This window comes from Salarias fasciatus (assembly GCF_902148845.1).
Source record: "Salarias fasciatus chromosome 7 unlocalized genomic scaffold, fSalaFa1.1 super_scaffold_4, whole genome shotgun sequence".
NCBI lineage: Eukaryota > Metazoa > Chordata > Actinopteri > Blenniiformes > Blenniidae > Salarias > Salarias fasciatus.
The window spans coordinates 24,990,796-25,060,904 of NW_021941229.1; the positions used below are offsets into that span (position 1 = coordinate 24,990,796).

At 45.3% G+C, this 70,109-nt stretch overlaps 3 protein-coding genes across 5 annotated transcripts in view; 2 read left to right on the forward strand and 1 right to left on the reverse strand.

Annotated features, from left to right (window-relative positions):
• Window positions 1-2,768: 2,768 nt before the first annotated feature.
• On the forward strand, window positions 2,769-16,841 carry scarb1 (scavenger receptor class B, member 1). Of its 3 annotated transcripts, XM_030085314.1 has the most exons (14): window positions 2,769-3,124; window positions 5,142-5,302; window positions 6,957-7,098; window positions 7,202-7,405; window positions 7,616-7,711; window positions 7,800-7,915; window positions 7,989-8,155; window positions 8,526-8,644; window positions 12,976-13,049; window positions 13,137-13,188; window positions 13,267-13,413; window positions 14,609-14,641; window positions 15,487-15,553; window positions 16,152-16,841. In XM_030085314.1, the coding sequence occupies exons 1-14, from the start codon at window positions 3,005-3,007 to the stop codon at window positions 16,157-16,159; spliced, it is 1,506 nt and encodes a 501-aa protein (XP_029941174.1). In that variant the 5' UTR covers window positions 2,769-3,004; the 3' UTR covers window positions 16,160-16,841. The 3 variants fall into 3 exon arrangements, with proteins under 3 accessions (XP_029941174.1, XP_029941176.1, XP_029941175.1); XM_030085316.1 differs by lacking the exon at window positions 14,609-14,641; XM_030085315.1 differs by lacking the exons at window positions 14,609-14,641; window positions 15,487-15,553.
• A 10,872-nt stretch (window positions 16,842-27,713) lies between these two features.
• On the reverse strand, window positions 27,714-37,982 carry tacr1b (tachykinin receptor 1b). Its single transcript, XM_030085321.1, has 7 exons — window positions 37,749-37,982; window positions 36,247-36,422; window positions 34,386-34,580; window positions 33,140-33,290; window positions 32,788-32,984; window positions 31,174-31,270; window positions 27,714-29,896 (listed from the first exon to the last, which is right to left on the reverse strand). Exons 1-7 carry the CDS (start codon window positions 37,980-37,982, stop codon window positions 29,726-29,728), a joined length of 1,221 nt encoding a protein of 406 aa, XP_029941181.1. The 3' UTR covers window positions 27,714-29,725.
• A 9,142-nt stretch (window positions 37,983-47,124) lies between these two features.
• The window catches only part of slc4a5b (solute carrier family 4 member 5b), a 29,173-nt gene continuing 6,188 nt past the window's right edge, over window positions 47,125-70,109 (forward strand). The window contains exons 1-24 of the mRNA XM_030085278.1: window positions 47,125-47,188; window positions 47,917-48,135; window positions 52,965-53,094; window positions 53,642-53,802; window positions 54,739-54,894; window positions 55,073-55,180; window positions 56,827-56,882; window positions 58,812-58,969; window positions 59,044-59,131; window positions 59,219-59,373; window positions 59,489-59,614; window positions 59,719-59,893; window positions 59,967-60,100; window positions 60,696-60,876; window positions 61,205-61,295; window positions 61,587-61,645; window positions 64,193-64,384; window positions 66,341-66,454; window positions 66,787-66,900; window positions 67,404-67,565; window positions 68,349-68,527; window positions 68,622-68,694; window positions 68,774-68,842; window positions 68,967-69,140. Coding sequence (XP_029941138.1) covers window positions 47,125-47,188; window positions 47,917-48,135; window positions 52,965-53,094; window positions 53,642-53,802; window positions 54,739-54,894; window positions 55,073-55,180; window positions 56,827-56,882; window positions 58,812-58,969; window positions 59,044-59,131; window positions 59,219-59,373; window positions 59,489-59,614; window positions 59,719-59,893; window positions 59,967-60,100; window positions 60,696-60,876; window positions 61,205-61,295; window positions 61,587-61,645; window positions 64,193-64,384; window positions 66,341-66,454; window positions 66,787-66,900; window positions 67,404-67,565; window positions 68,349-68,527; window positions 68,622-68,694; window positions 68,774-68,842; window positions 68,967-69,140 — 3,138 coding nt within the window. The remainder of the gene's footprint in view (window positions 47,189-47,916; window positions 48,136-52,964; window positions 53,095-53,641; window positions 53,803-54,738; window positions 54,895-55,072; window positions 55,181-56,826; window positions 56,883-58,811; window positions 58,970-59,043; window positions 59,132-59,218; window positions 59,374-59,488; window positions 59,615-59,718; window positions 59,894-59,966; window positions 60,101-60,695; window positions 60,877-61,204; window positions 61,296-61,586; window positions 61,646-64,192; window positions 64,385-66,340; window positions 66,455-66,786; window positions 66,901-67,403; window positions 67,566-68,348; window positions 68,528-68,621; window positions 68,695-68,773; window positions 68,843-68,966; window positions 69,141-70,109) is intronic.

Here is a 70,109-nt window from a genome sequence, read left to right on the forward strand (position 1 = left end):
AATACAGGGACAGACTGAATCATGTGCTGAACTAAAACTGATGTTCAGCTTTTTCCAGTAACTCGTGTCGATTTTCCAAATGAAGAAATCAGTGAAGGTATTCTGCGTAAAATCAGACAAAAAGCCTCTGTCTTGTCATAAATTCAGCACATGAACATGTCATTCCAGGCTTGTCTTCATCTTTGAAGTTTCTAACTGTGAAATAACTCATTTTTTAAAAGGGTAATGCATGTTTTAACCGCTAGGGGGCGCCAGAGCTGTTCATGAAACTGCTGCAGTGTTGCTGCTCTCAGTGAGTTTTTCAGCTTTTCTTTTAAAGATGTGATAAATTTCAGACTTCAGCTCTTGAAGTCCTTTCAGGGAAGATTAATAGAGAATGTCGCGGTCGCCATGGCGACAGATGAAATGTTTCCGGGGCTTGTTTTGTGTCTTGTTTGGAGTCTTTGTCTTTGTGCCAGCGGAGTCCTGGAGCGTCTCTTGGGAATCTTGATCGTTTCTCCTTCGCTCCTTTCTGCTCATTTTCCACTTTTTTTGTGACTTCCTGCTCCTACTTTAGATGATTTGACATCTTGTTGTTTTTAATTTGTTTTTTGTAACATTTTAGGGTCTTTTAGTGTTACAGTATTTTTCTTTTTGTTTTCCAACCTCTTTGTGTTAATTTCATTCAAACTTTTGTGCAGATTTTCAAAATGAGTGTCCTTTCATATCTATGAAGCCCACTTTTCTTTTCATTGTGGTTGTATTTCTTCATTTTGCAAACCTTATGGGCTTTTTTAAGTTTCATTTACACTTTTTCATGCAGTTTTGGATCACAGGAGACTTTTTAATGTCTGTTTTTGAAATATTTTGGCTTCACTTCCCTTCTATTTTTGCATCTTTAATGTGATTAAACATTCTCTTCAGATTTGTCTTTCTGCTTTTTCTATTTAAGCTCATTTCATCCATTTGTCTTGGTTTTTATCAATTTTTCACACTATTTTTAAATAGATCTTTTGGCATCGTTATGGTCATTAGTATATTTTTAGGTTTTCTAGGAGTTTCTTGTGATTTTCTTTGATAATTCTCACGTCCTTTTATGACTTCTGAGTTCTTTTTTTATCTTTTGAATTTCCTTTTAAATCCAAACTTTCTATTTTTTGCTGTTCAGAGGGGCTTTTCACATGACAGTGCACATTCTGAACCAGTCTTTGATTTGGTTACTTCTCCTTTATATTGTTTAAGGAACATTTAATACACATTTTACCCTCAACTTTTCAATTCTATATAAGTTATTATCTTTCTTTGGAAAACATTGACCTTAATTTTTCTTTTTCGTTGTAATTCCACAGTAATTTTTAATGTCTTTGGACCAGAGTTTTGTCTCTAATGTGTGTTTTTGTCTCAGTTGTGTACTTTTTGTGCCAACAGGCTTGTTTTTTTTTTTTTTTAAATATGCAATGCCTTTTCTTGTCTTGCCAGTCTTCTTTTTTAATCTAATGTCAGTTTTGTGTTTTTGTTGTTGTTTGTTACTTGGTCTTTACAGTCAGTTGTTGTCTCAGCTTGTGTAGTTGTGGTATTTTGTTGTATCTCTGCTCTCATTTTTGTGTCTGGTGTTGATTTTTGTGTCTTTGGAGTAGTTTTCGGTGTCTGTGGTGCAGTTGTTTGTGTCTTCAGAGTGGCTCTCTGTATGTTTGGGGCAGTGTCTTGACTCTTTCTGTGCCTCTGCTGTAGTTCATCTGAGAAGTAGTTTCTTGTTTCTTAACAGTTTTTTTCTTTGGGTAGTTTCTTGTCTCTTTGACATGGTTTTTGAGTCTTTAGTGTAGTTTTTTGTGTCTCTGGTGTAGTTTTTGTGGCTTTGGTGTAGTTTCTTGACGTTTTGGGTAGTCTTGTGTCTTGTTGACATGGTTTTTGAGTCTCTGGTGTAGTTTCTTGTGTCTCTGTTGTGGTTTCTTGTGCTTTTGGGGTCATGTCTTGTCGTTTCTTGTCGATTCAGTATGGTTTATGAGTCTCTGGTGTCAGTTTTAGTGTCTTTGGGGTAGTTTCTGTCTTTGGGGTAGTTTTTATGTCTCTAGTGTAGTTCTTTGCTTCTTCTGGGTAGTTTTTTGTTTGTATCTTTGTATCTCTGCCAAGTGCTTTTGGGTGATGGGCGCCACCTAGTGATGGAGGCGCACAAATAATTCTTGGATTCTTAATAACTTCCACAGGCCACCTTCATCCACACAACAGGCCAGAGATGAGAGACGACTTGAAATCATGTTTCGAATAAAATACAATAGAATAGAACAGAACAGGCTTTTGTTGTCACTTTTACAAAAAAAAAAAAAAAAAAAAAAAAAAAAAATCATTTTGGCACTTTTCTAGCTCTTGGCCACTACGTGATGTTTGTCTTGGTAAAATAAGAACATTTTAGATTCTTTTTTTTTTTTAATGCAAATCACCCAAAAAGTGTTTAATATCTCTGGTTTTCGCCTCTTTCCAGTCCTGTCAGGGTTTTTATTTTCCTCTGCTGTTCTTCATCCGGCTCCCCTCGTAATGTCGCGGTAGTTTTGTGTGTCTTTGTGGTAGTTTTGTGTGTCTTTGTGGTAGTTTTGTGTGTCTTTGTGGTAGTTTTGTGTGTCTTTGTGGTAGTTTCGTGAGTCTTTGCCCCGGTTCCCCCTGTTTGCCCCCCCCCCTGTCCGTGTTCTCCGTTCCTCTCCTCACAGAACACGCTGATCCGCTGCTGTTCTTCCCGCCTCCTCCCGGCAAAAACTACATTTCCCAGAATGCCCCGCGCGGCGGCGGCTGTAACCCGCAGACTATAAAACACAGGGCACAATGGTTCACCGGCTATCTACATCTATCAGGTCGTTAAAGCAGCCGGCGGCGTCGCAGACCTTCACCGCAGCATTAGGACGTTCGAGTCGGCTCTGAAGAAGCGGGAGAAACCGGACGAGGCGGCCACGCGCGCAGTTTAATCGCCTTTTAGCCAGTTTAGCTAAACGTAAACAAACAGCTGTGGTGCGTTCAGGGACACAGGTAGGCAGACATGGCAGTCAAAAAGTCCAGAGTGGCCGTGGGCTTCATCGTGGCGGGGGTCCTGGCCGTCACCTTCGGGATCGTGATGATTTTTGTGGGACCTATAATTATCGATGACCAGATCGTGAAGGTAAGCGACCCTGTCCGTCTGATTTAATCCTGATTAGTTGATTCCTGCTGAGTCAAGCGTTTAGCGGTGATGTGCCAAAGGGCTCCAGGAGCCACGTGAATGACACAACCTGTGATAACGGGCGGATGCAGGGGCAGGCGACTGCACAAAGGTGCACGAATAGGCTGAGATCGGAGGCATGCAGGGAGAGCACTCCGTGCGTGTGGAAAACCCATTCATTCAGTTAAAACACAGGTTTTGCAGAGGTACTCCACAAATCACGTTTTTCCATATAACAGATCATTAATCATGATAAACACTACTAATGAGATAAAAAAGGTTAATTTATTACTTGTATTTGTGTATGAAAAGTGCTGAAAAAATCAAATAGGTGATAAGTCTTCCATTTAAATGTTAATTCGTGTGAAATTAGGTATTTTGGAGAGTCCACATAAGCCCACTTTTTAATCTGTAAATAATGTGATTGTTCTCAACCGTAAACCGTATCTTTTTTTTTAAGTTCCACTATAATTCTAATATGACTTCCCTTCAGGCTGTTTGTGCTGACAAAGGGAAGATGAATTTAGCTGAGCTGGTGAAATGCTTCATATATACTCAAAAGTTGGTCATTTCTATTCGTATTGAAGTAAAAGTGATTTTAATGCAGGGTGTGTTGCTGGGTGATTGCAGCTGTTCATGGTGGATTCAAAAAGAACCAACATTTTTAATTTCATTAAAAAAAAATACATTATATGTTTGTGTAGCTACGTATTTTCAGTTGCCGTCCAACAGGTTGGTCTAAAAAGAGGAATTTGTGGATAAATGTAGAATTAAACTGCTAAAATTGCTACTTGAGTTTCCAATGCGTTACTGTATTTATATGTGACGAGGTGTTTTACAGGTTGTGAGAGAAGCTGAAGGTGAGAAGAAGTCAGATTCTCACTAAAGAAACCTTCCTCCTGTCTGTGCACATCATCTGGATCTGTTCATATCAACCTCTGAGTTTTTGTCAGCCTTCTTGACAGGTTATGTAATCATTTGTGAATTGAGAACCTATGGAAATATGTAGGTCAAGTGTGGAGGGAGGAGGACCCCCCCCCCCCCCCCCCCACCCCCCCCCCCCCCCTTAAATAAAGAGGAAACACTGAATGCAGTAGAAACAGTCCAGTATGTGCTGCAGCTGGATCACATTATGATGCAGAGACACAGCAGAATCGGGACTTCAGTGTTCACCACCCGATGTGCAGGAAAACTGAGTTAAAGGAGGATTTTGCAGGATGCCTGATGGAAGGGTAAAAATAAAATAAAAAAACGCACACAGACGCTGATTTTGAAAAGCATTGCGTGCAGTCAACACACAAAAAGAGGAACACAGAAACAGCGGTTATTATAGGACAACTTATCCACAAAAAAAAGAGTAAAATCAGAGCTGCAAAACTTAAAAAAACTCAAACAAGGCATAAAGGGAAATAATTGATTGGGATTGATTTACTTTTTAGCATAAAAAAAGGCTCAAACTGTTAATAAAGTAGCTATTAAACACACTTTTGGTTGAAAACAAAATTAGAATAACAGTGTATTTCTCACTGAGTGTAACGGGGTGTTTGAAGAAACGAGATAAAAACTGGAGCTTCCACTCTGAGTGCTGAGTTACATAACTCGGCTTCCTCCTCGCTGTCACTGTGAAAATAACTGATTCATGATGGAAGTTTGTTTCTCTGATCAGTAAAACTTGCTAAATGATCCAAAATGAGCGGAAAAATAATGAAAAAAAAAAGTTTCACTTTCTGTCATTTTAGAAACTGGAAAGATTGATTTTGAAATGTTTGGTCCTCTTTGTGTTAAAATGACATTAACTCATATTATTCTCTCTTTAATAGTTTTCTAATGACTTGTTTTTCGCCCCAATTAAGGGTTGTTTATGTGTCCGGAGATCAATATGTGCTGAAAATCCTTCCAGGCTGAGATAATCTGCACCGAGCTGAGTTCCTGAGGTCACGCCGGGTTGTTCTCTCCTTCTTCCTCTGTTTGCTGGCAGAACACGGTGATCGACCCCAGCAACGACCTGTCCTACACCATGTGGAAGGACCTGCCCGTCCCCTTCTTCATGTCCGTCTACTTCTTCAACGTCCTGAACCCCCAGGAGATCCTGAACGGGGAGAAGCCCATGGTGGAGCAGCGAGGACCTTACGTGTACAGGTGAAACACTCGAACACACACACACACACACACACACACACACACACTCACACGCACTCTCGCACCATTCTGTCTGAACACTCTGTCCTCAAACCCCCACATGTTTGGACTCTACAGGATTTAGTAGATGTTGATAAATGTGTGTTTCACCCAGTTGTGGGTTCGGGCTCCCCTCTAGAACAGTATGTACAGAACCAGATGTAGGTTGACCTACATCTGGCTCGTCCCCCCCCCACTGACCCAGTGGGCCGCCGTCCAATCACTGTTACATAACGAGAAGCTATAGGCTGGAGGGAGGAAAGGGGGCGAATTAGACGAACAGACTCCAAACTGCATTGAGTAACAGCGAGAGTCTGCCTGAATCAGGAAGGGGGGGGGGGGGGTGTTACGTAACGCTCTGCGTCTCAGGAGGGACTTTTGCATAAGTTCGAGGATGGAGCAGAAACTTCTCAACACCTCTTCTAAACTTCAATTGGTGTCCCTCGCGACACTGGAAATGCAGCAGCGGTGTGAAATCTTCAGTTCAGTGTCACAATCACCTTTGATTTAAACTGAAAAACAGACATTTTCATCACGTACCCGACTGACAATCACTCCGATCTCCACATGAAGCCGATTCTACCGAGCGACAATGACCGAACTCCAGTACGACAACAGATAGCAACCAGCTTCCACCTCCCCTTGTTATATTCCCCAGAACATAATTTACAGTCTCGTACCTTTATCTTTCTCATTAAAGGTGCAGTAAGCCATAAATTGAACTAAAATATCAAACTGAATACAACAAGGTAGTATGCTATTGATGAAATTGTCACTGTCTCATTAATTAATCTGATGTGATTAGCAACGAACCACTATAAATTGACTGTAAGAGTATGAGTATGTATGCAATCTATAAATATGGAAATATCCACACATTTTAATAGGAGAAACAATGAAAAGTAATGAGTGTGTGTGTGTGTGTTTTGGTAAGACTGGAATGGTAATGGGTTGGGAGGAATAACTAAACCTGTATTAGTGTAAATGTAATGTACTTTGTGTACTTTGTGCCTGGGGCCCGCTGTAAGCTTGGGTAGCTTCTTGGGAGTTCCCTTTTACAAACACAAATGAATTACACTCTTGTAAATTATCTTGTTGCAATTATATTTGTGAATAAACAGAATTGATTGATTGATTGATTGACTGTAAATGATTAAAATCATTCCCTTTTTTTTTCACCTAAAACTGAGGAGACGTTCCCTTCAGACAGTCCGTCGTCTTTGTCAAGTTTATTAATTTTTTTTTTCCCCCAAAATGAGTTGTTCCACCTTCAGTGGGCGGGGCTAGACCGTCACACTTCCTGTTTCCAGAGCCAATCATAAGCGAGTACTTACTGCACCTTGAACAGTACAGAATGACGTGGCCCGGGTCGTACCGGCGAACGCCATGCGGAATCGGCTCGGTATCTTTCAAGTTACTACTTCACTGAACTCCTGTTTACAGTTGATGCGCGCCTCATCGGTTTATGTTAGCATCTTAGGTTTATGCTCAACTGTATTGCTAGCATGCGGATGTTAGCCTGCGGTTGGTTCTGCCCGACAGGTTTGGTTTTTTGCTGAAGTTAACGAGTGAGTCGGTTTGACTCCATGGTTTAAATGAGAGTTTTGTCTCTCAGAAAGCAAGCCAGGAAGCAGAACATCACGTTCCACGATAACGGCACCGTGTCGTACCTGGAGTACCGGCGGTACTTCTTCGAACCCTCCATGTCCGTGGGCAGCGAGGAGGACGTCGTCACCATCCCCAACATGCTGGTCCTGGTGAGAACTTCGACTCTCTGACGCCCCCGTCTGGCTCGGTGGCTCCCTCGCTCGTTGGGTATGTTTTTTTTTTTTTTTAAAAAAAGGTTTGTTTTGCCACCAGGGGGCGTCGGTGATGATGGAGAACCTTCCGTTCGCCGTGCGGCTGCTCATCAGCTCCACCTTCAAGACCTTCAAAGAGGGGCCCTTCCTCACCAAGAAGGTGGGGGAGCTGATGTGGGGCTACGACAGCGGCCTGGTGGAATTCCTCAATAAATACCTGCCCGGCATGCTGCCCTCTTCGGGGAAGTTCGGACTCTTCACCGAGGTGAGTGATTTATCCCGAGGAACCCGCAGGAATGTGAAGGAGCCTCACAGATTCACTCCTGCTGCTTTACGATTTGTTGACTGAAGCTGAAAAACAAAAATGTTCCTCGAGTGGTGAGGAGCGGCAGATCGTCTAACCCAGAGAGAAGCTTGAGCGTCCTACTCTTCATGAATACTTTGGAAACGATGTTGTGATCCTTTCCCGACGCAGTTCAATAACTCCAACACGGGGCTGTTCACCATCCACACCGGCAAGGACGACATCAGGAAGGTGCACCAGGTGGACTCCTGGAACGGCCTGAAGGAGGTGAGGCGGCGGGGCGGCGGCGGGGTGGCATTTCCACTCCAGAACGTGGTCGACGGAGCGGCTGACTCTCTGCTCTCCTCGCTCACAGCTCAGCTACTGGAAGACGCCCCAGGCCAACATGATCAACGGCACGGCTGGCCAGATGTGGCCTCCTTTCATGACCAAAGAGACCACCTTGCCCTTCTACAGCCCGGACGCCTGCAGGTAGGACCTCTTCCTCCTCCCTCCTCCTCCTCTGAGTGGGTGTGGTCAGCGTCTCCTCCCCTCCCGTCCTCAGGTCCCTTGAGCTGGTGTACGAGCGGCCGGGCGTGATGGAGGGCATCCCGCTGTATCGCTACGTCGCGCCCAAGACCATGTTCGCCAACGGGTCGACCTACGCCCCCAACGAGGGCTTCTGCCCCTGCAGGCAGTCCGGCCTGCTCAACGTCAGCACCTGCCGCTACAGTGAGTCCCGCCTCCTCGCTGCAGACCAGATCGCTTCGTCTTCTGACTCCTCTGCCGACCGCTCAGGGAAAAGAGTTTAATAAGAGATCTTCAATCGTTAAGTCTCGTAATCGTTACTGATGTCGAGTTTTCATCATTTATTTATGGAGCCATACTTTAGTCAGGATAGTTTTAGCACTTCTTTTGGTGAAAATAGTAATAAGTTCTAAAATCCCTCATTTTAACCACTTTGTTGATGCTTCAAAATTCAAATGTTGGATGGATTGTTGGAGAAAACTCAATGTTGGTTGTAGCAGTTGTACCTCGGAGAGCCTGTGAATGACGGCGCTCCTCTTCCTCATCCTCCTCCTCTTCCTCCTCCTCCTCTCAGACTCTCCTGTCTTCATCTCTCATCCTCACTTCTTCAACGCCGATCCGGTGCTGCTGGACTTCGTTCAGGGTCTCAATCCCACTGAGGAGCAGCATGGCCTCTTCATCGACATCCACCCGGTGAGCACACACACACACACACACACACACACACAGAGCTAACAGCATCACATGAAGTTGTTGGCTCCACTAAAGGGTAGATATTTTACCAAAACTCCTGCTAACTGGAAGAAGAGCATCTTATGGATTGATGCTGTCCTTCATGTTATGAAGAGGTCTAACTTTCTCTGTCCTTCCGACAAAGTTAGCTTTAATATTAGCGTCCACTTCTGTCTTGTGAACACACTTGTGCTCCTCTTACAGCCGTTTGGAGTTATTTGGTATGATCATTTCTATGATGTAGAAATGATCAGTGATAAAATGTTGTGTCTGCATACTGTTGGAAGCACATAGAAATGAATGATAAGTGGCCCCAGGATTGAACCATGAGGAACTCCACATGGAATTTAGTTTTTCTTATAGAGCTGAAGTCATGAAACCCTGTTTTTAATTGAAGCCACTCAGTCCGTCCATTTAGTATTCCAGAAATCTAGTTTTCTCGTTTGTGCTGAGCTTCTTCTGAGGTGCGTGTGCGTGTGCGTGCGTGTGTGTGTATTGGCACCGAATGGGAAGCTGGTGAACCTTGACAGCTGCTGATTGTGATCAGAGGTGGACAGATTGCTTATCACGCTTGTTTTATAATTAAGTGTCACGGTCAACTGGACAAAGAACAAAACATGACTTGGCCTTTTGTCAGCAATGCTTCAAGCTCACCAGAAACTATTTTTAGTGAGGGTTATAAGAGCTTCTATCTTAATCTGATTGACAAGCAACTGTGAAAACAAAACCCCCGTTCCTGCTCAGCTGATCTGTTCCATCCGATGTGACTCACTGTTGATTATACACTACTGGTCAAAAGTTAGACCCCCAAACAAATTCTAAGCTTCAACAGATGAACACACTCGTGCCTTTCTTCACACAGTGGACATGAAACGTTCTTCCAGCTCAGCAGTTGTATTTTCCTGAGCTTTCACTGTTCAGTCCAGCTCGATGGGTTGTAGGTCTGCAGACTGTGCTCCACTCCATGCTTTCAAGCTCACCTTCTTCTTCTTCTCCCCTGATGGGACCCTGTCATAGCTAGGGCTTATCTTTTGGGTCATTATCTTGAAGAAGGACAAAGCCTTGACCCAGTAGACACATACCAGAGGGGATGGAAGGGTGACCAGAGGGTACTGTCCATACGAGAGGGTACCATGGGGTTACTGTCCATACGAGAGGGTACCACAGGGTACTGTCCATACGAGAGGATACCACAGGGAGAGGGTGACCAGAGGGTACTGTCCATACGAGAGGGTACCACGGGGTTACTGTCCATACGAGAGGGTACCACAGGGTACTGTCCATACGAGAGGGTACCACAGGGAGAGGGTGACCAGAGGGTACTGTCTATACGAGAGGGTACCACAGGGAGAGGGTGACCAGAGGGTACTGTCTATACGAGAGGGTACCACAGGGAGAGGGTGACCAGAGGGTACTGTCCATACGAGAGGGTACCACAGGGAGAGGGTGACCAGAGGGTACTGTCCATACGAGAGGGTACCACAGGGAGAGGGTGACCAGAGGGTACTGTCCATACGAGAGGGTACTGTCCGTACCACAGGGTACCACGGGGATACTGTCCATACTAGGTGGTATTGCCTTGCACTGCAGAATGTCTTGGTTCCGGGAGTCTCTCACTCAGTGCAGGCCATTGACCCTGGATCCAGTAGAAGAGCCCTTGCCCCGTTGGACAGTTGATATCACACACTGGCAGTGGCTTTCTTCCTGCAGCTGGTCCCGTCAAGCCTGAAGCTCCAAGTCATCTCTTCACAGTGAACACTGGGACTCACTGGATCAATCACCTGTCTAACAAGCTGTTAACTCCCAGAAACCTGTCTTGTGGTTCTGTTGTGGCCAGGATGCTTCTGAGTGTCTTTTTAATGGGGACAGAAACCAAAGACCAACACCTTGACTTTCTCTGGATTTCTCTGGAGGAAGGAGCTTTCTCAGTCTTTCTTCCATTAATTGTCTTGTCAACATTTTAATGATAGGACACAACTTTGTGTTGGTTGAGTATTCAGGAGGGTCTGGCACCAGTGTGTTCCGTCATTGCTTTTATGTCGACAGAGGTCATTGTGCAGAAAAGTTGGAACATTTTCAAGGCTTGATTGACCACCGTTGGTGAAGAACACATTTAGATTATTGACCCATTTGTTGTTCCCTGATATGTAGTTGTACAATGTTTTTTTGTCTTTCGAACATCACCAGTTACCTTTGTACCATTTCGAACTATTCGTTGAGCTGGAACCACTTGAATCGGGTAGTTTGAAAACCGTAGAGCGCTGGTGTTTTTAGACATGGTCCGGTTAACAGCGTGTCGTGTTGAAGAAGCTAAAGTGAGCGGAGGTGTGTTTACCTCACCTGAAGCCCCTGAAGTCAGTCCATCTGATAAAGCCCCTCCATAATCTATCCGTAAACACTTTATGCAACTGTCTTGTGTAAACTTTACGATGTGTTTGGCTGCAGCCCAGGAGGTGATAAGGTAATTGGAAATTGCTCTATTTCTCAATAATTATGAGTTAACTGATTATATTGTTTTTGATTGTGCCAATAAAACAGAGTGTCCCGATAAGGAAGCTGCTGGCGCGATCCACGTCCACGCTGATATCAAGTTAATATGTAAAGGGGAGTAATTTTTACTGGAAGCTTTTATTGAGTCACCTCGGCTGATGAAGGAATCACTTGTGTCTGCACAAGGCGTGGCGGCTCCGGGCTACATGTGAAGTCCTCCAGCTGCAGATAAACTACCATGAAAAGAAACGCGATTATTTATCGGAAATGAGAATTGAAGTGGCTTCAGGACGGGCGATTGGATAAGTTGGACCAGAGCGAGTTTTCGTTCCAGCTTCTACGTTTTCAGGAGGTGATGCCAAGGAACAAAAAAACCTGAATCAGTCCAAATGTCGATATGTTGGAAGGAACTACAGTTGTTTTAGTTTGTCTGAGGAGCTGTTAAAATCCTCTTCTACTGCTGATACAGAAGAGAATCAAGGAAACTAAAACTGAAAAGTCTAATTTTGACTTGAGTTCTTTCATCTCACTATTCTTACTTCAATTGTTCTTCAATTTTTAAAAATTCTGATTGTTGGAACTTTAGATGTGAGATTAAAATTCTGACTTTCCAACTGTAGTTCAAACATTAAGTGTGTTTTGGTTCAGACTGAATCCTTTAAAGGTTCGGTTTTCTGCAGTTTGAACACTTTCTCTCGTTAGAGTTACTACCAAGTAGCTAACGCTAGTCCCTGCTAGCTGTGTTTCTCAGACTCAGTTTATCAGTCAAGTGGTCTCTCTGTGGGAGGAGCCACTGCTGGGGGGCGGGGTTATTTCCCCACATGATGTCATAAAGGGAAAACCTCTGATTCGAGTTTTTTTATGATTTGGGACATTTTTAAACTTTCAGGTTAGATCTCTTGAATGCAGATGTTATCCACCTGATGTGGATCTGGGATGGAAAAAGCTCATTGACATGCAGATCCTTCTCGCCGGTTTCCCGCCGTATCTCCTCCGGACGTCAGATTAGCTTCTTTATCCCGGCCACATGTCCATGGCTGAGCTCTGAAATCTGGTGTCAGGACTAAACGTTCCAGAAGGAAATGAAAAGGGGGACTGTGCAGAATCAGAAATGAGTATTTAAGAAAAAAACAAAATCAAAATCTGATGAGCAGCTTTGGATGGCAGAAACACAGCAGACATATTTAGATAACACAAGAGAAATACATACAAACACATAAGTAGCATAAAAGTACACACAAAAATTTAGAGGTGAACACAGGCAAACAACTACACACACTAAATACTATACATAAGATTACACTGAATGCACTGAAAAAAGTCAAACCTAAATGCACAAACAAAAAACACTCACATGCACAAAACACTCAGAAGTCAAACGTGCACACACACACACACACTTTACAGAACAACACACATTAAAACTGAAGTAGATGCATTAAACTGCTGATTCCTCAGATTCCCGAAGCTTTTCTCTGAGTTCATCACCTCATCCTCAAACACGCCTCTGATTCCCGTTAATCGAACGGTCCTTGAACGCACCACCAGATTGGAGGATTTCCCCCTTTTGTTTGTTTTCTCTACTTTTCCTTCACCAGTTGACCAGAAATATCTCAGTTTTTCGGTTCTCATCCGTGACCTTTTGACGCCGTCCGAAGCTTCAGTTGGTGATAAATCCTATTTTTCGGCCTTTGGCTTTGAGTTCCTGGAGCCGAGCCGTCCCTGGACTCCAGCGTTTCCCTCCGGTCCTCGACTCTCTGATGGTTTTCGTCCCTGATGGTTTTCGTCTTCTCTCCCGGCAGGAAACGGGCGTCCCGCTGAACGTGTCCATCCGGCTGCAGCTCAACCTGTACATGAAGCGGGTGTCGGGGATCACGTAAGGACGAGCCGCCGTGCCGCGCCGCGCCCGCCGCATGGCATCGGCTTAACGTCTCACGCTGCGATGTTTGTCGTCCCTCCGCAGGGAAACCGGGAAGATCTCCGAGGTGGTGATGCCCATGCTGTGGTTCGAGGAGGTGAGTGTTGCCCAGAGGTCCGGACGGACCGGCGTGCTTTCCGTTTCCTGACCCGTATCGCCTCTCTTTGCGCCTCAGCGTGGCTACATCGACGGGCCCATCCTGTCCACCTTCTACACCAGCCTGGTGGTGCTGCCCACCGTCATGGAGGTCCTGCAGTACAGCTTCATCGCGCTGGGCCTGGCCACCATCGTCGTGGCCGTCGTGGTTTACCGCCGGCTGAAGGTAAGGCTGCGGCCGTGCTAACCTTCCCGTTCACTGCATGACGCATGGCGTCCGACTCGCTGGCCGAGACAGCGCCACCCTTCATCTCTTAGTGAAAAGAGGAATTATTGTGAAGCGTCCAAAACCGTCCGCTGAGTTCGATTTAATTTGGTTTTTCAATAAGTTAGAGGAGCATTTTATTTTTTGGAATAGATGCAGGAATATTTAAAGTTAAAAAATTTGTAGCACTTTTTTTTTTTCTTTTTCCCAAGTTTGTGCATCATAACTGTTTTTGACGAGATATATAATCTTTTACTCTCACAAAATACATAATATATGTAAATATGATATTAGTTTGAATTCAATTTTAAAAGTTGTTTAATCCTCGTAGGAAACTGTTGGATTACTTAGTTTTACATCAAATAACTGAAGCTGAATTTTATTGTATTTTCCGGACTTTATTTTTATGTATTATTTTTCGACATATAGAATCAAAATATAGCAATTACACACTCTCGCCACTAGATGTCGCTGTATGGTGGCTGAAAGCTGCTAAAATAAAAATCTACACACCGGAATTTAAATAGAATGAAGTTTATTTGAGAAACGTGTTATCCAAAATATAAACTGACGTCGTCTTTCCAGATTAGTGGTTAGAGAGGAAAAAATGTTAAAATCCTGTGTTATTAATCGCTATTAGGATCTCCTCTTGCTCTTCCTGTTAACATGAGTTTGTTTTTCCCCTGAAGCTAACCAGCTACCAGCTAACCCTCTGAAAAGTGCCTGTTCCTTCACCTCCATTCAGACCAAAAGCAGTAGCTCTAACGACCGCTTCAACGAGTCGTGATCCGTCACTTTCTCTCTACTGGACTTTATTCAAATCTGCAATCCACAAATAGAAGAAAAGTCTTCATCTTTCGTAAATTCTGAGCTCAAAAAGCAAGTTTAAAATAGCTTTAAATGTTTTATAACCACAGTATATGATAAAAAACCAAAGCATTGTTCTGGCGATCCGTGTCGCTGCCTCACCGAACCAATCGGTGGAGCCGACAGCAGCGGAGCCCGGCTCCCCGTCAGCTGATGCGTTGCGTAACGCCGGCGACCATAAAGCCGGCGGCGGGAGGTTCACGGGTCCACAGGCGGCGTTTTTACGGTCTGATACCCGCTATCAGCCGCCCGCCATGTTTTCACCGCCGTCTGTCCTCCGTGCCTGCAGGCGAGCGGGACGGCGGCGCTGAGCAACGCAGAGGTTCGTTCAAAAGCAACGCCGAGATCCAGAGTTTCAGTCACCAGGAAAATTTGGTTTTCTTCTTTTCTTCCAATCAGAGCAAAAATCAATGAAATGAAAAGAAAGAAATTAAGAAAAAAAAAGTATTTTAAGAAAATGTATTTATTTTAAAGAAATGTATTGATTTTTTACCAAATGATCTTTTTCAACAATATTATATAAAACAAAATTTCTTAGATTTGGTGAATTTGTTAAGAATGAATGTTTGCCAAAATTCACTTTCTCAAATTTACACACACACGCACACACACACCTTATTCAATGATTGTTGATTAATCAACTTTGAATTATGATTGAAATTTATTCAAAAAGTTGGCAAAGTGTAATAACATAGTAATAATTAAAGCCAGTTTAATATATTTGGAGGTTCATTTTAAATGTTGAGATTATAAAATCTGATGTGACAGAAAATGTGTGTGAAATTAATTAAAGAAAAAAGTGTTTGGGAGGGGAATAAATAAAGTGTGAATAATCTAGATTAAATATTTAAAAAAAAAAAGTGGAAGTTAAAATTTGGTTTTCTTTAACAAAAGATCAGGGTTCAGGTAAAAATCTTGACCTTTCCCTCCAGTCTGATCGCTTCTTCCATCTTTTCTGTCTCCTTTCTTTCAGTTGAATCACCATCCCTTCAATAATCAGTTAAAACCAATCCCGTTCACACGAAACGGCCTGAATTAACCGATCGCATGTCCTCCGAATTAACCGATCGCATGTCCCCCGAATGAACCGCACGATCGCCGTCTCCCCCCGTGGCGGCGGCTTGCTGTTTGATTTGGCTCACGTTTTCAACCGGTTTCACCTTTTAGGCCTTCAGTAACGAGCCGGTAAAACACAACTTTGAAACGCAGGAGAAAAGTATCATGGGTAATCCAGGTGGGTGAACGCTGCCGCACACTCCGACATTTCCAGACGTTCTGCTGTGTTCAGGTGTTTTCAGCGTCCGGGAGTTTCGCTCAGAAGCTCCTTGATCAGGCGAAGCGGTGAGAAAACGGTAGATGGCCTGGAGGAACGCCGTCTCCGAGGCGTTCCCAGGCGTTCCCAGGTGTGGACGCTTCCAGAGCAGCTCACCTCAGAAGACCCGTTTCCATGACGTTTCAAGAGAAAACCCTTTTGTATTGTTTTGTTTTTTATAATTCAGAACACTAAATGGATTCCATGTAAATGTTTTAATCAACACAATTTGTAATGTTTACCAAGAAATACGAGGAATTTGAAGTACAGTTTAACTTGGAACACTTCCTGGGATTACCACTTCAGAAGGGGCGGAGCTTTTAGAATTCCTGTCACTTTAAAAACATCTCCAATTACATCAGAAGGGGCGGAGCTTTTAGAACTGAACTGTGCTCTAGAGTTTGGACTTCTGAAAATGTTTTGAATTTATGAATATTGTGTTTTTTTTCTGATCTTGGAGAATAAACCTGAGTCTTTGAAGGTTTTTAAAACAAACTTTTTTTTCTTGTGCATTTGACAGAAAAATAATGTCGCTGGCGGCGCCGCACCAAATCGAAACTCAAGCACTTGGGCTGAGGAGGACGACAATGACGAGGAGGACCCTCTACTACGAGACACGAACTGACACACACACACACACACACACACACACACACACACACACACACACACACACACACACACACACACACACACACACACACACTGGACTGGATGACGACCGACTCCTTCCTGCTCCATTGAACTGAAACACTGTAAAGTTGATGAAGCTCGCAGCCAAAGACTCTTCTCCATTTATTATTATTATTTTTTTTTTTGTCAGTTTTGTTTCTTCTTCTACGTGTTTTTTGCGGAGGCCGTTTCTCCAGTGACGACTGAAAACCTCTTGTTTGGTATGAGGAGCCCCAGAAAAGCCTCGCCGTCTTCCTGAATGTACTGTGACCGACCGGGCAGCAGCCTCGAGCCTCTGACTGCCGCCTGGACAGTGCCTCACCACCAACGTGCCTTGGCCTCCGGGGCAGGGGGCCGCTTCTGACCACTCGCTCATAGTTTTATATCATTAAACTCCAGGAAGAACCGAGTCGAGCGGACGCTGCCCCCTCCCCCTGCCTCCCTCGATTCCTGTATTTGTTGTTTGTAAACTACTGTCTCTGTAAAGTGTGGATGTTTGTTGAAATGTGTGTGAAGGATGCTGAGCACCTCCTGAAGAATGATGCAGGTAATAAATCATGTCTGGTAACATCTGTGGAGTTTTTTTATTCTGAATTTGAAGGTTTAGTTTAGGTTTGAGTGTTTCTGGGCTCCGGTTCAGTGAAAACAGGCCGCGTTTTGAAAACTGTTGGTTTAGGTGGAAACGTCAAATGATGCAGTTTCCATCTTGGGACACTAGTGGGAGCTGTTTGTTTTTGTAATGGAGCCATAGAGAACAACACTGACATTAACAGTGGGAGAACAGGATTGTTGAAATGTTCCATCCTTGAGCTTTAGCAGAAGAACTGTTTACTACAACTGTGTTGGGGAAAATGTAACTTTACATAGATATATAACGGCTGGATGTCTGACTTGCGCTATCGGCTCCTCTGATCACCGTGTTCATCCAGTTTAACAACTAGAACTTTACCGATTTTCAAATGGTTTGGCTTTTTTTTTTTTTTTTATCAACTTCTGAGATGTAATTATGACACTGCACACTGAGGAATAATTATAACCAAAGAGCTTTATTCACAAGCATTTATGTTAAATCAAGATATAGGCCTCAAAAATCAGGTATAGAATGACAACTTGAGATTTTATATGTAAATATATTCAAAAATATGTGAACATTACTGGGATGATAAAATGTGAATTATTGCATGTTTAGTTAAAAAAAAAGTTATTAGCCAAATAATTTTAGATTTGTAATATATTTTTACATTTTTCTCATGATTCTCTTTAATGTCTTAAACATTATGAACATAAAAGTAACATATTTTAAGCCCGAGTAAATTGATATCTAATTTATTTACCCAACACAAGATTTAACTAGAGGGTATTATATTTTTAGCCCTTTGGTATCAATCTACAGCACACTCAAGCAACAGCTTTGCCCAAAGTTGGATGGTGAAGCTGCATGTGTCAAAAACAGCTTAAATCAAATCAGGCTGCCTCAAACGACTGGAAATGAGTCCCTGTCTCTTTAAGAATCTCCTCAGCTGAGCGACACGCCCCCCTCAGAGGGTCTATCTCCATGTGCATTCTCCAAGAGTGGAGAGGGGCGGGGGAGCGCGAGCTGAGCAGGAGGAGCTGTGCAGACTACGTCGGAGCTGGGGCGGAGCTGTGCATTATGGGCAGAGCTGTGCAGCACCGAGCGTTTCAGCGCTCAACATGGCTGCCAGGGGGAGATTCAGGGATTGCTCAAATATGTGTGAATGGTTCAAGAAACAACTCCATGCATCTTTTTAATGGGGAAATGACACTATAGCATTTTACAAAGCTCAAAAAAGTGGATTTTTCATCATACTCCTCCTTTAACTTTACAAATGCACAGAGCATAGAGAGAGATTCAAATGAACACAAACTAAATCTGTCAATAATTCATCAAATCATGAGTCTTTGCTTTGTTCACGTCATTCCCTTTACCTTCAGTATCGCTGATCAGCTGAAAGCTGTCTGGAGCAAGATGGCCGCCTTGAGGGCCGCTGTTCCCATCTCCGCCATGAAGCACCGAGATTTTAAATACATACGTATGTCACAAGACCGGGGCTGACGGCATCCACAGCCCGAGAACCGCTGACCCAAAAGGACCCACCCATCAGACAGACCCAGGGCCCCACCCCCAGGCCCACCTGGCTCTGTTGAAGGTATGTAAAGATGGGCGGAGCTCATGTGACTGAAATCCTGTTTTTGAGGCTTCCAGCAGGAGGTCTCCATGTTCAACATTGGAAACCGGATGTAAATGTGTTAGGTCGAGCCTGTCAAGTGGACAGAGGAGGAGATTTATGCAAAACTTTAACTCGTAAAATCAAATCAACAGATGATTTATGTGAAAATCAGAGTCTGGTCAGGACGACTCGGTTGTAGGAACTAGTGACAGAGACAACAAAACATGTTCTGAAACCGGGCGCTTTATATGTTTATTTGCACTCTGAAATTCAGCATTTTTGAATGGGTTCCAATGGGACTCAGGCTCTTTTTGAAACCAACATCATCGCCACGTGCTGGAATTTCGCCGGAATTACACTGCACAAAACGATTCTCAGGAAAGTTGAACAGCCTCGTAGGAAAACACGACTTAAAAGTCAAAATCCAAAATGAATGTTTCATAACAGTCACTAATAAGTTGTTTCTTTACCTAAGAAGCGGATTTCGAGAGTGAAAGTGGACGAGAGGAGCCGCATCTTTGTTGTTTGCCGACTCATTGTGAGCTCAGGTAAGTCATGCCATGTTGCTAATAGGCTAGCGCCACGTTCGCTGGTAGAATTGAACTCGCCACTCAGTGCATTGCTGATGTACTTGCTTTAAAACTAATTAAGGTTCCGCTACTGACGTTGAACACTGCTGTGATTCAGACTGTGTGGCTGGAAATATTTGAAATGTGTTCTCATAAGATCGCTAATGACGTGAGCAGCGATGCTAACGGTGATGCTAGCTGCAAAGCTACTGTTACCTGCTGTTTAATAATATGGGAGCTAAAGCTACAGTTGTTCTTAGCTGAGCAGCTAAACAGTCCAGTTATGACAGACACGTGCAGCTGTAGAGGTTTATTGACCCATTTCTCATTAAGTGACATTGTTAAGAGTATTTTCTTACTGTAATTTTGACGCAACTAAAGTTATTAATGTTTGGGTTGGTAAAATAATTATTTTCAGTGAATTGTGACATAGTTATCTGTTAAGAGTTTAAATAATTTTATAAATTGATATAAAACAAATAAGTTACCTGGAGTTACTTGAAAGGTATTGATTGATTTCAGATTTTGATTCTTTGGAATTGCACACAGGAGTTCTTGAAGGGTTTTGGTGGACTGTTGTTATGTATCCAGACTTTTACTGTGGCTCACATCAATTCACAGGGATTGGAGTAGTTTATAATCTGAGTATTTGGTTAAACCTGAGAGTGTTTGAATGAGGAGTTTAAGTAATGAGAATTGATGGTGAGCAGAAAGAAAGACAAGATTGTAATGAATTGCCCCCCCCCCCCCCCCCCCCCCCCATCGGATCATTCAAAACCTGAACACTGTGGGGTTCAGTGGTGAACCAGACCGGCCACAGACTGAGGACGGGTTCGAACCCCCGGTGTGGCCAGCTGTGGGTCGGCCTCAGAAGATACCAGGATCATCAACACATTGGACTTCATTCAGAGCAGATAAGAAACAAACATATCTAAAGTAGTGATATCAATGTTGTGCTGACATATACCATAAAGGAAGTCTTGTCTCTCTTCCCCGACTGGAGCAGTATAATGCATCAGGAACGAATCAGACCGGATCTCAAATCCATTCGAAAAAATTTCCACAACAGAGGACACTTTGAAATTTGTTTTATTTAACTTGGGTCATTTATGTTATTTTGAGATCTTCTGAAAGAGTTCTCTTCTATGTTGTGTTTTATCTTTATTTTGGAACTCCTGTGGCATTGCCATATCATTGTTGAGGCAATAAATGGTCACTGTTTAACTTCACGCCTACTGTGTCCTCGTAAGTCCTAAGAGTCTCCTTTCTGGGACCGAGCTGAATGTTGGTGTCCCGTTGTCCCGTTTATTAACTGGTTTCAGTGGATCTGCTCTGACTGGTCTGTAGTGGGTTTCTGGACAGGGCTCAGGTCCAGTTCTGGAGTTTTGGACAGGGTTCAGGGAGTGTTGTTTGGACGAAGTATTTTTCTTTTAAATGTTTTCTGCAATTTCAGTCCACACTGCCACATGTTCCCAGTGAGTAGAAAACAATTTATGAACAAAATGAAAAATAAAACTTAGGGTTGGAGATATTTCTAGGTTAAGAAGAAAAAAGTATCAGAGTTAAGAGAGCAGCAGTTTTATTAAAACACTTTTTGTTCAGTCCATCTTGGGAATCCAGACATCACACTGCTGTGTGGATATTTGCTCCCTATCTGTGTGATTCCGTTACAGCAGCAAACACCAGCGGCCTCTAGTGGTCCTGCATGAAGTCTGCATCGTTTCCAGCATTTCTGCCATTTTCACATGAATGGACACACCTCTGTCTCTGGTTCTGCAGTTTTCTCCTCCTCTGAGCCTGGATCTGCAAAGGCAAACTCCCTTTTAAAAGGGAGTTTTTTCTTTCCACAGTCACTTATGCTTGCTGGTGTGGAACCATTGGATTTTCTCTGTAAACCTGCCAAGGTTGATTTACCCATAAAGCCATGGATAGCCATGTGCCACAGACAACTGGATGCCACTCCATCAAAATAAAAAGTCCCCTTTTGCACTCTGGATGTAGCTGGTGGAGATGGCAAACCTCCGCTGGGATCCACTCGGGTCCGGTGAAAATACAGCAGTTCGTCATCTGTCATCTTTCGTCCATAATCTTTCTCTCAGATGAAAAACTCCTACGTATTTTGAATTTTTTTTTCTGACATGTTTTAACTGAGGGGGGAAACCGGAGCGTCCGGGGAAAACCCCGCAGCAGCAGAACTCTGGACCGGCCTGTCCGGCTGATGTTCCCTGATCGTCGAGTTAAATCAGAAGAATAATCACCACGATGAGAATAATGTCGAATACAACTATTGCTGCACGAGTCAGATTGATCGCTGCATTCAGACTTGGGAATCTAGGCTTCCATCTGCCTCTGCGCGACCTTTTCTCAAGGCTCTCGATGAGCTCCTTGAATTCTTTCTTCAGACTCTCGATTATCACGCCGTCAACAGCCGAATCCCTGGACTGGACCAGAGGCTCCAGCTGTGTCTCGGTGTACGACTTTTTGAGGTTCTCCATTGCGACCCTGCTGATCTTGTCGTGGTGCTTGGCCTTCACTATGCATCTCTCAGACACTGTGAGTCCCTCCATCACCTGCTGGGTCAGCTGTTTGCTGTGGGAGATCCACTCCTCCATGTTTTTCGTGTGGTCCACACGCAGACAAAACTTTGACCAATGCCAGAGACACGGTTATATGTAGCTGGCGGTGGGCTGTGCTAGCTGTGCTCTCCCTCCCAGACATGTTCTCCTCTGTCACGTTGGTACCGGTTTGCACCATATTGACTGAAAGCGTTCTCTAAACTGAATTCACGTCGAGTCTCAACTAACTCTGACCTTCTGCTGACAGTATCCTCAAGACACGGGGCAGCCAGGGACAAACGTTCAGCTTACAACTCATTTCTGAATGGACTCATCGCCATGGTGACATCAGAGCCATTTCAGTGACCTCACTCAAATTGCACATCGTTGCCTAGCAACCATTTCCCTGCAATGGCTACAGGAGTCTGTGGCTAAAGCTAGCTATGAGACTTAGCTTTGTAGAAAAGCTAAGCTAACATGGCTGTTCGAGGGGAGAGGGGTGTTACCTGTAGGTATTAGGAATGACTCTAAATACCCAGAAGCAGCAGTGCTCCTTCTGGGAGCCTGGTGGAACTTGAGGAGTGTGTAGAGACTGAACCGGACCGAGCTAACACACTCAGAGGCGGGCATAAAACACACAGTCCATCCCTTGATTGACCGTGTGTTTGTATTAGTATTTTTCTGTAATGCTTTTTATTTTTAAATGTTCAAAATAAATATATCCCAACTAAATGTTGATAATATTGATTATACAGTCACTGATGTGACTTAATGACTTTTGTAGTGTGTCAAAAAACCATGACTTCCTGTTTGCTCTTGCTGTATATCAAGATGATCTGTGGCGGATGTGTTCTAAAAGTGGACATATCTTATAAACTGATGTGTCAAATTATATTATTAATACCTGTCTGTTCTGAATGATGAAAGAATACCTATTTATAAGGTGATAAAACAGATTGCACTGTTCATACCTGAAGGGAAACTAAATGGTTTATGGATTTCACTGATGCATCACTTCTCCACTGGTCCAGCAGTCCCCACTGTGCTTTGCATTGTTCATCTCATTCACACACACATTCATACACCAATGGAAGTGACTGCTAGGCGAGGTGCTCAGTATGTTTCTTAGCTGGTGTATTACTTGGTTATTACACTCGTTAGTTTGGTTATTCGGCTTGCCTTTATATTTGGTCTAATAGATAGTCCCAGACTTTGTCCAGGTGATATTTGATAGTCTATCTACAAGGTCAGGAAACAATTAACTTTCTTTGTTTTCCTCCTTTTTTCACCCATTTCTAATGTATATTAATTCCACCCCCTCATCTTCCTCATACCGTATCCTATCCTCATGTCAACAATATATATTTTCTAAGTAGTTTAAATGTTTGTATGAGTGTTGTAATGGGATGCTGACCCAGGTCTGCTGTCCTCTCATGTCTCTGCCAGAGAGAGAGTCTCAGAGCGTTCTCCTTCTCGTGTTTTGTGGCCAACACTTCCTGGAGGTCGGCCTTGGTCTGCTACACGCAGGCTTTCATGCTCGCCACCTCCTCGTTCCTCTGTCCAGTTCCTGGTGGAGGTTTTTACTCTCCATGTATTTGGAGAGCAGAGCGTCCGTCGGGTGGAGAAGCTGTTTGAGCTGCAGGTCGTCTCAGCATCGTCCTTCTGTCTCTGGACCTCCTCCTGTTTGGACTTCGCGCTGACGATCTGGTGGTTCCGCGCCTCCTTTTCCTCCTGTAGCTTTTCTTTCTCCTCCTCTGAGCTCCTGAGGCGGTGGTGGAGGTCGTCGTGCTCAATGCTGAAGTTGCGGCGGTAACGTAACGCCTCCCGCAGCTCCTGTTTGATTTTCAACATGGAAAATAAAAAAAAATTAATAAAAATGAAATGAGCAAGTTTTACACGTTTGAAAAGGATGAAGGATAAACATTTCAATCCTGTCTCCAGTTCCAGTTCATGATTACTGTCAGAGTAGTTTATGGTTTTCTGTGAGTTTGGTGGTCTACCAAATATTTTTCTTGGAAACTGTTGAAAAAATCAGCTTCACTCCTGGGGAGCTGCTGCTGGTCTCATTTCCCTTCGTGTTCTCCGTTTGGCAGCTGCAGTGTTACCGCCTGCTTCTCCTCTGCTCTCTCCAGAACCATAGATAGTAAATACAGTGGACCTTCTGTGGCGTCGCCCACAGCGTTCTGAAATCCCGTTCTGAATGTCTCAGCGAGTCCAGCAGGACGTCTCCATATTGATCATTTGAAACCGGATGTAAATGTGATTGGTCCAGGCTGTCACGTGACTGCATCACGTGGACAGAGGAGGCGCTGCGATAGGACGATTTATGCAAAACTTTAACTCGTAAAATAGAATCAACAGATGATTTCTGTGAAAATCAGTCTGGTGAAGACGACTCGGTTGTAGAAAGTAGCGACAGAGACCAGAACATGTTCTGAAATCGGGAGCTTTATATGTTTATTTGCACTCTGAAGATTGGAATTTTTGAATGGGTTCAAATGAGACTCAGGCTCTTTGAAACCAACATTATCGCCCCCTGCTGGAATTTCCCTGGAACTACAGCTTTTCTGCACCTCACCATCACCTTCATGTTTTACCAGCGGAGGTCAGCACGTGAGCAGAACTCAGCCCTGATTGACTCTGTTCCCCTGGTGACCTCATCATAGTGCTGGACAGAATTTCTATATCAATATATACCGCGGTATATTTTAATTCAGTAACGGTGATATGAGTTTTAAACACATTTCGATATAGTGCATTACAGTATGCATTTCACAGTCACTAACTGCTGTTCACGGCGCCGCTGATTCAAGCCGAGCAGAAAGCGCCGCGAGAGAGTGATCAGTGCTCAGCAGGCACACCACAGCTGGCTGTCCTCAGCTCAGGCTACAAGCTATTCTCCACCGCGGTAAGTTTGAGCTCCAAAATGAGAACTCGTGACGTAAACGCGACTGAACAAGCTTCCACAAGCTAATTTGTGGCCATGAAATAATAAACCGCGCGCATGAAATAGTAATTCGTGGCCACGAATTAGGTATATCATTCACTGAACAGTCTATTAAAGTTAGCAGCGTATTGACAGATGCGGACTTTCGGCCTCAATAACTCTTTAACAAAACGTCAGTAACATGCAAAGGGCGCCTCCAGCCCATCGCTGTGAGGTGGACGACATGCTACAAGCTCATTTTTATTAAAAGTATCTGTCTATCAAGCGTCAGAAGCAATATTGTTTTCGATTAGCAGCCGGTGGTGCTGCGGGGTTAAGGGACCGTTTACAATTTACAAGACACTACAACAGTGAAGACAAATACCACAAAAAAACAAACAAACAAACAAAAAAAAAAAAAAACGGTACAGGGATTCATTGCAGTGTCATCATACTCACTACAACCTTAAGTAATTCTGTACTTTACCTTAGTGATTCTGAGCACTTTTATTTTTCTTCCTGGTTGAAGCACCTTTGTTTGAATCCATAACAATAACATAACTGTATTTAAGTGTAAAGTTCAAGCTATTTATATTGAAAAAGGTGAAACTTACGTTATTTGACAGTGATTTCATATTTCTTAAATAAAAGGTAAACATTTAATTTATTGTAGTTTTTATTTCTAAAATTTTATACTGGAGGAGCTTCCTGGATAAATAGTTTCTAGTTTTACAGGTACATTATGTACATGATTCTTAATAGTTTTTCTGAGGCTTTTGTATAATTTACATCGATATCAGAATTATATCGTATTGACTGAAATTAAGACCTATATCGTGACAACGTTTTTGGCCATATCGTCCAGCCCTACCTCATCACATGACGACATGTTGCTTGCTGCCATGGCAACCAATGACATGGCTTCAGGGACCCCAGCAAAATATCAGTTTCCATGGAAGGTAAAATTTAATTTTTCCCAATATTTGAATCTTTTTCAGCGTTGTAGTTTTAGGCCGAGGTTTCGGGGTTTTTGGAAGAGGCCTCAGACCTGTTTCGTGTTTAAGGACTTCTTTCACATCTGTTTCTGGAACATGGTTCGCATCTGTTTCTTGGTTTTTGGACATAAATTCCATTCAAAGTTTAAGCATCACTTCACGGGATTGAAGTGATATTTTGGGATTATTTACAGTTTGGACAACCCTTTGGATTAAACATGGTGACTCCTGAGGACAGTCTTTAATGACTGCATTAACTCACATTAACTTCTGGTTTTTACCCCTGAATTGATTCAAAATTAAGGTAAAGTTTTCTTATTCATGAATCGTACATCTAAACATTGGTGTTTTTGTCGTCTTTGGTTCTGTTATTCTCATTTTGACAGTTTTTGATCGTCCTGAGCTCCGTTCAGAGCCCTGAGCTGGTGGTGAGTGTCAAAAATGGGAGTGTTACTCTATCACTACTAGAATAACCCTTTCTGGAGTGTTTTCAAATGGTGGAAAAATGTTTTATTGAAAAAGAGAAGCAGCAGCAGCATGCTAAAGAAGCATTTCTTTGGAAGGAGTGTGCAGACACAGGATTTTTGCTTTAGAGAATCTATATAATGGAAACTCACTTCATTCTTAAAAAGTTTTCTGTGTAAAGAACCTGCAGTTTAGTGTTACGAAGCTGAATCTGAACTAAAACATATTTAGAGGAATAACTGTTTTTGTCCTGGAGCCATCGCTGGACTTCATTCTTATTGAGATGGAAGTCACAGCTCTAATAAAGAAGGGTCAAATTCCAGGCTGGACTTGAACCATCTGTCCGTTCAGACTCGTCTTCGCCGCCGCGGGAGGCTTTTCGTCCCTCACAGCCCTGTGCGAACATAAACCAGTAAAACCAGATTTACTGTGGAAAAAGAAGAAAATAAATGGAGATTTCAGAACCGTGGACGGGAGAGCCGTGGTCACAGCAGGCGCAGTGCGAACCGTCCTCTCGGATTTATGGATCTGCTCAAACTAAACACGTCTGGAGGCTGAATAATCATAATTAATGAGGTGAGAACCCAAAGCAGCCGGCTCCCACATGATTAAAGAGGTTTGTTTCGTCTCACTGCAAAAACTCAATATCTTAGCAAGTTTTTTTTCTAGACTTTCGTTTAGTGAAAATGTCTCGTTCGACTGGATTTAAGATAAAATTCACTTAAAGATATATTTCAGTAAGATGAAGGGACTTGTTTTGAGGCTGTGTGTCTTAAATCAGGACAATTTTCACTCAAATTAAGACAAGAGGTCTTCAAACAAAGCCCTTTCTCTGACCAAAAAATATTTTTTACATGAATTTTTAGTGGAACGAGACATTTTCACTCAAAGCAAGTCTAAAAACATTTGGGGGGGGGGGGTTTGCAGAAGCTATAAACAAACTGCTGAGAAACTTGACACAGGACTAAAATGTTAACTGATAAGTGTTCATTTCTGACATCAGCTTCCAGTTTTAGGATCTCAAATACATTTTACCGTGAAATGCTTCCTGGATTCAAAATTTAGATTAAATATTAAGAATTAAATGAAGGTGGTGATGCTTTTTGTAGTGAATGGAAGGGTCAGATCTTCACTCTGCTGGAACTAATCTTGGGCAGAAGCTTGGCCCGGGCTGTGATGTGGAGGTTGAGATGTTTTCCTTGTGTGCATGAGATGTGGAGGGGCCGGGGTCCCGGTGCCTCCATACCTTTCTATGAGGGGGGTCTTTTAACGGCTCGACTGCTGCGAGCTGCAACTTAAAACATCACCCTGATTTACAAAGCTTAAGCCACGGGATCGGCCAGCTGCCAAAACGCTGCCGTCGCCTCGTTTCTCCGGAACGTTCCTGTCGAGACCCGAGAGACGAGCTCAGGATGGGGCTCCTGAAGAACGGCTGCAGTTTGTGGTTCTGGCCAGCAGGTGGAGCCCTGCGCGTCTCCACTGAAGAGGACTCGGACTGACTGAGGAGGTCAGAGGTCAGAGTGACTAAAGCTGCTCGGGGAAACGTCTCCACACCACAAACACGTTTTTCTGCCTGGCCGAGTCGGATTAGAACCGCAGTGACTCACGATCTGCAGGGCTCCATCAGAACGTCCAGGACGCAGCGCTTAGTCCAGAGACACCGAATGCCTTGTTTATTGTAATCTCTTATATATACACATAGAAATACCCACGTTAAGCTCTACACAGACTGCAGGTTGGTTGTAATGTTGTCATTTTGACACCACAAGTTACAGAGTGAGAAGGAAAGTAGCTGTAAAGTAATCTGGACGTACAGTAACAACCGTCAAAAGTAACGTGAGGATTACTGTAACCTGCCTGTTCGATCTGCTTTTTCTCCTGGAGATCAGACATTTTTTGAAATCAAAATGAAAACTATTTGCATGTGTGAAAGCATCAGGGAGCCGATCCAGAGGAGCTGTGGAGCCTCACCTTCAGACATTACAGGGAGCTTTTTAAAAAGCATTTCTAACCACCCAAACACATCGATTCAAGCCGCTTGCTTTTAAAACACATTAAGCATCAACATTTTCAGAAAAAAACAGGAGAAGTTGAATATTTTAAATGCAATCTCTACATCCATCCATTTTTTTAAATGGTCTGAAAACCCTCCAATACTGATGTTTTTCAGCAATATCGTTTGGTTTGAATACTGATACTGAAATGTTGGAAAACAGCAGAAGTTAGAGGAATCTGTAAGAATTTGTACTGAGCTTTAATGCAAAGCTACATTTTGTTCTGGCTCATGGTGGCGAAAGAACGACCCGTTCATGTTTAACAGAACAAAGTCAAAGCATTTGGTCCTCACGCTCCTACAAACACTCATTATGAGAGCATATTTAGCGGTGCAGGCAGGAGAACGTCCACAACAGGGTTCTGCAGCCTTTATGAGCAAAAGAGCTGTTTTTGGGACTTTCCGCCATGTCAAGTTGATCTGGAGCTGTAAAGAACATTTAACCTTTAAAATGAGGCGAATGCAACTCGGGAAGTTTCATATATAGTTTTGATGCACGTACAGATATGTTATGAGGCATTTATGAGGTCAGGGGTCAGAATAATGAACATCTTATTAAATTCAGCCTATCTTTGAACTTACCTTCAACAGGTCTGCTCCTATTTTAAAAAATTTTTTAATGACAATTTTGACATTTCAGCGGTTTCAACCATTTTGCCTCCTTTTAAGCAGTGTTGCCTGCTTTTTCCAACCATATTTAGGTTCTTCTTTTAGAAATTGTTTTAGAATTGTTTTTAACATTCTGCTGCTTTTTTCCCCATTTCTTGTGATTTTAGCTATTTTTCCCAATTTTACTTGAACCTGTTTTTTTAATTCCATTTGAACAGAGTGACAAATCATCTTGAATAGCACTGTAGTGTGTCGCTGTAATAAAAAGAAGCTCAATGTTCACGTTTCATATTGTGAAAGCTGCGACAGAGGGACTGAAGAGCCCCCGGCTGCAGACCCCTGGTCCGGAACGTATTTGACGGTACCAGGCAGGTGAACATCGAGAACGTATTTGGCTTTACAGGCAGGAGAATGTCTGGAACTTGTTGGATGGTACAGGCAGGAGAAGGTCCAGAACGTATCTGGCGGTCCAGGCTGGAGGAGGTCCAGAGAACCCAGCAGGACTCGGCAGGGAGCAGCTGTTGTCTGAAGTCACTTCGTTCCTCTGACGTTGTTCCTTCGCTCGTAAACATCCGGCGCATCTGAGCACACGTTCTTCTTTCCCTTCATTTCCCCTCGCCGCCTTATCGACCCCTCTGTCTGTTTACCCCCTCCTGAACGCCGTCCCTCTATATTTAGCCGTCCTCTGACCCGGCCCGCCGCAGACCCAGCCTTCCTCGCACATTGTCAAAACACCAGCTAATCCCGTCCAACAGGTGCGAGATCTGCACACACAAACACACACGCCGCCCCCCCCTCCTGTTTCCACACACAACACAAACTCATCTCGAGGTGACACGGTTGCCGGGGGGACGGCGGCGGGTTCGCCAGCCGAGGAGGCCGGAGGTCAGGAGGCCGGCTGGTGTGTTTCGCCTTCCAACAAACACCCGAGTTTTCAACGTCGTCCAACATCCTCCTCAACATGAAGGCATCCGCCGGGTCAACGAAATGCCCGGCGAGACGTTTGAACCCTCCCTGAAGACACTCAGTCCGGGCATGGAATGGAGATTCGCCAGTTCCCGTCACTCCCGGCAGCGCCCGGACTCGGGCGAGGGACCCCGGGGGCTCATGGGAAACGTCTCTGCGCCGTTGGACGTCACCTCCCGGGGCTCGGCCGAGTCGTGCTCTTCCACCGTGGGGTGGACCGTGGTGGACACCACCGTCTCGTTCCGACTGGCTCGGTAGAGGCTCACCTGAAAACAGAGTCAGACGTTAGCGCCTCATGCTGGCCACGCCGTCGCTCCCATTCTCTGCTCTCAGATCTCGTGTCCGAGCAGCCGAGCCCGGCGAGCGCAGCCCCAAATCTACTTCTTTTACTCAAGAAACTTGGAACGCTTCAAACGTTGTCACTTATTCCTGATTTTGGCGTTGCTCAACACTGCCCCCTCAGGTCATCAGTGGTATTAGTGCATCTGCTGCCAAAAACTCCCTGGAAAAATAAATTTTCTTTTTTGTAAAGAACACAGAAGACTCTGTCATTTGGTCTTTAAATGGGATCAGTAGAAACCTGGAGGTTCTGGGCGATTCTCGCTGTGACGGCGATACAACATTCTTGACCTCAGTTTTGAAATTAAATGAATTGAAAGTGAGTTTTTTTTTTTCTTACTTCACCAACACGGCAGTCAGTCGTTACTCCTCTGAAAGCTCACTGCTTTTCTTTAATGACCTGTCCAGACTCCTTTCTCTTCTAGTAGATGGAATTCAAGTTGAAGAAGTGATGTTTCGACACCATTGAAGAAATCTTTTTTCTTTTCTTTAACCTTTATTTAACCAGGTAGGTCCCGTTGAGATTAAAAACCTCTTTTTCAAGGGAGTCCTGGGGGTCACAAAATAATAAGTTACAAGCCGAGGAGGCAGAACTTCCAAGAAAGGTGGGAACTTAAAACATGAAACAAGAATATCTGAATAATCCTTTCAGCTCAGTAATTATGTGAACTTGTTTTTTGTTATGTTATCGTATTACAATATCGATATGGCAGATTTCTTGATTTCCAGCAGCATGAAGCCCAGCTACCCATTGCTCTGAAGAAGCTCTAAAATCAAATAAATGTTAAGAAAATCCAACATTTGTTTTTCTTTCTTGTATTCGAACCATTGAGGCACAAAGCGTGGTATTGTTTTGGCTACTGTGACAACATGAATGTTTCAGAGTGAAAACCTCTGTTTTGTTGTATCATCAGCAGTGAATGCACCATCTGAGAGGCGTTTAAGGACACATCTGAGAGTCTGTGAGAGCTCTCAAGAGAACTGAGGTCTGCTTCAGGTTCAAGTTCCTCAGAACGGAGGAATTACAGTAACTGAGCATGAGCAGCTTTGGAGAGGCGTTGAAGGACAGCTATAAATGTTGGAAATCCGTAAGATCAGTTTGATCTTGAACTTCATATCAGGAAAGTTCAGCTTTTTAAAAACTGCTCGACCCCCTTTGTGTGTGTGTGTTGTGCGGTGCTTCCTGGCGGGTTTCCCGACACACCTGGGTTTGCAGGTAGCGCGGCGATTTGAGCTCCAGCTCGTCTTTTGCGGCGGCGGGAGCGCAGCAGCAGAACACCTGCTGGAAACCTGCTCGGAACCTGACAGTGGGAAAAACAAATATATTTCACAGGATTAAAGCGGATTAAAAACAACACGGATTATCGGAGACACGGGCAGATCGCCCACTCCAGTGACGGAGACGCAGATGGACGCCCACGGCTACACGCCGCTCGCCATTTCAGCAGGAGAGCCTCCGGCGATGTCAAGCGCAGAACAATGACGCTTCACTTTCAGTCTAATTTTTTTGTCAGATATTTAAAAAAAGCTTATAGAGCCGCCGCCTCTGCTCACTAATCCCACTGTTAGCATTAGCTTGAGCTGGTGACTCGTTACAAACACTCTGAACTCTTCAGTGAGAGACCGGATCTCCGAGTTGACCCTGAAGTGACTCAGTCCTCCAGACAGCAGCGTGACAGTCGCCCCCGTCAGTGATACTAGCATTAGCCTTCCATTAGCATTAGCATCAACACTAAATTCTCTTAATCATCGTTGTTTGCATGTCAGAAGTTTCTCAGCTGTTTTGTCATGATTCTGTTTCTTCTTCCCACTAACAGATGAAACTTCAGCTAACATCCTGATAGAGCATCTTCCTCCCTCTGACATCCAGATTATAGAGCATCTTCCTCCCTCTGACATCCAGATTATAGAGCATCTTCCTCCCTCTGACATCCAGATTATAGAGCATCTTCCTCCACTAACATCCAGATTATAGAGCATCTTCCTCCCACTAACATCCAGATTATAGAGCAGCTTCCTCCCACTAACATCCAGATTATAGACCATCTTCCTCCACTAACATCCAGATTATAGAGCATCTTCCTCCACTAACATCCACATCATAGGGCTTCTTCCTCCACTAACATCCAGATTATAGAGCATCTTCCTCCACTAACATCCACATCATAGGGCTTCTTCCTCCACTAACATCCAGATTATAGAGCATCTTCCTCCCACTAACATCCAGATTATAGAGCAGCTTCCTCCCACTAACATCCAGATTATAGACCATCTTCCCCCACTAACATCCAGATTATAGAGCATCTTCCTCCACTAACATCCACATCATAGGGCTTCTTCCTCCACTAACATCCAGATTATAGAGCAGCTTCCTCCCACTAACATCCAGATTATAGACCATCTTCCTCCACTAACATCCAGATTATAGAGCATCTTCCTCCCTCTGACATCCAGATTATAGAGCATCTTCCTCCACTAACATCCAGATTATAAAGCATCTTCCTCCCTCTGACATCCAGATTATAGAGCATCTTGCTCCAATAACATCCAGAATATAGAGCATCTTCCACCCTCTAACATCCAGATTATAGAGCATCTTCCTCCTCTAACATCCAGATTATAGAGCATCTTTCTCCTCTAACATCCAGATTATACAGCATCGTCCTAAAATTAACATCCAGATTATAGAGCATCTTCCTCTAACATCCAGATTATCGAGCATCTTCTTTCTACTCACTGATGGAACTTCAGCTGAATTTGTCATTTATCTGCGCAGCCACAGGTAGAACCTGCAGCCCCGGAGCAGAGAAGCGCCCACCTGCTGTTGAGGCAGTAGTAGATGATGGGGTTGTACATGGTGGAGCTCATGGCGAGCCACATGACGGCCAGGTACACCTGCTGGATATAGCGCTGCTCGAACCACTCGGGGAAGAACTGGTGCAGCAGGAAGTAGACGTGGTACGGCAGCCAGCAGACGGCGAACGTGCACACCACCACGATCATCATCTTCACCACCTGTCGCGGGTGACACCGCTTTAAAACCTCATCTTTTTTTTTTTTTTTTTTTTTTAGGATTTTTGTTGTTGCCGTTCTAATGTGGGGGATTAAAATGCCATTAAGAGAAATGACGGCGCTCGGCGGGGAGGTCACGGGAGGAGAGGAGGCGGCACCTTGCGCTTGGCCATCAGCTGCTCTCTGTAGTGTTCGGACGAGTCTCCGGGAATCTCGCTGGCCCACAGGGTCACGCCCACCGTGGTGTACGCCCACCCCATCAGGCCCAGCGGCAGGAAGTAGATGAGCAGCGTCACACACACGTAGTAACTGCAGAGGAAGGAGGAAGGAGGAGCTGCTGGGTTTTTACCGAGATTGATTTTTCACAGAAAAAGGTTTAAACTGCTCTGAATCCTTTCCCTAACACAAAGTGATGGTCCTGCTGAGGTTTATCAAGAGTTTCTCTGCTATAAAGATGAAGGTTCAACTTTTCGAAACACATTTTATGTGATTCCTTCCTGACTCACTTCATAAACACGGCTGGATTTTCTCTCTGCAGCTTCTGGAAATGACTGAATTAAACAGTCATGTGAAAAGAGGCTCAGAAAGAAGACGGTAATACGGTTCTTATTTTGGTTAATTACTTAAATGTATTCTTTCTTTTATCTTTTCAAAGCCTCCCTTAGCGGCACAGAATTATATAATATTTCCACAAACAAAAGGAACCGGACATGAGAACCATCCTGACAGAGACAGAGCCGTTTATTTATTCATATCTGATATTAATCCCTCCTGGGAATAAATATTCCTAAAATTAAAGTTTTCATGAAATTTTATTCTTTAAATCTGTAAATATTCAGGATTTTTGTGTATTTTTTTTTATTACATCTAAAATAAAACTTGCAAGTTTTCCATTTTCGTAGGCGATTGTCCTCCAATGTTCCTGTTTTTCCCATCAGAGACTGAATCAGACTGAAGCCGCTTTTCTATATTGCTGTTTTCTTGCGGCCCAGATCTTCACACATCCTCTTTAAGAAGTGACTTAGGGAAAATTAGCATAATTTTCATGGCTCAAACGGAATAATATCTAATGAAGAGCAGTTTTCTGTGCAGCGTCTTTGCAGGAGGTGCGCTCTGCAGCTGGAGACTTCGCAGCACATATGGAGCCGCCGAGCTGCTGCTCAGGCCTCAGTGGGAGCTTCAGAAGGGTGAGATCGTGTAATTATTAGCCGTATTTCCCGAGAGTGCTCTGATTTAAAGTCAATCCCAGTGACAGTTGCTGGAATCCGCAGAGGAAGCGGCTGTATCTCGGTTTGAATGTCCTCCTTTTTATCCATCAAGAAAAAACACATACAGGATTTAAACTTTTCATTATGTGGTTTTCGGTGGAGTCCCGGGACCCTGCCGAGCCCCTCGGGCACTCACATCTTCTTGAAGTCCACGGCGGTGTACTCGGGCCAGTCGATGTAGCAGACCGTGCGTCCGGGCAGCAGGAAGGTGGAGGAGTAGTGGTACTGAGGGAAGGCCAGCAGCAGAGCCAGGACCCAGATGACTGCCATCACCGCCCGGGTCTGGGTGGAGGACAGCCTCTGCTGCAGCGGGTGGATGATGGCCATGTATCTGACACACACACACACACACACCAACAACGTGTTATTTTATTATTTGATTATTCGTAGTGTTAGCATTAGCTGAGCTGTCAGCACTATGTTAAGGTTGATTTAAATGTAAGTGGGAGGAAGATGCTCTATAATCTGGATGTTAGAGGGAGGAAGATGCTCTTTAATCTGGATGTTAAAGGGAGGAAGATGCTCTATAGTCTGGATGTTAGAGGGAGGAAGATGCTCTTTAATCTGGATGTTAAAGGGAGGAAGATGCTCTACAATCTGGATGTCAGGAGGAAGATGCTCTATAATCTGGATGTTAATGTAGGAAGATGCTCTATAATCTGGATGTTAGAGGGAGGAAGATGCTCTTTAATCTGGATGTTAAAGGGAGGAAGATGCTCTACAATCTGGATGTCAGGAGGAAGATGCTCTATAATCTGGATGTTAATGTAGGAAGATGCTCTATAATCTTGATGTCAGAGGGAGGAAGATGTTCTATAATCTTGATGTTAGAGGGAGGAAGATGCTCTATAATCTTGATGTCAGAGGGAGGAAGATGTTCTATAATCTTGATGTTAGAGGGAGGAAGATGCTCTATAATCTGGATGTTAGAGGGAGGAAGATGCTCTATAATCTTGATGTCAGAGGGAGGAAGATGTTCTATAATCTTGATGTTAGAGGGAGGAAGATGCTCTATAATCTGGATGTTAGAGGGAGGAAGATGCTCTATAATCTTGATGTCAGAGGGAGGAAGATGTTCTATAATCTTGATGTTAGAGGGAGGAAGATGCTCTATAATCTGTATGTCAGGAGGAAGATGCTCTATAATCTGGATGTTAATGTAGGAAGATGCTCTTTAATCTGGATGTTAATGTAGGAAGATGCTCTTTAATCTGGATGTTAGTAGAAGGAAGATGCTCTATAATCTGGATGTTAAAGGGAGGAAGATACTCTATAATCTTGATGTTAAAGGGAGGAAGATGCTCTATAATCTTGATGTTAGAGGAAGGAAGATGCTCTATAATCTGGATGTTAATGTAGGAAGATGCTCTATAATCTGAATGTCAGTGGGAGGAAGATGCTCTATAATCTGAATGTTAGTAGAAGGAAGATGCTCTATAATCTGAATGTCAGTGGGAGGAAGATGCTCTATAATCTGGACATTAGCTCTTCTTGAAAGAGGATTAAATCAGCACAGGATTAATGAGGTGTTCCTGTATCAGTGGAACATTAACAGCTTTGAGCAGTGCTAATGCTAAAGCTAAAGCTAACATCCAGATCAGTGGATTCAGGCCACATCTGCGTAGCTACTAGGATCACAAAGACAAGAAAAGCTTTCAAAACTTACAAAACTACTGAAACTTCACGAACCGTAACAGATTAACTTGCTTCATTAATCTGATCTGAATGCATTAGAGAGAAGACTAGCATGAAGCAGAGGTTCTGCAGTGGAAACATTCCTCTAAATGGAGGTGCTGAAAGCACTACTAGCAAAGCGCCGGTTGAATTTAACTTAAAAAACATCCACTCAGCTCCTGAGCTCACAACAGCAGACCAGGGTGTGAAATCGTCTCTCTATTCAGAGAGTCTTCCTCTTATTGCCCCGGTGCCTGCTGGGCCTCCAGGGCCCGGCTCTCTGAGGCGCTAAGCTGATTGCCGGGCTCCAGACACACACACACCTGTCCACTGCGATGGCCGTCATGGAGTAGATGCTGGCGAAAATGGCGGCGATGGGGAAGAAGTTGTGGAAGCGGCAGTAAACCAGGCCGAAGTACCACTCGTTGTGAACGGCGTAGGCGAAGTTGATCACCGTGTTGAAGGCGGACATGGCGGCCTCGGCGAAGGCCAGGTTCACCTGGAGGACAGAGGCTGGATTAGAGGGGGGGCGGGGGGTTCGGGGGAACCTGTCAGGAGGGTTTATATGGAACAAAGCAGCGGCGGAAGGAAGAAGGCGGCGTTTTGTGATATTTTCTCTGAAAAGAAGGAGCACAATAACATGAATATCTGCCTCCGCTAATGAGGACCAGACTGACGCCTCAATGGGCGTCCGTCACACTGTCGACACGAAGACTTTTTCCCCCGTTTCCTTCATTGCTGTACCTTACAGAGCCGTATCACACTCACGTTTCCTGGTTCCTCTGGATGTTTCACAAGCAGCTCGTTGTCGACTCAGTTGTTTTTGCTCTTCGGTTCTTGATTTTTGCTTTTTCTCTCTTAATGACAACATCTTTTGCGGCACGTTGAGCTTTCCGAGATCCAACCGCATAAAACCCTCCAACAACGTATTGAAATCGACCTTATATCCGCTCCCCTGCCTCACCAACCAAACCCTTTATTAACATACTTACAGTACCAAAATGCTGAACGGACATTTTTCAAGCATCTTTCTAAAAGCTGCATCTGACACAATAATCATACAAAACAATATTCTTCATTATCTTCAATTCTACCAGATGAAAACTCAGTCATTGATCATTGTCTTTAATTGAAGCTCTTCCAGGATCTATTGACTGTTCTTCACTTGATTAGGAAGAAGAGCTGATGCAAGTCTGTAATTTCTTCATAAAGGAACATTTTTAGGCGTAATAGTAACTTCATATATTCTCCAATTTGAAGCTTCCATGTTTTTCTTTCCCACATGGCAGCAGTCTGAATATTATTAGATAATAAACAGTTAATACAGATAAGATACAATAAATCCATTAAGTCAATCCATTAAGTCATCTTTCTCTAACTTTCAGGCTTTTCCGAAACAAGTGACTCACTGTGTGCTTAATCTTCACATGAGTTTTATTTGTTAGAAAGGAGATTAAAGTCTTTATTTCCAGCTGATTTGTCCTCCGTCTTGAAAAAGCTAAAACACCTGTTTCGTTGTGGCAGTTAATCATTATTTAGTGATGGATGCACTTATGTGCGTCAGTATTTCTCAGATATGCTGCTTACAGCGCGAATGTCACAAAAAAAGAGCGACAATTAAACAATTCTCCAAGAAATGACTTAATTCCTGATCATGGAGGTATTAAAAACGGCGCATTAGTTCAATTTCAATCCACTTTCGTGACAACCTCATTCATTTATCCTCTCCAAACAAATCAATTAAATCTCAAACCTGGAAACGATCACCGAAAAGCGGCACATGAAGGCGCTCGCGCTGACAGCCCGGGCGCGCGCCTCGGCTCACCAGAAAGTAATTGGTGACGGTCCTCATGCGTCTGTGCGCCACAATAATCCAGATGACCACCGCGTTCCCGACCACCGACACCGCCACGATGCCGCAGTAGGCGACGGCCCACAGGGTGATCTGCCACACCGGCTGCACGAACTGGTTGAAGCCGTCGCTGCAGTTGCCGGTTCCGGACCCGGACCCGGTGCCGTTTGCGCCGTAACAGTCGGTGGCGTTGAGGAGCGGGTCCATCTTCAGGGCATCTGCCTGCGCGCCGAGCCGGGCTGGTAAAAATAGCCCCCGTGTCCTGTTACCCCGGGTGGATTCCCGTCAGGAGAGGGGCATACAGTGGCGGCGCGCGGCGGGGAAAAGGGCAAACGGCGCGGATTTTACGCACGGCGCTGTAACGCGCGGCAGCCACTCCTAGACCTCCTCATCCCCACGTCCCATCAAATCATACCCCATAATACCCCGTAATACCCCCTTCCACCCCATCTCATCCCATCATGTCTCCCTCCACCAAGTTAATTTTTAGAGAGACTGGCTTTTAACCAATTCAGAGACTTTTTAATCACAAATAAGATTTTAGAAGACGGTTTTAGAGAGAACCACAGTACTGAGGTGGCACTTTTATAGATTTAAAATTACATCAGGTAGAATTTAGATAACAGAAATCTCACAGTGTTGGTTCTACTGGTCCTGAGTGCTGTTTTCAGCAGACCATCATATTTTATTAAATAGACTGAAACACCTGGTGGGCCTCTCTGGTACTGTTCTGAACTGGTTCAGTTCTGATCTCAGATCCATGTTTTTATGTAAGTCTGGATACATGTTCCTCAACAACCCATGAAATTAGATGTGGGGTTCCCCAAGGCTCTATTTTAAGTCCCATTCTTTTAAACTTTCACATGCACATCAGGAGACACAGCATCTGTTTAAAATAGTTACGCTGACAATCCTCAGCTGTACTTCAGTTTCCATGGTTACGCTGACGACTGTAAAGAACCTGTGCGTGATTTTTGTCTCTGAGCTGAATTTTATCCCACGTATTCAAAATATAACGAAGATTGGTTTTTACCATCTTTGGTTTTGGTTAGCATTGGAAAGTCTCCTGTGAGTGCCGTCAGTGATCCGACCATCTGGGAGACCCAGTCTCAGGGACGAAGGATCCATTCGTATCGAACCAGAACCACCAAAGATGGCAGAAAGTTCCTTCACAATACCAGACCAGAACACTTGTTACGCAAGACCAGAACCAGTGAGCAGAATTACCAGGTTCAGAGTGAGGGAGATATTCACGTCCGTTTAGAGGTCCCTAGATCTGGTTAGTTGCTGGGGGTGCTGTACACCTGCGTTTTATTGTATTAGATAATCCTGCTCCATCTTACCCCACCCCACTCCATCATACCCCCTCCTACAGTATTATACCCCATCTTACTCCATTACACCCCGCCCCAACCCCATCCCGCTCCATCCTGATCCATCCCGCTCCATCCACGCCATCAAATCCCGTGACTACAAACTCACACTGCCTCTCATAAATTCAGACAGTTCTCTCTCTGGATGACCCAGAATGCCACTTCTCTGAGGTCTGATACCGTCCCAGCAGGATTAGCGGCCAACAGCTCCGTCAGTCTGATGATATTGATTTATATAATCTGATTTGAGTCCAGAAGAGCAGCCAACAGTCAATGAAGACGTCTCACTGTCAGTAGGACTGACATGTAGCTGTGAATCCTGGTTGTTCAGGTGGTGCTGAAATGATTTGTTAGTTGGAGGAAGATGCTCTATCATCCGGATGTTCTGTCGGTCTCAGATCTGTCGACGGGGATGTCGATCATTTCAAATGACATCAAAATATTGTTTGTTCTTCCTTTAAAGTCCTTTTTCTTTCAGTTCTTGGGGAAACTCGATAAGAAATCCAATCGGAGGACTGTGACATGAGAAAATGTGTGTTGTTGTTGTGTGTGTTGTTTCTTTAAGAGTGAACCAGTTTGAAGGAGTCAGGTTAAATTACCTGAACGGGCCAAAGTGATGGAGGACCCGGAGCGGCGGCGGCGGCGGCGGGGTAAATCTCCCGGACGCCTCCTCCGTCTGTCGCCTCTGATCAGAGGTATTAGGCTCCTCGGCAGGAGGGAGGAGAGTCCATCTCGTCCGTCACCTGCTCCCTTCACAGCTGCCGGAGCCGCTCGGCGCTCATGTCTGAGCAAGTGGCGAGGAAGAGACGTGGCGAGAGGCTCGGATCCAGCGGCGCACCTGCTCACATCAGGAAGTCACATTAACCGGATCTGGAGACGTGATGGAGAGACGAGATGGAAACGACTGGATCCAAGTCAAAAGATTGATGAAGTCCTTATGGTGTTGGAACAGTGCGAACCACTACCCCACCATGCCACATCGGTGTTAATCATGCAAATTGTGTTCATTTGGCAGAGCTTGGTGTTCAATTTAAAGTCGGATTCGGTGCTTTGGGAGCTGTGTGAGGACGAGAATGAAGTGCAGGGAGCGAATTTTCAGCCTCCCGACTCGAATCTTCAGTCCGCTGGCGGCTGTTCTCCGGTCTCAAGGTCAGACGTCACGGTCTGCGACGGCTGCTCAGCTGTGAGGGTTACAAACCTTCAAACATAATGTCAGAATATCAAACGAAATATCAGGCAAATAGGAGAGTGAATATGAAGCACAAAACAGTAAAAATTGAATGAATAAATTATATCAGTAATGTGAAAGACGGATAGAAACACAAGTTGTACTGTAACTTTTTAACATTCTGCTCCATGGAACTGTTAATTATTTGATATAAAACACAACGTTAATCCTCCAAAGGCTGACCACAGAAAACCAACAGATCTTATGAAATCTTCAAAAAAATATATATATATTCACAATGGAAGTTACTGTCATGGACTGTTTCCCTCCAGGAAGTGTGCTTGATGTGAATAGTACAGGTTCTGAGACAGAACCCTGTGGAACACCATGTTTAACTGAGCCGGGGAGTCCTCATGAAGAAGAACCAAGTGGAATGTGATCCCTGACGATCAGTTCCAGTCTGTTCTGATCAACGGTAACCACTGCTGAGTCATGTATGCTAGCCATGCTAGCCTGCGCTAGCCAGAGGGGTAAGTTTAGTTGCAGCAGGTATAAATTATGCATCTTTCTTTTTTATTTTCTTCCTTTCGTTCCTGTTTTTTTGAGCACCTGAGAAGTGGAAAGAGCATTAAAACTCTTTGATCAGCTGAAGTCTTCATCACAGGTCCCAGAAAAATGGAAGCGAGCAGAGTTAATCTGGCTAGCTTTGAGTGGCGCTAACATTAAACTGTCTTTTTTTTTTTTAGAAAATGTATTAAAAGTTGAGAAGAGTCACGCTGTGTTTCAGGCTGCTGCTGCTCAGGAGGCTTCAGAGGATTACAATTCGACATGCTGCACGTTCTGGTGAGTGATTTTTAGTTTTTTTTTTTTTAAGCTTTTGCTAATTTAAAGTGAAGCTAAATGCTAATGTTATTATGGTGCCAAAATTAAACCTCTGACCTTGAAAGTGGGGAAAAATTCTACAGGAAACATTTGATTTATTAATGAAAAAATATTGACACAGATGTTAAAACAATCTTAATGTATTGAACATATGAGGATCCAGATTCAAGTAAATATATCATAATGTGAATAAATGTGTAATCTATTTTAGTACATAATAAAAACAAAGTTAATCCATGTACCAATAATATCTATTTATTTAGACGCAAACTGACCTGAAACCAAACTGTATCTGACTGACTAACAGCAGTAAAACCTTGAATTGTGGCTGTGAGGACTCTGCTCAGGTTCCTGTGAACCAGTTTGAGTAAAATCAGTCTGATCTGTCCTGGAAACTCAAGCCAGCAGGAGGGGGAGAAAACCAGAGCTGCAGCGACCTCTGCTGGTGACACGGCCTCACATACGCTCACAGATAAACTACATGTGTGGATTTATTATAGTGACTCAGCACATCCTGTATGGCATTATAGATCCATAAATACAACAGATAAGGCAGCTTTAACCATTAACAGGTCCAGAAATCTGAACCTCACGGCAGCACAACAGTTAGAATAACTGATTATAATGTCTTTACTGGCAGTTTTTGTTTTGTTTGTTTTTTTTTTTTTTTTTGTAAATGAATTCAGAGTTTCTTCCTGACATGGCTCATAGAGACTAACAGCATATTCTTGGCGTTCTCTCCTTGTGCTCCCATTGTTGACCTTTGTATCATATTAGTTTGTGTTTTCATTACAAAACCAGCCAGCAGCTCCCTCTAGTGGTCCAACATGAAAACTACACCCATCCTGGTCTTTCTGCTGTTCTCCTGTAAACAGTCATCGCTTCCAGAACGCTTTTGTGTAAAAGCGAAACTTTTCTGAAAGACAAACACAAAACAGTTAATTTTCACTTAAAATGTAAAATCCCTCCTCATAAATTAGATGTTTTCCTGCCTTCTGCTTTTCAACCTTCTTTTTTTTTATATTGTATAAGCTGTCATGAAGCTTTTCTTATTTGTTCTTAGTTCAGTAACAAAACTAAAACTGAGACGGGAGCTCGATAAAGATCAGCTGTTTGGATCTTCAGAGCAGCTCCCGGAGTGCTGGGTCTCGTTTTGGATCTTCCTGGTCTTGATGGACCCTGGTCCTCTTGTCCTGGAGTGTCCCGAGCGGCTCCTGGCACATTCTGTTTGGTCTTCTTCCAGTGGGAGCGTCTCTTCTCTGATGTCCTTGACGGACAGACAGATAACAGACGCCGACCGATGGATCGGAGCGGGATTTCAGTCCCGACCCGTTTGAGAAAAGACAGAGAAAACTGTGATTGCAGATGAAGTGGAATGTCTTGACTCCTGTTCTGACTGGTGGCAGGGATCACCAGATAAAGACCAGATAAAGACCCTGTAGAGACCAGATAAAGACCTGATAGAGACCAGATAGAGACTGAGGCAGGGACGGAGCTGTTTAGCTGATCTGTGGGTTGACATGCAGAACGTTCTAGATCCTTTCAGTCATGATGGTTTTTCACTCAAATCTCTTATCGGTTTGACATGACCCTGTGTTTGAGGACGTCACCTTAGATGCAGCAGCTCCTCAGCTTCCCGTCTTCTGTCTCCACTGTGGATTTTACTGCCGGCGATTCCTGTTCTTCCTCGTTGGTGTCGGTCAAACGCAGACGAGCCGAGCGGAGCTTCACAGCAGGAAATAACTGGACTTCACCGCTTTCTCTGTCCCGTGAAAACACAGGAAAAACGTGAATGGAAGCCGAATATCGATCCAATCTCTCTCTCGCTCTCACTCTCTCTCTCTCTCACACACACACACACACACACACACACACACACACACACACACACAGACACACACACACACACACACACACACACACACTGACCCCCTCCAGTCCCAGAGGTCGCCACTCGCTCATTCAGAGTGTTCAGGGTTCAGTTGCATCGTTTCTCCTCTCAGATCAGAAACTCTCTGATCTCTCTGGGTTTTGTTGTTGTTGTTTTTTTCTTTCATCTACAGAAAATCTTCTCTTCATCTCGTTTCCTCTGGAATCAGGTAAGACTCCATTTATTTATTCTGAGCTTATTTCACTCACACAGCAGATTTAAATTAAAGAAATGTTTGTTCCATTTCAGGATATGAATCATATCAAGACATGTTTAGTTGTGTTTCTTTCCTCACAATAAGTAAGTAAATGTGTGTTTGGTAGATTATTTTTCAGACCTTGGAAATAAATCTCCCAGTGGAAAACCTGATTTGTCCTTTTTTAACTGATACAGTATTTGTAAAGATGTTTTTATGGTCTATCAGGAATAATCTGCTAAATCATTTTTTCTCCTTAAATTCAAAAAGGGTTTTATTGATAATATTTCACCTTTATTAACCCCAAAAAAATCTACCAAACCTGCATTTTCATACTTTTTTCTTTTTAATATTTGACCTCCAGTCACTTCTTCTTGTGTTAAATGATTATTTTTTGAGATAATTGAAACTCTGAGCCCGCTCGCTGTTTTAAATGGTTTTTAAAGACTGTGTGTGAAGCTTAAATACTCTGATTACAATTTAAACTGTTTATTTCTGTGCAAACAATGTTCCGCAAAGTTAAATTAAGAGTTAAAACATCTGCTATTTGGCATCTATGTAGATCAGATGGGATCGGCTGCTTCGTTTAAATTAGTTATTTCCCTCAGCAGTGTGTGTTTAAAAAGAATGACACTGAGGATCGAACATGTCAATTAAACTAAAAATCACTCAAATTATCCTCAGTGGCACAAAAGAGGCTTTAATGACAAAAAAGGAAGAAAAAGGGCACAAAAATGACCACAGAACCCGTAAAATAAACTCAAACAGAAGTGAAGAAACCACAAATAAACTTTAAAATTATTGCCAATGCAGAAAAACTAATCAGTAAGAGAGGCAGGAGTTACACAAAAATCCAAAATAAAGTAATAACTAGCAAGAGGATGTACAAAACAACACAAAAAATGTTTTAAACAAGAAATTAATCTCCACGGTGATTAAAAACGAACTTAAAAATGTCTTTGAAGAAACAAAACACGACCGTGAAAGAGCAAAGTTTTCACACAAAAACACCAAACTGACCACAGAAAGCTGAATCATCACAACATTCACATCATATTCAGGAAAATAGAAACAAAAAGCATCTGTAAGATGTGTCAAAAACCACAAAAAAATGAACAAAATGACAATAATAAGAACAATTAGACAACGATGCTCGAAAATGACCACAATACATGACAAACAAAACCAGCAGCAAAATACACAAAGATGTGAAGAATAAACCACAAAGACAAAAGACAGAGGCGCGTAAAATCATCACAAAGAGACACAAAAGGACGACGGAGCATCAGAAACGACTCACATCAGGAATGCATTAAAACCAAAAAAACAAAGACTAAAGCAATGTCTGGAAATGAAGAAAAACGGCAGAATACCATCGCAAAGATGCAGAAATGAACCCCCAAAAAAACACAAATGGCAGAAAATTTGTGACAAATCAACCATAAACATGCAAAAGCAGCGACAAAATCCCACTAAAACGTGACTTGGTCGTATTAAAACACTGAAAACTCCATTAAACAAACCAAAACAGCCACAAATGAAAGCATGCGACCAAAGAAAAACTGGATTAAACTCAGACGACCTGAAACCCGACGCGTCATTTAGATACATTAAACACCTAAAATGGGAAATGAAGGTACTAAAGCAGCAGCAGGGTTTGTTTTTCAGTAATCTGGCTGCTTCCTGGTGTTCAGCTTCGCTCAGACGGCCTGAATTCACACATTTAACCTCCGACGGCGCTCATTTCAGCGCTTTATGCATTTTAATGGACCGATAGACGTAATGTTTCCCTCCGGAAGTCATCTGGCTGTGTGTGTGTGTGTGTGTGTGTGTGTGTGTGTGTGTGACTGTCCTTCACACTCACTGATCAGGCTTCAGGGACTGGTCGGCGATCAGGAATGACACGTATTGATCAGCCTGGAAAAAAAAAAAGTCCCTGAAATCAGCTGTTGGGAGTCAAACGGGCGTCAGGGTCAAGCGCGGACGCTCGGCCTCACGTCCGACACACACTCGTTACCTCTGACCCCTTCACACGCCGCCGCCGCGTTTTATTCAAACCGTAAACCAGATTAAATGTCAGGATTGTTTACTTATTGACGGATTACATAACGGGCCGGACACCAACACACGAGCGCTCCGGTAATGAGGATCTGCTGCAGGAAAACAGCCACAATGAATCATTTATGGCCCCGGAAATGCAAATAGACTCTGTATTGAGATATATGATGCTTTAACGGGCTCCCCAAGCACTGCATCCAGGGATAAATAGAGTTTTTTTCTGCGGTGTTTTCACCGACTGCAAGCTCACAAAAAGCTCATAAAACGAGTAAAGAATCGAGGGAAAGCAGCAGGCTGTACAATGCGGATGTTTGTTCATCAGCTGAGAGAGAATATTATGTAAAAAAGGCTCAGAAATGGAGCCGAGGATGATCCGTCAGCAACGGATAAACGCTGGAAATGGTCACGAGGAACAAAGAACCATCACTAGAATAAAAGCCCAATAAGAGGAGCCGCAATGACGCGTGAATCCCGAACCAGAGCGAGACGAAAGTACACAAAGGCTCACATCCAGCCCTAACGGAAGGCTCATAACCTCAACAACAAACGCCCAAACACCTGACACGAGCACAAACTGATCCAAATAACACAAAGAAATCCCTCAGATGGGCCATAAAGCCAACAGTACTGAAGGAAAAGTAGCTTCAAATGAGGAAAAAAGACTCAAACCAGCAGAGCGAACCTCAGAGTCCCGGAGTCCCTCAGGGAGACGGAGACGCCGGGCGGGACGGAATCCAAACCCTCCTCAGTCCCTCAGACTCTGGGTCCGCTGGTCCGGTCCTGCAGAGGCAGGTCCAGACCAGGGAGTCCAGCTGCCTGCAGTTCCTCGGTCGACCTCCGGGTGTCTGAACCGTCCAGAGCGCCGCTCAGGCTCAGCTGTCCAGGAAGCAGGATGTCAGACTGAATCAGACCAGACGTTCTGGGTAAAACTTGATCTGAGATATCAGAGCAGCCGGTTTCTCCTCCCATGATGCCTTGTGAAGCGACGTTCTCCCCCCAAGGCTCCGTTTCCACCTGGCGTCCGGACGCATGCTGGCGGATCAGAAAACAAGCGACCGGCTCTAAAGAGCAGCGGGAAGCGGCGCCGATGTGGAGAGTGGTTCATCGGAAGCAATCAGGCCCTTCGTTGTGTTTTTCGGGGCCTGTTTCCATGACAACGCTGCTCAAAGCCTCCGAGAACGTTGATTTTAGAACAAGGTCGACCGATACGGAACTTTTTGGAAAAGCTCCATCTGAGTGGAAACCGCAGCTTTCTGAAAAAGCCTTTCATACAGAGTCTGGGTGACCGGTGGGGTCAAAGGTCACGCTCAGGGAATCACAGCGGTGACCTCCGGACATAAACTCGCTCCTCTCAACCTCTGGGCCACAACAAGAGCAGAGCCACTGACACCTCGCACATTTAGTCAAACGCAGAGTTGAGCAGGAATTCCGGGAATCCGGGAATTCCCGACTCGTTCCGGGAATTCCCGACTCGTTCTTCACTTCCTGCAGCGGTCTGCTCGGCGGTGGGCTCCCGAAGGCCTCCTGATGGTTTCCATTGAGTTTTCCTCTCGTCACCCATCGACCGAGGCAGGTCGCGGCCACGTGCGCGGCCACATGCGCTGCCGCGTGGGTCCGCGGCCCCGGGCGCCGCGGGCCGGGGTCGCTGTAAGGTCAAGAGGATTCCCTGGCCTCAGAGGCAAGGCGCAGGGTTCGAGTCCGCCCCGGTCTGACCTCTGACCTTCCCGCTCTGCTCTGGCAGGATGGAGCATCCGGACTGGCAGCGGTCGAGGAGCAGAGGCCACCGGCGCTACGACGACGATGACGGTGAGGACACACTCACAGGACAGCATGGACGAACTGAGGCCGATTTAATGTGTTACGTTAAACAACATGTGAACGCAAGTTGAAAATAATGAGTTTAGCATTTATAACTGGTTTTTAAATTGATTTATTCATTTTGAATAAAACCATTGAGGTAAAACAGCAGAAAACAGCTGAAATGTTGAGAATGAAGGTTGTTTGGAGGGAAGGCCGTAATGAGATCAATAGGATTTCAATAGATGGAAGGACAAAGTGTTGAGAAAGATCAAGAAAATGTTCAAATTGAAGGTGAAATGAAAACAAATGTTTTGAGAGGAAAGATGAAAAATATTGAAAAAAGGAAGGACATTTTATTGAATAATCATACTTCTGAGTAAAAAGTTCAAAATGCTGCAAAAGAACAGCAACAGAGTGTTCAAATCAAAATTGGAAATGAGACAAAGTATTGAAATAGAAACTAAAATATTGAGGAAGAAATGAAAAAGTCGAAGTTTTGACATTAACACTGACATTAACAAATTCATTCATGAAAAAGTGCAGAAAAAAGGAATGAGCAGAGTAAGAATAAATAACAGAAAAATGAAAAAAATGTTGGAAGATTTAAAAAGAAATGTTGAATCTTTAAATTAGGAGTGTCAAAAATAAGGCTCATGGGCCAAAACTGGTCCCCAAGAGTGGAAAACAGCGAGAGCGCTCACTCTGTACTGATTGTCTTTGACTCCGCCCCCCAGACGCCCAGCCGTTCTACATCGGCGTCCCGGTCTCTCACCGGCGGAAGCGGCGCCGGCACCACTCCTACGCCAGCGACGCCGAGCGCGAGGCCAGACACGCCCACTACGACCACCACACACACTGCGAGCACGCCCACCGCGCCTACTACCACGACCGGGACGAGCGGTACGAGGAGGAGGGCGGCGGCGGCGAGCAGCAGGAGCACAACGACCCCTCAGGTGAGATGGCAGGGGTCGCCGCAGCAAGAGGGAGAGGCTCAAGTTACTGTTTTAACAAGAAGCACATAAAAACTCTACTGTGTGAAGACATTTATTTTAGTTTATATGGGAGGAAGATGCTCTATATCTAGATGTTAAAGGGAGAAAGATGCTCTATAATCTGGATGTTGGCGGGGAAGATGCTCTATAACTGGATGCTAACGGGAGGAAGATGCTCTATAATCTGATGTTAGAGGGAGGAAGATGCTCTATAATCTTGATGTTAAAGGAGGAAGATGCTCTATAATCTGATGTTAGAGGGAGGAAGATGCTCTATAATCTGATGTTAGAGGGAGGAAGATGCTCTATAATCTGGATGTTGGCGGGGAAGATGCTCTATAACTGGATGCTAACGGGAGGAAGATGCTCTATAATCTGATGTTAGAGGGAGGAAGATGCTCTATAATCTGATGTTAGAGGGAGGAAGATGCTCTATAACTGGATGCTAACGGGAGGAAGATGCTCTATAATCTGATGTTAGAGGGAGGAAGATGCTCTATAACTGGATGCTAACGGGAGGAAGATGCTCTATAATCTGGATGTTGGCGGGGAAGATGCTCTATAACTGGATGCTAACGGGAGGAAGATGCTCTATAATCTGATGTTAGAGGGAGGAAGATGCTCTATAATCTTGATGTTAAAGGGAGGAAGATGCTCTATAATCTGATGTTAGAGGGAGGAAGATGCTCTATAATCTGATGTTAGAGGGAGGAAGATGCTCTATAATCTGGATGTTGGCGGGGAAGATGCTCTATAACTGGATGCTAACGGGAGGAAGATGCTCTATAATCTGATGTTAGAGGGAGGAAGATGCTCTATAATCTTGATGTTAAAGGGAGGAAGATGCTCTATAATCTGATGTTAGAGGGAGGAAGATGCTCTATAATCTGATGTTAGAGGGAGGAAGATGCTCTATAATCTGGATGTTGGCGGGGAAGATGCTCTATAACTGGATGCTAACGGGAGGAAGATGCTCTATAATCTGATGTTAGAGGGAGGAAGATGCTCTATAATCTGATGTTAGAGGGAGGAAGATGCTCTATAACTGGATGCTAACGGGAGGAAGATGCTCTATAATCTGATGTCAGAGGGAGGAAGATGCTCTATAACTGGATGCTAATGGGAGGAAGATGCTCTATAATCTTGATGTTGGAGGCAGGAAGATGCTCTATAATCTGGATGCTAACGGGAGGAAGATGCTCTATAATCTGATGTTAGAGGGAGGAAGATGCTCTATAATCTAGATGTTAAAGGGAGGAAGATGCTCTATAATCTGGATGTTAGAGGAGAAAGATGCTCTATAATCTGATGTTAGAGGAGGAAGATGCTCTATAATCTGGATGTTAGAGGAGAAAGATGCTCTATAATCTGATGTTAGAGGAGGAAGATGCTCTATAATCTGGATGCTAACTGGAGGAAGATGCTCAATAATCTGGATGTTAGAGGAGGAAGATGCTCTATAATCCAGTGTTAGAGGAGTAAGATGCTCTATAATCCACTGTTAGAGGAGGAAGATGCTCTATAATCTGGATTTTAGAGGGAAAGACGCTCTGTCTGGATGCTAAAGCTAATGTGTCTATATTTGATGAATTCTTGAAGTGAACCGATTGACGAGAACTGGAACCATGAAACCACTGAGACAACACTGAACATCTCAAAGTGCAGCTAAACTGTGTGAAGTGATGCTAATGCTAATGCTAATGCTAACCACTGCCGCTGATGTCAGCTGAACTCCGTTTGTTCATGCTGCTTGATTCTGTGGAGTTTCTCCTCATGGATCCTTCCAGCTGTGATTTTAGGAAGCCAGCCCTGCTGGGCCGAGCTCGTCCCTCCAGCTCCTGGCTGAAGGAGGGGGGGGGGGGGCGGAGGCCAGGGGGAGGCAGGCATATGACCCGGCCTGCTCTGAGCCCCCGGTTTGGATAATCCATCGCCGTTCCTGCAGTAACAGTGTGCGACGAGGGAGAAGTTGCTTGTATTTGACGAATATTTTTGCGGCCCGGTCCCCGTTCCCAAGGGGCCGTGCAGTCTGAAGCCCGTAAGCTGATTAGAGCCGAGGAACTCCAAGCTGTGCGTGAGGGTGCGTGAGGGTGTGTGTGTGTGTGTGTGTGTGTGTGTGTGCGTGCGTGCGTGCGTGTGTGTTTTGGATGCCTGTGTTTTGTGAGAACCATATTTTTATTCTTGTCTGAATTCCTGTGCGGTCTCCAGACCACTTGGAGTCCAGGACAGGTTCTGACACAGGATCAGCCGGCGGTTGAAGTTCTGCTTCTGAGGATGTTTCCGGGCCGCACTTGCATGAGAGTGTGTGTTCCTGCGCGCACGGGAGGAGAGTGCTGGAGAGCCCAGTGGTGTGTGTCAGCCCTCTTAAAGCCTCTGGAGGTTTTAGTGGATTTCTAGCCGAGCCGGAACGGTCGAGGAACGAGGTGGACGAGATCAGGAGCAGAACCACGGGAGAAGCGTTTGGACCTCTGGAAAACCGTCGGGTCTGTCGGAGATCCAGGGAGCATGCAGGACTCCGGGGTTTCCCTGCCCTCCATCACGTCCTCCCGCTGGACCTTACCCGGCTCTCAGATAGGTAAAACCACACGGTGGCGCTTCCAGAACTCTGCGAGAAGACGCTCGGGTCAGGTGGCGACGGGACGTTTACCCAGCTGATAACTTTCTCTTTGGACAAATTTGAAACATGTTTTACTCTTATTTAAATATTTTCATCAATGTCTTCTTCAGAATTAGTGAAATATAAAAAGAAAATGTTGAGAATTTCTTGAGCCTGAAGCTAAAACCTTCCAGCGATTCTTTTAACGGTTGATGATTTGGACAGAAATCTTCAAAATAAAGACGCTCTTTAGATTAAAGATTAAATTCATGAAATAGGACGAATTAAAGAGAACATTCTCGACACCAGAAGATCCCTGCTTCCGGTCTGGTTTGGGGTTAGTCCTGTTTCTGCAGGTCCTCAGATTTTCACCGACAACCCAATAACCCGTGTGTTCGGTTCATTATTGACTCAACAGCCCAGTTTACACGACCGCATTTTGAAATGCTCTCTGTCAGCATGGAAACATGGAAAACTTGTCTGAAACATTTACCACACCGTCGTCAGCGTACATGGAGATCTGTTCACACGGACCGCGGCTTTGAGGCTAACGCTAGCTCGCTACCAAGCTGTCTTTCATGGTACCATCACCGCAGTGGCTCGGCTGGTAGAGCAGCTGTCTGGCAATCAGAGGGGTTGTTGGTTCGATTCTCTGCCTTTCATATGCCGAAGTGTCCTTGGGCAAGACATTGAACCCTGAACTGGATGCTTTCCCTGGCAGCCGCATCCACGAATGTGTGAAGTGCTTTGGGCTCTGCTGTCACAGTATGGGAAGTGTTTTGCTTTTTATCATTGGCTAGATTTAAGGAACCTGCGGACCAGTTTTGGTCCACGGGCCTTATGTTTGACAGCCCTGATCTAAGGGTATTAATATGAGGCACTTGACATCATGCTAAAAAGAACTATTAGCTTCTGTTATTGAACCTTGTGTCGCCTTTTCCACAAACTTGTGTAAATCAGTTTTTTCTTGTAGATTTTTACAGTTAACTCGGTGGTTTGACGGGCCGGATCGGAGCCTCTTGCGGACCACTTTTGGCCCACGTGCCTTATGTTTGACAGACGATGGTATATTTTCAGTTTACACTTTTTAATTAGTTATATACAACTATATTTTCACATCTTCCTCTTACTAATTGAAGCCTTGGTTGAGTTCAACTGCTGTCGTCCTAATGTTACCCATAATCCTTTGCAGCCTTCCCATGATATTAGAGTGCAGGCTGCTGTAAAATGCTGCTTAAATTAAAGTGTGGGACTTATTAACTGTCAGAGGGTAATAACAGTTTGTGTTTCACCCAGTGGCCTGAAAGTGACTCATAACTCTGCGGATCTGAGCGGCTGAGGTCCCGCCTCTGCAGGATTACCGCCGGCCGCTCACAAGCGGCGAGCCCGGTTATTAAAGGGCACGGCGCTGACCCGACGCTCACGGGGACGAGCCCGAGACAGTCATGGAAACACGGTGGAACAACATGGTATCGCATCCTAATCACACATCGCGCTGCAATTAACAGGATTACATAACCGTCCCCGTGCGTTGCGGCGGTCGATGGCGATCCAGAGCGTCCCCAAACAAAACACCCTCAACCACAGCGTTAATGACTTCTGGCTTCTTCTTTCTTTACTCCTTTTTTTTTTTTCTTATTTTAATTAGTAACAAGGTGGGCGAGAGGAAAGTGACTCAGAGCGTTTCAGACAGAAAACACAAAGAGCGGCTGATGTGTGAGCCGAGCCATGCCTCCAGGCGCCCCGTGTTAATGGAGATCGATCCATTCAGCGCCAAATTAGGAACAAAGGAAGGTGGCGGCCGATCGGTTACGCAGGAAGTCATTAGCCGGGCTGAGTCACCTGCTCGCCGGAGGGCTGTTTGAATTACAGAATCAGAGAGCTAGTTTTGTTTTTTTGACAAGAGTTAAATGAGTCTTAGGTAACTTCAACATGAGAATTATGTCGTTTTCTGCTGTTTCCAGGTCAAAAAAACAACAACCTCGATTTCAGTATCGTTTCAAAAACTTTCTGAACCAAAAACGATGTGTTTCCACTTGAAATGTCATTTTAACCAAGCCTAATGCCTCTGAAGCCTCGTCCGACCCGACCGGAGAGGCATAGCCCCACATCTGTCTGTCATCTGGTCGAATCTGAGGCGTTTACTTTAACGTTTCCTCGACCAAGATCAGTTCTCGATCAAATCCTTGTCCTGCAGTGTCTCCCGCCGCCGAGCGGCTCCGCCACATCCTGGGCGACGATGACGGCGCCCCGACACCCACCATCTTCACCGAGATGGACACGCTGCAGCACGAGGGCGGCGAGCTGGAGTGGAAAGAGTCGGCACGGTACACACACACACACACACACACACACACACACATGCTGTAGGTGTCAGAAGGTCAGAGTTTTCATTAGTTTAGGATTTCGGGTCACTCTTGATCAGATTTAGAGGTTGAAGGTCGCTCTTGAAGCCTGCGTGTGCAGAAACTCGGTTAGCGGCGACTTTTCTAAATATATGAAGCTACTGCGTGACGTGATTCTAACATCGTTTTTACTGTTGCTATAAATCAGCTGAGCTGCAAATCAGATTAAAGAGTTCTGAAAGAGCCAGTTTGATAAAACAGATCAAGCACCAACATGCAGTCGACTCTTAGAAAGGGAAGCTAACCTTTAATTAAAGCTGCTCATGTTAATTTACTCTGGTATGGATTCAGGCTAATGCTAACACTACGGCTGCTCTCGGATAAACTGAGTGAGCAGGACCAGAAATCCAGAGACAACCGAGCTCTGTGAAGATTGAGTAACTGTAACTCAGTTACTTATGTCAGTTACTTAGGTCTCAAGAAGGACGTCTGTCGCCGACTAAGCTAACACGGGGCGTCCTCCCTGCAGGTGGGTGAAGTTCGAGGAGAAGGTGGAGGAGGGAGGGGAGCGGTGGAGCAAGCCCCACGTGTCCACGCTAACCCTGCACAGCCTGTTCGAGCTCCGGACCTGCCTGCAGACGGGCAGCATCCTGCTCGACCTGGAAGGATACTCGCTGCCGCAGATCGTGGGTGAGTCGCTCGCTAGCCTCAGAGGCTTGGTTAGCCAGTGGGTAGATCTCAGAGCATGTGTTTGTGAGTCTGCAAGGTGTAATAATAGTGAACAAAGTCATGTGACAGTGGTAAGAGGATGCCAAAAATTACATGACAGTGATAAAAGTTAGCCAGAAATCACATGACAGTGGTAAAAATGACGCAAAAGTCACATGACAGTGCTAAATATGAGGCAAAAGTCCCGTGACAGTGGTAAAAGTGAATCAAAAGTCACGTGACAGTGGTAAAAGTGAGTCAAAAGTCACGTGACAGTGGTAAAAGTGAGTCAAAAGTAATGTGACAGAGGTAAAAGTGAGTCAAAAGTCATGTGACAGAGGTAAAAGTGAGCCAGAAGTCACATGACAGAGGTAAAAGTGAGCCAAAAGTCATGTGACAGTGGTAAAAGTGAGTCAAAAGTCACGTGACAGCGGTAAAAGTGAGCCAGAAGTCACATGACAGAGGTAAAAGTGAGCCAAAAGTCATGTGACAGTGGTAAAAGTGAGTCAAAAGTCATGTGACAGAGGTAAAAGTGAGCCAAAAGTCATGTGACAGAGGTAAAAGTGAGCCAAAAGTCATGTGACAGAGGTAAAAGTGAGCCAAAAGTCATGTGACAGCGGTAAAAGTGAGTCAAAAGTCACGTGACAGCGGTAAAAGTGATTCAAAAGTCACGTGACAGTGGTAAAAGTGAGTCAAAAGTCACGTGACAGCGGTAAAAGTGATTCAAAAGTCACGTGACAGCGGTAAAAGTGATTCAAAAGTCACGTGACAGAGGTAAAAGTGAGTCAAAAGTCACGTGACAGTAGTAAAAGTGAGTCAAAAGTCACGTGACAGCGGTAAAAGTGAGTCAAAAGTGACATGGCAGTGGTAAAAGTGTGAAAGTGAGACTGTCACTGAACGTGGACGTCATGTCTCCAGAGGAGATCGTCGACCGGCAGATCGCCGACGGCCTCATCGCGCCCGACCTGAAGGAGAAGATCATCTTCGTGCTGCTCAGGAAGCACCGCCACCAGACCAAGAAGCCCATCCACCGCTCGCTCGCCGACATCGGGAAGTCCTCCAACGCGTCCTCCAGTGAGTGTGTGTGTGTGTGTGTGTGTGTGTGTGTGTGTGTGTGTATGTGTGTGTGTGTCTGTGTGTTACATCTGCCGATCAGCTCAAGCTATCTGACCTTCTGATTTCGTCCTCATGCTCGCTTTGCCGACCGCCGCCTGCTTGGCCCCCCTCTGTGCCGCCGCCGCCGCTCTGTCAGGCCGTAGTCCTCACGCTAACCTGAGTCGTAGCACTAGTTCAGCTTCCGGGATCCACCGCTCCACTGAAGACCTACGCTCTCGGCAGTCAAGCAGCCTTGGCCGCCTGCGTGAGTCTCGACACAACACACACACACACACACACACACACACACACACACACACACACACACACACACACACACACACACTGAACGCCACCTTCCTCCTGTTCCTTCCCTTTCGTAACCTCACTGAAAGCAGCTTCACGGAGAAACAGCCTCGACTGCTCGTCCTCTAACATCTCAAACTCTGATTCAAGTCGAGGGGCTCCAACATGAAGGATGCAGTGGAAAGTGGTGGTTAGAGACTCGCAGGTTCGAATCACACAGCTGACAGGTCACCGCTGTTAGTCACTGAGCACGACCTTTGACCCCCAGCAGTTCGAGGGCGTCGTACCGCAGCAACCCACTGCTCCCAGAGTACAGCGCAGACTGAGGCACTGTTGAGTGAAAACTGAAAACTTTGGTTCCATTTTGGTGTGTACGGGGCACAGAAAACACAGCTTTTCGAAAACGCTCTAATTCCATCTCAGTGGAAACGGAGAAAACACAAACTTCTTCAAATGTACCACAGTGAACCCAGAGTGTCGTGATTCCCACTCCAGATTCTCCAGGACTTGGTAGTTTTTGAATTGACAGTCACCATAATAACAAAGTCACTTGGTTGTCTGTCCAGAGGAAAGTCTGTGTATTCGCCATTCCTAATGTTTCTAGCATTTTGTTCCATTTCATTACAAAACATACAAACAGTACACACTGGAGGCCCAGCATGAACCCTCTCTGTGTGAACAGACGCCGTTTTCAAAAAGCAAATGCAAAATTTTTGTCAAATAAATCCTGAAAAACAATGAATTTTTAATTGAAACTTTGCCAAGTTAACGGAACCTGAATAAACAGAACTTTATACATTCTTTTTACATTTCTGGGGAATATTTTTACTTTTTTCTGAGCTTATGGATGAGTAGTGACCACAGAAATACCACCAATGACCTGCAGGGGCAGTGTGGAGCTGAATAATACCACTGATGACCTGTGGAGGCAGTGTGGAGCTGCAGATATCTGTAGAACAACTGTGAACACTGTAACCGAAAACATTTCAGTGTAACAGCTCGGGTTTAATAACGGCGTTATTGGCTAAATGAACACAGCCTGTCCTGCAGCGTGAACACTGCTAGCATGCTAATAAACTCTTGAGTTAGCATCACAGGTGGAAAATGTGACTTTAGATGAGTAAAGCGAATTTTCCAGCATGTCTGAAAACACTCGCGTCACGTTTTCCATCCGTTCAGCGTGTTTCTAACCACTTCTTTCCATTTTTAATGGTCACTGACCCTGCTAGCTGGCAGCTGATGCATGATATGTGTGTGTGACTCTAATCACGAATACACTGCGTGTGTGTGTGTGCGTGTTTACTTTGGAGATTTCTGGCCCTTTTGTGTGAACCCGTTTCTTATTTTTGTGAATCCATGCGGGTGAAGCGGGGGGATTAGGAGAGGATTTCTCAGCTCTGTGTGGTATGTTCCTGTTCTCACTCCATTTTTATTTGTTCCCCAAATCTGCTTTGAGGAGTTTGAGAAGTGATTCATGAGTTTAATCCTCCTCCGAAAACAGCTGGTGGAGCTTTAACCTGCGCTCAGGACCACGTCCACTCCTCTGTGTTTTCCCTCCTGTTTCTTCGAAACGTCACTTTGTGCTTTAACCTGCTTGGTTTGCAGATCCCGCTCAGAGCCGCAGCATGAACGACATTTCAGACACGCCGAGCTCGGATCAGGTAACGCCGCCCGATTTCCCTTCGAACAAACCAAAGTTCATCACGACTCAAGCAAAACGAAAACTGTGTGAAATGACATCAGCGATGATGAACCAGATGGAGAAACGCAGCAAAAAAGACATGTTGAGCATAAAATTCGTGTTGAGTTCAGCTGTGAAAAAGGACGACGTTAGCTAGAGATATAAAAATTGGTAACGGTTTAAAAAGAAAGGGCAAAAACTGAACTAAAATGGATTATTTATCAAATCATTACTTGTACAAATACATTATAAAATAATGAATAATAATGAAATTAATAATATATAATAGTATATTTAAATTTTGAGCCTTTGCATTTCTGTCTACTGTATTTATTCTATAAAAAAAAACAAATATACAACATCAAAATAAATAAAGATTTTTATTAAACGTCTGATAAAATGTAAGAAAACGGTAGAACAACCACCACACAGACTCAGATGTTTTCAAGTACATTTAAGGCGATAAAATGAAAATGTGAATTTATTAGTAGTGAAATTACTGAATTTATCTTGAACACAAATAATATATTTATTTAATTTTTATTTTGTACTGTGCGTATTAATTTTGAACGAGTCTCCATGGGTGGCAATTTCATTTAATTGATCTTTGATTTACATAGTGGTCAACGTGGCTCCTGTGGGAAATTAATACCATGAAATCAAATTAGGTGAAACATCCACAGTGGTGCAGGCAGCACCAGTGGGTCATTTATTTTGTTTTATTTATTTTATCTGTGGTTTTCATTTCATCTGTGTGCGTGTGTGTGTGTGTGTGTGTGTGTGTGTGTGTGTGTGTGTGTGTAGCAGTGTGTAGACTAACGCTTTAACGGCGGCTCGGTTTCCAGAGCAGAGGTTGAGAAAACGGCGCTGCTGGTGGAGTGACTCTGAAAGCAGCATTAACAGATTACTGACAGGTTTTAACTCCGGCGGCCGCCATCCGACCACAGCCTGCCTCCTGAGTGAGGAAGAGGATGAGGAAGAGGATGGAAGGAGAAGAGAATAATATAATAAGAGGAGAGATGGGAAGAGGACGAAGAACAGAAACAGGAAGAGGATGAGGATCTGGAAGAGGAAGAGGATGACTGACAAAGAGAGGATGATGAGCAGGAAGAAGATGAGGAACAAGAAGAGGAAGAGGTCAAGGAACAGGAGGAAGACGAGGGTCCACTGGTTTTGTGCCACAGTGAGGCTATCAAGCTTTAGAAACAGGAAAACTGGTTCCAGAAAACCACTTACTGGGGGAGTCAAACATAAGGCCCATGGGCCAAAACTGGCCCACAAGAGACTCCAATCTGGTCCACCAAACCACCCAGAAAATGGTAAAAATGTCAAAGAAACCACAGATTTTCTAACAGACACAACGCCGAGCCGAGCCGAGCCGAGCTGAGCTGTCGGTGACACTGAAGGCCACGGAGGCTAGCTAGTTAGCTTTTAGCCGGTTTAGCAACCTGAGACGGATTCTGATTTCAATCAAATCTTTGAAATCAATACAATGTTATTAAACATTTGTGATAAATACATTAAATTGATCAAGTAATTACAATTTATTGAAACAAAAAAGAAAAAGATTAATCTGTCAGCTGTTTTTAAATGTGCTTCTTTCCCTTCCGTCAGCTCCTGTAGTGATTTACTCTGACAGTCTTCGTACCGGGGCCAGACCTGAGTTGACCTTATGGGAGCTGTTTCTTTACGTTCCCACGGTTCTGCCTGACGGTCTCTGCTCCACGTTCCCCCGAGCCTCCCTGTTCTTTGTTGTTCTGCTGTGTTTTCTTCGTACTGAGCAGCCGAGCCGCCGCCGCCGCTCACATGATCATAACATAAGCAGCTCGGGGAGGTCATGTGCGGGGCAGCAGCCTCCCCCATGTGACTCCTGCTCAGGTTCTCCCCCCTCCTCCCCCCCCCCCACCAGCTGAAGAACAAGTTCATGAAGAAGATCCCCCGAGACGCCGAAGCCTCCAACGTGCTGATCGGCGAGGTGGACTTCCTGGACAAACCCTTCGTGGCCTTCGTGCGTCTGGCTCAGGCCACGACTCTGGGCGGTCTGACCGAGGTGCCCGTCCCGACCAGGTGGGCTTCCGTCACGCCGTCCCCTCGCCGCCGCGTGTTTCCCATCTTTAGAGGTCCGGCCTCCTCTTGTTCAGGTTCCTCTTCATCCTGCTGGGCCCCCACGGAAAAACCAAGTCCTACAACGAGATCGGCCGAGCCATCGCCACGCTCATGGTGGACGACGTGAGTGTCCGGCGCCCGAACCGGGACCCCCCCGCCGCCGCGGCGGTCGTCGCTCACGTCTTCTTCTCGCCGTTTCCTTCCCGCCAGCTCTTCAGTGACGTCGCCTACAAGGCGAGGGACCGCGAGGACCTGATCGCCGGCGTGGACGAGTTCCTGGACGAGGTGATCGTCCTGCCCCCGGGGGAGTGGGACCCCAAGATCCGCATCGAGCCGCCCAAGAAGGTCCCGTCGGCCGAAATGAGGCACGTGCACCGAGCAGATCGCCGTGCGCCGCCGCACATTTAACGCAGCGTGTTCAGTAGCAAGTCGCGTGAAAATTAAACTACAAGCGGTTCTGAATGGACTGGCCCGTTTCAGGAAGTCGGTGCTGAACCTGAACGAGCTGGGTCAGATGAACGGTTCGGCCGGCGGCGCCGCCGGAGGCGAGGACGAGGAGCTTCCCGCTCCGCACGAGCTGGGAGAGGAGCTGAAGTTCACCGGGAGGTACCGAGCCACGCTGGGTTTTCCTGAACCGCCGTCGTCCCGTTCTCTCCCTCCCGGCCTGGAGGGAACGTGACGGTTCTCGGGTTTGTTTTCCCGCCTGACAGGTTCTGCGGCGGGCTGTGGCTGGACATCAAGAGGAAGATCCCCTGGTACTGCAGCGATATCTACGACGGCTTCCATATCCAGTCCATCTCCGCCGTGCTCTTCATCTACCTGGGATGCATCACCAACGCCATCACCTTCGGAGGGCTGCTGGGAGACGCCACCGACAACTACCAGGTCCGTCCGGGGGCCGCCGGAGGAAACGCCGCTCTGCAGGTGGTCTGACTCCGCTCTGTTTGACCCCCGACAGGGAGTGATGGAGAGCTTCCTCGGCACGGCTCTGGCAGGAACGGTCTTCTGCGTGTTCGGCGGACAGCCGCTCATCATCCTCAGCTCCACCGGACCCATCCTCATCTTTGAAAAACTGCTTTACGACTTTAGCAAGTAAGACACACCCCAAGTCCCCGTTCAGACCCCAAGGCCCCGTTAACACCACGGCGAGTCTGTTTACCACGGTGGCAGCGCTTGAAGTCACTGAAAACATAACTTTGCTTTTCAAAAACCCTCCTACTCCATCTCTCTTCTTGATATTTAGAAGCCACTGTAAGTTAATCAAAGTGATTTGATTACAGTCGTTAATCACTAGCTTAAAATGTATTGAGCTGCTGTACACAGGATGTGACTTAAAAGTAACATTTAAAGCATTTAATGGTTAATAATGGATTGATTGTTGTAGTGTTAGCATTAGCATCTGTTAGTGAAGGAAGATGCTCTATAATCTGGTTGTTTGAGGAGGAAGATGCTCTATAATCTGGATGTTGAGAGCTGAGATAATCCATGAACATTCAGACAGAAAAAAAAGCTCCTTCATGTTGCTAATGCTAATGATATCTTCTTCCTTATGGGCTGAACTGAGCTCGCTGTGCTAGCAGGTACAAAAGAACTGATGAACCAGCTGCAGCAGACAGCTCTGATGGAGCTGAGCTGGCGCTTCACAGCTAGGCTAACGGCTAACGCTAACGCTCCTCCTCCGTGTCAGGAGTAACGACGTGGACTACATGGAGCTGCGCCTGTGGATCGGCCTCCACTCCTGCCTGCAGTGCTTCCTGCTGGTGGTGTCGGACGCCAGCTACATCATCAAGTACATGACGCGCTTCACCGAGGAGGGCTTCTCCAGCCTCATCTCCTTCATCTTCATCTCCGACGCCATCAAGAAGATGGTGGGCCACCGTCCCAGCCCTGCTGGTCTTTACAACTGGCGTTAGCGTTAGGCTAACAGTCAGGGGGCTAAGCTAACCATGAGGCGGGAAAGTGAACTTTCTTATAGAGGCTTGAAATGGATCATTAGAAAACACAGCTGGAGGTCTTTAGAGGTTTTATCCATCATTCATTTTCAATCAGTTTCCAGGCTGAGGAGACCGAATTACGAATCTGGCAATAAAATTGCTGCTAAAAGCTCGTCAGTATAACATTTTTAATCCTCCATGTTGTTGTTTTTTTTTCTTTTTCTTGAAGATATCATCTAAAATTCTTTTCTTTTCACTCCAGGTGGGATCTTTTAAGTATTACCCGATCAACCGTGGCTTCAAACCTGATTTCATCACGTCCTTCAGGTGTGAGTGCGTCGCTCCGGACCAGGGTGAGTCTTCCCGCTCCTCAGTTTCCCGCCGTCCCGCTCATGCGGACTCGCATTAAATAACATGTAAAGAGCAAATCAATATGCTTCGCACGATACCGACAGATGAGCAAAAGATTTTGTGAGAAAATAATTTTGCGTACTGTTTCTGTTTCTGCCTCGTGTTGGGATGCTGTGTGAAAACGTGAGTGTGGCCGCAGACCGGTAAACACACTGCCGAGTCTCTGCTCATGAACTCGGCTCGTCTCATCCGCCGTCTGCTCATCAGCGTTTCGTCTGTTTCTCCCGCTTTAGCATCTGCGCTGGGCTTGGATGTTTCAGCTCCGCTCGCAGACGATAACATGACTCTGCTGGTAAGTGGCGCGAGGCGGCGAGCGGGTGAGATTAGCATCTCTTTCATGAGCCTCCTAATTCCCGCTCGTGAGGGCGGCTCGGGCCGCATTAGCATCTCGAGTTGTTTGCTTGTTGTGGTCGGCGTTTGACGTCTGGTTCGGCCCGTCTTCATGAAACAGTTCAGAGGAGGAAACGACTCCCGGCGGGGAGACGACGATTCACACGCTCCGACTTTAAAGCATTTTGTCAGCTTTTGATTTCGGGAACTGATTCGAGTCTCTGCTGCTCGGAGTTATTTGCCTTTTAAAAACCTCTTCATATTAAAAAAAACAAAAACAAAACAAACAAACAATTATGCTTGTTGAGATTTAATATTCCAAAAATAATGTAATTCTGTCAAACATACATTAGCTTTTGCATCCATTTGCATTAATTAATGTTAGCTTTAGCCTAGCTTAATCAAAAGTTGAAGTATCTTTATGCTCACCAAATGACTGCTAACTATAGCGTTAGCTTCATCTGAAGCTGTCTGAAGACCAGCTGTTACTCTTTCACTATGGGGGGTATTACCCCATTTATTCATATTAGCTTTGGCATTAAGCTACGTTCACACCGCCAAGTGCTGTCTGCGATTTTGCGTCAAAGACACGTGAAAACAAATGGGAACGCGCGTTCCAGCTGCGATGAGACGCAACGCGTCGGACGCAGCGCGTCGTCACGACGCGTCACGGCGCGTTGTGCGGCGCGTCGGGGCGTTGGCGCTACGCGTCGCGATTTTGTGTCCGACGCTGAAGTTGGGAAATCTGAACTTTGGCGCGTCGCGATTTTGCGGCAAACCAATCATAGAGCGTGTCCATGGTGACGTCGGCCAGGGAGCTGGAACCGGTCCGAAGAGAAGCACTACGACCATGGAGGAGCGTGTTAAGGCTCGTCCATGCTTCACATGTACGCGTTTCCGCGTCCGCTTTGGAAGGTCCGCGCACCACCGATGCGGACGCGCTTTCTCCCATGCTACATTTTGAGCTCAGCTGTGTGCGTCTCATGCAGGCGCGGTGATCCACGCAGCCTCGAGAAGCTTTTCCGGCTCTACAGACTGTTTATCTGCTCCTTTATTACGGTTTATTTAGAGAAAATTAAGCACATACATTGTCAGTCCATTATCTTTAAGTATTAAAGTTTATTTAGCCTTTTTTTCTGTTTCTGAATCGCAGGGCAGCGCCGGAGCGATTAGTTACTTTTTCACTTCTGTCTGCAGACCTCCTCCTCCCTCCAGACAGTCTCTCTCTCTTTCCACGAGTTTTTCACTCTTTCGGTGTCTTTAAGTGGAGCCATCAGGCTGGAGCTCCGTCTACTTTCACTTTTACCGTCATGTTTTGTTCGCTATGGCGCTCTGGCGCAGGCGCACACTTCCGCGACCTGCGCTCAATGCGCAACGCGGTCTCAATTTCTGGCTGCTGCGCGGACGTCCGCGGATCGGTCCGCGCGGACCCTAGCGGACAGGAATTCATGACGATTCACGTCACGCGGACCAACGCGCACCCACGCGGATATGTGAAGCATGGACGGGCCTTTATAATGGCCGTTTACGCTCGCCCAGAGCTCTGGGACAAAACTTCTTCATTTTACAGGGAGCCCCGCCTCCCCACCAGACACGACGCGTCGCGTCTGGTGGGGAGGCGGCTTTTGGCCCCGCGTTGTTCAGCGTCGGACCTCAGAATTGACACGCGTTCAGCTTCTCGCGTTGACGCGCTTTTTGACGCAAAATCGCGTTCGGTGTGAACGTAGCTTTATGCTAACCTGCTAGCTTTATAGGCTACACACCAAGCCAGTTGTCAGCTTTTGGTTTTGTATAATAGTCAGTCTCTATGCGTCTTGACTCTACTCACCACGCTGATTGTTAACTTTAGCGTTAGCATTATTTTATTATCTAATGCTGCTGGGTTGATCCATCGACTCACAAAGCCTATTGTTAGTTTCAGCATTAGCATTATCTGGCACTTCTGTGTTTTTCTCACCAAGATATTTGTTCTCTTTAGCCTTAGCATTATGTTGCGTTGCTGTGTGTTCTTTGTCCTACTCAAAAGTCACTAGCTTTCAAAAAGGCCAGAATATGTCTTGAGCACATTTCCTACAAAAGCCAGTTAGATTTGTTCCATATCCAATTTAGCATTAGCATTAGCATTACTCAAAACTTTTGTTCTGAGTCTTCAGTAAGAGATGGCTCTGTCATCATTTAACACATCGCTTTCTGGAGGAACTGAAATAGCATTAGCATCTCTCCTAATTAGCTGGAATTAGCATTAGCAGCGTGACCCTTGATCTAAATGAACCAATCGTTAGCCAGTATGTGGACACAGAGAGCCAGCAGTCAGAAGTATAACTGTAATCTATTACAACTCGTTGACCAGCAGGTTTCACTCTGAAGTGTTTCATGAACACAGGCGTCTGAGTTTGCGGCTCTCGTGTTTGTTTTTTCTTCTGTTATCGCTTCTCTTCTGTTTGTCTGCTCTGTCCTCCACCCCTCCCTCCTCCTCCACCCCTCCCTCCTCCTCCACCCCCCTCCTCAGTTTAACCTGACAGACATGGACTGGAGCCAGCTGAGTAAGAAGGAGTGTGTGAAGTACGGCGGCTCGCTGGTGGGCAGCTCCTGTAAGTACGTCCCCGACCTGGCCCTCATGTCCTTCATCCTCTTCTTCGGCACCTACTCCATGACGGTCTCCCTCAAGAAATTCAAGTTCAGCCGATATTTCCCCACCAAGGTGAGAAACCCGGGTTCCTCCACGCCTGATCGTGACAAGTCCGCTTTTTGTAGCTTTAACGGTACGTGAGATTTAAGTAATGCCGCTGTTGGCCTGTGGATGGCGGCGGTGAGTCGCCGCTGTGAAGCAGTTCACTGCCGTAACAGTAGGCGGCGTGGACGGAGCGGTCACCAAGCCACCGGAAAGTCGTTGGTTGTGTTTATTTCCAGAGATTTGAGGGTGAAGGCCTTTGTATGCTTCTGCGTCGCGGTGACGCAGCGCTTATGCCATCGACGCAGCCCCCCACGCTAGGGCTTGACGCGCACCTTCCAAAAATCCTAACCACGTGTCGACACAACGTCGAGGGCTGTGATTGATCCGCTTTCACGTTGTTTATAGAATGAAGTAGAACAATATACTCATCCCGAATGCTTTTCTGATCTGAACAGTGCTTCGGGAGAAATTTAGATTCAAAATCAGACATCCGTATACGGCTAGCAGACGGGGCATGGGTAATGACGCCGCTCCTAAAACGGCTTTAATCGTCCAAAAACGTATTAGTTCCACCAGTATTTCATCATGGTCCGCTCACGCCACTCCTCCACGACAGCCCGGTGTCGATACGTCATATATGCAGATATATGTTTGGTAAGTATCTAGATAATAGGGGTGGGACGAGACACAAAATCCACGAGACGAGATGTCTCACAAGATTGAGTCCACAAGATCGAGACGAGACGAGACGGGGGGGTGTCGAGCAGTGTGGTGCTCACATGCAGCGTCGAGGTGGCGCAGAGCGGTGCTCACATGGAACACGGAGCGTCAGAGTGCTCCTTGTATGGCCACGGCGTCCCCCCACCCCCCCACCCCCCGTACACTGCGCCCTAGTTCGCCTATGCCTAGAACCGGCCCTGGTTTACATGATCAGCGATATCCCCATTCAAACCACGGCGCACAGACGACGCCAGACTTCTTGCCGCTAGGTGTGCTGTTTGCATGTTCAGCCTTATCTTACACAGACACCACAGAAGAAGAAGGGTGCTGCAGCCGCTGCAGGCTCTCTCAGCATAAAGAGTGTGAGCCGGCAAGACGTGGTAATATGTTCAATGATACAATGCACCGTGTTTGTCAATAAAAGAGAAGAACTGAACGATCGTTTCTGCCAATTTTATTTACATAGTAGCAATTAAACTGTATCACAAGTAGTTTGTGTACTCAAAAGAACATGCATAGAACATGCGCGGAACAGCATTTAATGTCCCTTTCGACCGGGTTTTTAAATATGAATATGAGCATATTTGGGTTTTTGCACGTTTACATGGCTGTGCGCCATGTAATGTATTATTCCGTCAATATTCCGGTAAAGAAAGGGTTATTGCCTGAATGTAAAGGTACTCGATATCGTTCAAAGCATGGACGAGAAATCTCGCGGCATTTCGATCTCGCGAGATCTCGTGACACGAGATCCCGTCCCATCCCTACTCGGTAACTATGTCTAGATATCTATGTGTAGGTAAGCCGGAACTACAGAAGCCGCATTATTGTAGTGACTGCCGATTGCGAAACAAAGACACCGCCTAGCGGCTTGGCGATGATATTGCAGAGGAGGGCGTTCCCTAGACGCAGAAGCAAGATATGCTCAGTGACGGCGTAGGGTTGCCGGCGTAGGAACAGCATCACCGTGACGGAGAACCGTAAATCAGACTTAACGCTGCGATACTGAGCTTTGGTTGGAGCTAGCGAGCTTTAGCGGCGTGCTACGAGCTAGCCTCCTGCTTGGTGCATTTGAGGCGTACCAGCAGAGACTGCTGGAAGTGGGCGGAGCAACATGTGTGGAGTATGAATTCGATTTTCGGTGGAACACTTTGGATTGGAAATCTCACACTCCGTACTGTTAAAGCTACAAAATCTTAACGCCTCCTTTGCCTGTATCCAAACCTGAACCCCCACCTCCACCCCTACCTCCACCCCCTCCAGCTCCGTACCCTGGTCAGTGACTTCTCCATCATCATCTCCATCCTGTTCTTCTGTGGGCTGGACTTCCTGCTGCAGCTGGACACGCCCAAACTGCACGTCCCCACTCAGATCAAGGTCCCTGAATGCCTCGCCCCCCCACCTCTTACCTCCGCCCCTCCCCCCACCTCTTCCCTGTAATTATTGCTTGTTACGGCTGCTGCCGTATTTGTAGTGTGTGTGTGTGTGTGTGTGTGTGTACGCCGTGGTCGTAACATTGCTTTAAAAAGGTTTTGATCGATTTGTGATTGTTCAAATCACTCTGTTGATTTTTCTGCAGCACCAATCATCTCATTTCTCTTCCTTCCATCTCGCTCTGCACCTTCTCTCTGTTCTCTGGTTTCTTCTTCTCACGTCCTCTGTTGGCCCCGCCTCCCCGCCGGCCCCGCCCCCCCCCCGCCGGCCGTTAGCTGCGGAAGCTAATCAGTGACTTTTCCATCTTCATGTCCATCATGTCCTTCGTGGGCCTGGACATGCTGATGGGTTTAGACACGCCCAAACTAATCGTTCCCACAGAGTTCAAGGTATTTCCTCTCTCTCCGCTCACGCCGCTGCTTCCCGACCTGTTTTCCAGAAAGACAAAGAGACTGATGATTAATCATATAATAATCATGTAAAAATGTTATTTTTGCTGTATTTTCCACACTGTACGTCACAGACTTCTGTTCGGAAGCCACTGGAATTTTCTATTTAAAACTTCAAAGGTGCAATAAGTAAGAAATTTACTGTAAAAATAATTTTTCACCTGTCATTGAAGAAACCTTCCCTTTAAACATTCTGTCTCCTCCATCAACAACATCTTGGTCAAGTTTTTTTCCTTCAATCTGAGAGTAACAACCTGGGTGGGCGGGGCTAGACCGTCAGTACTTCCTGGTTCCAGAGGTTCCCAGACAAGCAGCATTCCCGATTTTACGTCTGTGTCATGTGAATCGTTACTTATTGCACCTTTAACAGGAATATGGCACCGATGTGATCTGCAGCATTTATCAGTCCATTACAGTGTGTGTGTGTGTGTGTGTGCGCGCAGCCCACCCGTCCTGACCGCGGCTGGCTGGTGATGCCCTTCGGGAAGAACCCGTGGTGGTGGTACCTGGCCAGCGCCGTGCCCGCCCTGCTGGTCACCATCCTCATCTTCATGGACCAGCAGATCAGCGCCGTCATCGTCAACCGCAAGGAGAACAAGCTGAAGGTCCGGCGCCGCCTTCCTTTCTTCCCACTCTTTTTATTTAGTTTGTTTTCGGCAAACATACAGACATATAACCAATAAAGTTGAAAAAGAAAAGCCGATACGATCACAAATAAATAAAAAAATATTAAAAAACAAAATAACAGCCCAAATAATAGCGCCACCCTCCTGACAGAACCTTCTAGAAAACCACTCTGAGTCCGAGCAGAGCTGATGGTTCACTAGAAGTGAAGCATCATGGGAGTGTTCACTCAGTTTAAAGCCACATAAATAGGAAGTAATTAGATTACTGTAATGAGAGAAATTAAGTTATCTTTTAATCATGAATAGCTACGTATTTCTGCACAAAATGAGAAGGTGGAGGTGGTTCAGAGGGGGGTGGAGGTGGTTCAGAGGGGGGTGGAGGTGGTTCAGAGTCGGCTGTGGGTGGAGGAGGCTTAGAGGGGTGGGTGGGTGAGGGAGTGTAGAGCTGGGTGTGGGTAGAGGTGGTTTAGAGGGTGGTGGAGGCAATTTAAAGGGGAGTTTTGGGTGGAGGTGGTTTACAGGGGGCTTAGAGGAGAGGGTGGAGGTGGTTTAGAGCTGGATATGGTGTTGATGGGATGTGGGTGGAGGTGGTGTAGAGCTGGTGGGGGTGGAGATAGAAGGGGTTTAGAGGGCGGGTGTGTGGGTGGAGCTGGATTGGGTGGAGGGTGTTCAGACAGGGTAACAGTGCTCCTCCAGCAGCCGTCCCGGTCATGCTGCTCTCTTCCCTCTCCGTCGGGCGGATGCTGTTGACGGGTGGAGCAGAAGGGGTGCGGCTACCACCTGGACCTGTTCTGGGTGGGGGTGCTGATGGCGGCCTGCTCCTTCATGGGCCTGCCCTGGTACGTGGCCGCCACCGTCATCTCCATCGCCCACATCGACTCGCTGAAGATGGAGAGCGAGTCGAGCGCCCCGGGGGAGCAGCCCCAGTTCCTGGGAGTCAGGTGGGACGGTGGAGAGTGTGTGTGTGTGTGTGTGTGTGTGTTCACAGTGTCACACACCCTCGGTCTGACTGTAGCTGGCTGTGACTGTGTGCAGAGAGCAGAGGCTGACGGGCATCCTGGTGTTCGTTCTCACCGGGCTCTCCGTCTTCCTGGCTCCGGTCCTGCAGGTCGGTTCAACCTTCACTTCCATCTTCATCGTTTTGTTGTTTCTGTTTTATTTATTTGTTGTTTGTTTGTTGTGTTCAGTTTATCCCCATGCCCGTCCTGTATGGCGTCTTCCTCTACATGGGCGTGGCGTCACTGAGCGGCATCCAGGTCCGCCGTCCTGATCCGGATCACACCTTCAACATTTCACCACAATTTTAATATATATTTCCCAGAATTCAATGCATAGAAGAGTTTTAAAGTGTTTTTTTTTGTTTGTTCTTTTGCCTTTCAGTTCTGGGAGCGGATCAAGCTGTATCTGATGCCGGCCAAACACCAGCCCGACTTCTCCTTCCTGCGCCACGTCCCCCTCAGACGGGTCCACCTCTTCACCCTGGTCCAGATCGTCTGTCTGGCCGTCCTCTGGATCCTCAAGTCCACCTTCCTCGCCATCATCTTCCCCGTCATGGTCCGTCCGCCTCAAAACATCGCATCTCTTTATGGCACTTTATTTTAGTGTGAGGCAATGTGGAACTGTTTGGTTCCTTTAATAGTTTTAGCTTCGCGGCTAATTGCTTTACCTTTTAGACAAAATGCGTTAGCTTTACAATTTAAAAAAATTTAATTAAAAGTTAGAATCTCTTTAACTCTATCTGTTTTAGCTTCAAGGCTAACTTCTCTAGCTTCTGGATTAACGTCTTTAGCTTCTAGGCTAACCTCTTTAGCTTTCATGCTAGCTATTTTAACTTCAAGGTTAACTTCTTTTGTTTCAAGGTTAACTTCTTTAGCTGACTAATAAATGGTCTGACTGTAGTTTTACCACTTTTTGAAGTGGAAATTGAGAAAAAAGTTTTTGTTTTGTTTTTTCAACAATAATTTCTCGCCTTACCACTTTTTGAAGGTAAAATTGTGAATTTTTTTTTAATTTTCACAGAAAAATGGTCTTACTATAGCCTTACCACTTTTTAATTGAAAATTTAAAAAAAATTGGGTTTTTTTTTTCATTTTTCACCAATAATTGGCCTTACTATAGCCTTAGCACTTTATTTAAGTCAAAATTCAGCAGAAATTGTCTTTTTTTTTCTTTTCCAAGTGTCATGGTGCGTTCACACCGGACGCGTTGCCAGCGTCACGGCGTTGCTTTTACATTCAAAGTCTATGATGGACGAGCTTCAACGGACCTAACGCGCTTTTCGAGCGTTGGCGACGCTCGTCACACGCGTCGCACGTTGCAGGCGTCAACGCCTGAAGTTGGGAAAATTGAACTTTGGAAGCGTCAACGCAGAGCGTCATCCAATCACAGACGAGCACTCTGAGCGCCGATGCGGGCCAGAAGGTCGTCAAACTGGGCCCGGGAGAGGCGGGAGTACCGCTGAACCTCATCCTCACGCAGCTCCTGGAGCAAATGGTGAAATTCGCCAAATTGCGAACGCCGCTG

What these genes read in the sequence shown, in the direction of transcription:
- scarb1 (XM_030085314.1), top strand. Translation starts at nt 3,005, where the DNA reads ATGGCAGTCAAAAAGTCCAGAGTGGCCGTGGGCTTCATCGTGGCGGGG. An exon ending in CCATGCTGTGGTTCGAGGAG is followed by an intron (nt 13,189 to 13,266) that starts GTGAGTGTTGCC and finishes TTTGCGCCTCAG; the next exon opens with CGTGGCTACATCGACGGGCC. An exon ending in TGGTTTACCGCCGGCTGAAG is followed by an intron (nt 13,414 to 14,608) that starts GTAAGGCTGCGG and finishes CCGTGCCTGCAG; the next exon opens with GCGAGCGGGACGGCGGCGCT.
- tacr1b (XM_030085321.1), bottom strand. Translation starts at nt 37,982, where the DNA reads ATGGACCCGCTCCTCAACGCCACCGACTGTTACGGCGCAAACGGCACC. An exon ending in ACGGCCATCGCAGTGGACAG is followed by an intron (nt 34,581 to 36,246) that starts GTGTGTGTGTGT and finishes TGTGTGTGTCAG; the next exon opens with ATACATGGCCATCATCCACC. An exon ending in TACTACTGCCTCAACAGCAG is followed by an intron (nt 31,271 to 32,787) that starts GTGGGCGCTTCT and finishes TCCCACTGTCAG; the next exon opens with GTTCCGAGCAGGTTTCCAGC.